This window comes from Apium graveolens, chromosome 9, assembly GCF_009905375.1.
Source record: "Apium graveolens cultivar Ventura chromosome 9, ASM990537v1, whole genome shotgun sequence".
In the NCBI taxonomy this organism is placed as follows: domain Eukaryota; kingdom Viridiplantae; phylum Streptophyta; class Magnoliopsida; order Apiales; family Apiaceae; genus Apium; species Apium graveolens.
In genome coordinates, this window is record NC_133655.1 from 234,457,804 (window position 1) to 234,529,892 (window position 72,089).

General features: G+C 35.2%; 4 protein-coding genes across 5 annotated transcripts; 1 reads left to right on the forward strand and 3 right to left on the reverse strand.

The window, feature by feature from the left end:
• Positions 1-19,979: 19,979 nt before the first annotated feature.
• LOC141684725 (pectinesterase-like) lies at positions 19,980-22,031 on the reverse strand. Its single transcript, XM_074489827.1, has 2 exons — positions 20,921-22,031; positions 19,980-20,834 (listed from the first exon to the last, which is right to left on the reverse strand). Exons 1-2 carry the CDS (start codon positions 21,882-21,884, stop codon positions 20,143-20,145), a joined length of 1,656 nt encoding a protein of 551 aa, XP_074345928.1. The 5' UTR covers positions 21,885-22,031; the 3' UTR covers positions 19,980-20,142.
• Positions 22,032-23,316: 1,285 nt separating this feature from the next.
• On the reverse strand, positions 23,317-25,572 carry LOC141683152 (pectinesterase/pectinesterase inhibitor-like). The gene is made up of 2 exons (XM_074487840.1): positions 24,361-25,572; positions 23,317-24,164 (listed from the first exon to the last, which is right to left on the reverse strand). Exons 1-2 carry the CDS (start codon positions 25,361-25,363, stop codon positions 23,431-23,433), a joined length of 1,737 nt encoding a protein of 578 aa, XP_074343941.1. The 5' UTR covers positions 25,364-25,572; the 3' UTR covers positions 23,317-23,430.
• A 1,863-nt stretch (positions 25,573-27,435) lies between these two features.
• On the reverse strand, positions 27,436-37,982 carry LOC141683274 (sucrose synthase 2-like). Of its 2 annotated transcripts, none has more exons than XM_074487971.1 (17): positions 37,803-37,982; positions 36,358-36,522; positions 34,384-34,481; positions 34,127-34,256; positions 32,569-32,720; positions 32,223-32,415; positions 31,897-32,015; positions 31,545-31,761; positions 30,855-30,950; positions 30,523-30,696; positions 30,310-30,426; positions 30,063-30,229; positions 29,463-29,687; positions 28,618-28,939; positions 28,299-28,543; positions 28,085-28,223; positions 27,436-27,653 (listed from the first exon to the last, which is right to left on the reverse strand). In XM_074487971.1, exons 3-17 carry the CDS (start codon positions 34,479-34,481, stop codon positions 27,618-27,620), a joined length of 2,430 nt encoding a protein of 809 aa, XP_074344072.1. In that variant the 5' UTR covers positions 36,358-36,522; positions 37,803-37,982; the 3' UTR covers positions 27,436-27,617. The 2 variants fall into 2 exon arrangements, with proteins under 2 accessions (XP_074344072.1, XP_074344071.1); XM_074487970.1 differs by having other exon boundaries at positions 34,384-34,983.
• A 7,424-nt stretch (positions 37,983-45,406) lies between these two features.
• Positions 45,407-45,982, forward strand: LOC141686059 (uncharacterized). The gene has a single exon (XM_074491121.1). It carries the CDS (start codon positions 45,407-45,409, stop codon positions 45,980-45,982), a length of 576 nt encoding a protein of 191 aa, XP_074347222.1.
• Positions 45,983-72,089: the final 26,107 nt, after the last annotated feature.

The following is a 72,089-nucleotide window of genomic DNA, read 5'->3' on the forward strand; positions in this document are numbered from 1 at the left end:
ACAGTCACTACACCTTCATAAATTCAGTTTGATGTGGCTCCTATAAATGTGGAGTCACAGCCAAAATCTCTAGTCATAGAAGCACCTCAAACACCAAACTCACCAACAAATTCTCTGGATGTGGATATGAGCATCATCTTTTAGATGATTTGTTGGCTCACTTGCCAATTCTTTCAGGAACTGTTGTATCATCTGTGCCCAAAATATCTTCAATCAGCACAGAGTCAACAATAGTTTCTATTCCCAGTTCATTCATTTCTACTCTCTCGACGGATATTGCTCATCCGTCGAGTAGTGATTGTATCCCGACGGATAAGCTTAACAGCAGTTATCCATCGGATAGCAAAACCACTCACTCGATGGATATCACTCATCCGTCGAGTATCTATACACAGCTCTAAACTTCATTTATTTCAAGTGCAGAAGATTTAGTGGTTGTACAGTCACTATTAGGATTGAGATAGAAGAGTGTTTTGAGTGAGAGTTTGGGTTGCTCCCAGGAAAAAGGAGAGGAAATGAGTGAAACTATGCAATCCATTTCTTCAGTATTGGCAAAAGAGAGTGAGTGGAGTCCCACCTTAGATGGTGAAGGTGAGGGTGTGAGGGTGGGGAGCCAGGGTGAGACCCTGATGTAACAAAAGAGAGAAAATGAGAGAAATGTAGGTACTGGAGCTATAAGGATGGATGTCATTGCTAGTGAGTTAATGAATGTCCAGGATGCAGACAGGGAGGGAATCTCAGCAATCTAAAGCTGTTATAGATTCGACCTCCCTTGATGCTAAGGCATTTACTCACCCTGTTCAAGCTAATCAACTTCTAGCTTAACAGGGCAATGACAATGCAGAAATGATGCTCAATCTGGTGCATACCACTCGGTCTATGCTAAGAGCCAAGGATGCCATCACAGCTTTTCCTTCTACAGCTGATGATGTGGACTATGAGACTGGTGGTTCAGCTGATTTCTTTGGTGATGGGAGTGGGGATATTGAAGATGAGGCAATGGACATAGGGGAGAAGTAGGTTCAAGTTCAAGATCAGGTATGCCATCATGGGCATTTTCAAAGCACTGTGATGAGCACTACTTCAAGACAACCCTGATCCAGCTAATCAATCAGATAAATACTGCCCTTCAAACCACTACTAATGCCAGCACCAAGAAGCTCCTTCAGGCACACCTAGACTCCCTGCAACTTTAACAAATCTGAGGCTTCCAACATGCTAGGGATGTAAACACCATGAAGAGTGATATTGAGGGGATGAAGAAGGCCATTTCAGATAAAATGGATTCTAAACTTCCAGAAGCTACAATGCTTGACATCAAGAGGCAATTAAGGAAAAATTCTGATCTTGCAACCAAGATAGATGCCTTGGACACAAGAATGTCAGCCATGGAAGCATCTTTAACAGGCATTCATCTTCATCAAGCTCAATAGACAGATTTACTTCAAAAATTGGTGGCTGCTCAAACCTCCTCCTCTACTCAACTTGATGATAACAAAAAGGGGGAGAAAGGACCAAGTGAGGGGGAGAGGCTTCAGATTCAAATTAGTAAAGTAATTGTGCCTTCAATTACTATCTCCAAGTGAGGAGAAGTTGAGTTTAGTCAACTGGGAGAAGATTGATGAGTAAATACAAAAGAAGTTTGAACTAGTCAAGGAGCCAGTCAAGTCAGCCATCCATCACTCTCAAGTCAAGCTAGTTAGTGTGAATGAGATGAGCATGAACTATCTGGAAAAGGGACAGTCATCCTGCATCAAATCTCCAAAGGCTGATTTAATTTTGAAACCAAGGGTAAACTACTCAAAATCATCATTGAAGAACCCTTTGGATACTGTGTATGAGACACCTAAGCCTGATGAAAAGAAGCTTCTATCAAGGTCAATTGCTTTCTATAAAGATCCAGCTGATTCAGCTTCTAAAAGGAGAATTGCTAAAATTTTCAGGAATAGGAAAGAAATTTGTGTGGTGGCTGGACATCCTCAATTTACTCAAGCAAAGAGAGAAGAAAAGGCTAGATTGAAGCAGGAAAAGAAGCAAGCTGCTCTGGATGCTAAAAAGTCTAAACAAAAGAAAGAGCAAATTGCTATCTTGGCCAAGCTACATGCTGTAATTCATCACAACAAATTCCTTCTCAGCCATCTGAAATTATTGAATCAAAGAAGCAAGTTGAACAACAGAGGAAATCTCCAAGAACCAAGGAATTGGCTAAAAGAATTAAAAGGAAACTGGACATTGTTGATAAGGAATTGGAGAATCAGTTTCCCAAGGAATCCATTCCAACTACAACTCAAGCATCAAAACCCTCTGTGGTATTTGAAGATATCAAGGTGGTGGATCCTTACAGGAACATCCATGGTGAACCTATTGTGCCTAAGGATGAACCAGTAGAATGGGAGAACATACCAATTCCTGACTTCTATTTGCCAGTCCTTAACAAGCCAAAGAGAACAAAGTCAAGAGCAGTCAAGAAAGTGAAGCTGTCACCTCTCAAATCCAAATCAGTAGTCAAAGCTCAATCTAAAGTCAATAAGGGAGATTACATGTACTTGTGTGACATCAAAGAATTTTCCTGATCTAAACCTCTATCTAGATGAACTAGATGAAGTGAGAGGAATTGATGCATACAGAAACCTACCTGAAAGATTAGTGTTCAAGTACAAAGGAGGAAAGAAGATTCAGTGGCCACTTCACAGGATCCTTCAAGAAAGCCAAGCTGTACTGATTAAAGTTTATTCATCCTTCAAGAAGAACTTTGGGTTCAATATTACTGCAAGAAGATTGGTGCTGAAGAAGATTGAAGAGCTAAGGAGTGTTAGAGCTAAAGATGCACTCCCAAAGTCTTTAATCATACCTTACACAGGGAGAAGAGTGCATCTAAGGCCCTACTGGCTGATGGAGTTCATGGATGACAAAGGAGTGAGAAGATTTTTCAGATTAGAAGACCAATTGAGCATCTCTAGCAATGAGACTCTTTTGGAAATGCAAGGAAAGCTAAATCTTTCAGAATCTGATGAACTGGAATTCCATAGGCAGCTCCAAAATCAGATTGAGGAAAATAATAGAAATCTTGGAAAGAGATCCATACCTTCAAGGAACTAGATAAATCTGCTCAGGCTAGAGGAGCATCTTGAAAATGACTGTGAGCAAAACTTTGTACATTTTGTTAATTGAAGCACTTTTCAGTATTATCTACTGTCTTTTAAAAGTTGTATGTTTAAGGTGTTTTGTTATCATCAAGTGTGTCTTAATTTATGGCTACAATTCCAGTAGACATAAATTGGGGGAGATTGTTGTGTATATGTTGTGTACTTGATGATTTCATGAACAAAACACCTTGGTAGATTTTATTTAGTGAAATAATGTAGCACTCGACAGATAAGGTTTATAGTCCCGACAGATGACTCAATATAGTCCCGACGGATGATGACTTATTATCCATCGAGTGAGTAGCTTATGTAACAATAAGTCTGTAGCACATTTCTGCATACACATTGTTTAGAATCTGTAGTAGTACTTAAGTCATGTTGACTTTAGTTAGATATGCAGAATAGGTTGATTAATTGTACATAGAAGATGTCTTGTAACTCTGCATAAGTGAAATGAAGTCAAGTGCCTGATTGCTACCCGACGGATAAACAACAATGAATTCAAACGATGATCAACAACCCGACGGATGATCAATAACTCGATGGATGATCATGAACCCGACGGATAAAAGAATTCAAATATCTGTTGACAGTGACAACACAGTCACATGCGTCGAGTGGATGCAAATGGAATGTGGTAGCCTATTCAACTGGGTTTTCGAGAACAAAGAAGCATTGCCATTTCCATGCTATTATGAAGATATTCAAAGATGCTGGAATAGAGTAATGAAGTAGCATTGTAATAGACTAGATAGTTTTTGTTTTATTATCCTGTCTCATTACTTTGCGATCTCGGTGATATATAAACCAAGAAGTAGCAACTAAGGAACTATCTGAGACACAAGCAGAGAAACATTTGTAAGCAGAATTCTTAGCATTTCTCTGCATTCTTAGTTGTTCAATATTTGTAAGCAGCTATGTGCATTTTGCACACAGGGTTCTCTCGATATATATTATATATCTCTAGTGGAATCATTCAAATCCACCAGAAAGTTTTTAAAGACTCTTACTTTTAATTACTTGTGTTTTGATTCATTTAAGTAACTATTCCGCATTGTGCTAATCAATTCACACTTATATATATATATATATATTCGAGTTTGAACATTTTTATTTCAAGAAAAAGTTTCAAGAATTCCATTCAACCCCCCTTCTATAATTTTTATCATATTGTTAAGGGACTAACATGTTCCTTGCTTGATTTGCAATCGATTGGTGTATATTAAAGCAACAAAGGAATGGTCAAATCGAAGCTCGTCGGCCCTTCGCCGGTTTTACTTCAATTTTTGACGGAAAGTGAACTGAGATCATTGGTTGTATTGTTTGTGACCTGATTTGTGATCCTGGAGTGACTTAGAATGAAAACTGTGTTTGATTTACATCAAACCTTCCCTTTTAGGTCGAAATCGGGGCTTCACCGGAGGATTTTTCGGTCACCGAAAATTGGGTTCTTCGCGACCCGTTTCTGTTCTTGGTGACCCGGATTCCTGACCCGGTTGTAACTCGGGTTTGATTTACTTTACTTCAAAATTATTTCTGAAATGTTGTTCTTGCAGTTTAGCCCATGAAAGTTTCTAAACATTGTAAATTTCAGATTGTTGTTTCAACAGTTTTCAAAAATTGGATTTTTGTTTATAATTAAATTCAGAAATTGTTTTTAATTTCCAAAAATTTCAAAAATCATTATTTTTAATTCTGAAAATCATTTTTTTAATTTAAAAATAAATCTAAATTATTTATTTAATTAATTTTGGTTGATAATTAATTATTTAGTTAAGCAATTAATTTAAATATTAATTAATTAATTAATTAATTAATTTAATTAGTTCTTAATTAATTTTAATTGATTTAATTATTAGATTTAATTATTTATTTCTGATTTAAATATTCTGAAAAATAGTTTCGAGCTTTAAAATATTATTTAAAATTATTTTCAAGGCTCAGTAATTATTATAAAATTATTTTAAATTCAGATTCGGGTGTTCGAACCCTATTATTTAATTATTAATTGATTCAGAGTCCCGTTTTAATTCTGAAAAATATTCAAAAATTCATAATAAATACATGTAAAATTATTTTGACCCTGAATCTTCTTTGAAAAATTATTTTGATCGAATATCTCGCGTGCTATGTGCTACGTGTTATCTGATTGATGTGTCATATGCCTATGTGGTTATTGTTTGACTATTTTTACTGTAACTTTCAATCAGTAAATCGGATTTGGGTAGAACGAAGGGTAGATAAAAGCTTATGACGTCTATGGGACGATTAGAATGATATGAGATTGAGTATTGATAGATACTTGTGATGCCTAGCAGAGTAAGCGAGGCATAGAAAAAGAAAGTCAGTGATCCGTAAATAGAACTAAAGCGTAGAAAGAGAAGGCAAGTGATTGATGAGTAGAAACAAGGCCTAAAAGGAAAAGGAAAGTGATTGATGAATAAAACTGTTAGATAAGTACAAGTAAAGTTGGAAATTATCTGTGACAAGGCAAGTACTTCTGAATCTTTCTTCAAGATATATTGCAAATATTTTTAAACTTTCTCATAACATGTTGCTATCAATCAAAATAACTCTTATTTTATATTGTGAGCACTTTAAACTGATCGACCATGAACCCTGATTCCTATTGATCTTGAGCCATAAGCCTTATACTTCATAAACCATTGATTGTTGAATTTCTCATATACGAGCCAAACACCTACGATACTACTCCATAAATACATATCTACCACATACTGATTTCTGATACTGAATTGCTTGACATATCAACCCTTATTCCTTGTTTAACAGAAGACCAATCCTTGGAACCCTTGAAACCTTGGTTTTCAAATTTCTAATTCTTTCCTTGATTGAAATCCAGTCTTCTTGAATTCCTTATTATACCTTCATGGTATTGTGAATCACCCTACGCTTCAAGATAAATATTGTTTATGATTCAGCTTATCGAATTACATTGGTTATCATATTGAATTGTTTTAGAATTGGATGGTTTTATAAATGTGGACCAGATTCGTGGTCATAATAGGCCAATGCGTGCCTTGGATCCAGTATATAAAGCAAAGCCGGGAGCCTTGCTCGGGGTTAGTGCGTGACTGATCAGCAGCCTAACCTTGGTTTTTAAAATAAAAAGTGAATATTCAATTCCAAATATTGCTTATTTAGAAACTTGATTCTTCTGAATCATTTCAATTGGTTATTGTTTAACCTCCGTTATTGCTATTATGACTTGCTGAGCTAGTTAGCTCACTCTTGCAAATGTTTTTATGTTTTCAACAGTTGAAAAGAAAATTGTTGGTAATGAGGATTCCCAGTCCAGCGTGCGAGCTAGAATTCCATGCTAAGTTGGATCGAGCTAGCTGGAGCTTTATATTATAGATGAGTTATGCAAGATTGTAAGAACGATATTATTATCAATTGTACGTTGAACTAGTTGGGATTTGGTACGATGTAATAAAAGTTAAGGTAGTGGCTTATTTTCATACTTTAACCTGTTGCGATCCGTGGTTGTGTAAATAATGGGTCAATGCATATAATATTTTATATAAAGGTTTATATATTGTGTTTGTGTGTTGTAAATGCCAAACTTCTGCCCCAGGTTTGGAGGGCATAACAAATATTAGAAGCTTTTAGAACATTGCAGTGTATAATGTTGTACATATGTGTCTTTAACTTATAATATTGTTTGATATTATAATTCAATACAAAATATGATATTGCAGTACAGGGATAATATTGACATGTGTAGTGTAGTTGGTGGTCTAAGATCTAACATACAACTCTTTCATATATATATATAAAGTAAGGTTCTAGGAGACCTTGTAATCAAGAGACCGAAGACACAAAATCTAGACCATTGATTAATTACTTATTAACTAATTAATTAAATATAATTCATAATGGCATATTAGTGAATAGGTTAAAATATGGATGACAATTGATTTGTATACAATATTCATATACATGATGTATTTCGTAATTATGGAAACCGTAATGACCTGAATCAATCTCTAATCAATTAAGATTTTATAATTTGGAAAGAATTGATTGACAACTAATAGGGGTGTATTCGATTGGGATTTTAAAGACTTTTTTTGGATTTTGAAAATCTCAGGGTATTCAATTTGGATTCTAAGAAATCCTTTAAAATCTGATGGTATTCAACAGAGATTGAAAAAAGTCTTTTAAAATCTGGAGATCAAAAATAAGTTTCGGAAATTTGGTTATCAAATGGCCAGGTTTGATATGACCAGTATGGAGCAAAGCATCAAGAATCTCAAACAATCATTCATAGCTCTGCATGAAGTTGTCCAGAATAATATCACAAGTACCAATGACACAAAGCTCAAACTAAATCAACTACATCATGATAGGTATGAACCTTCAGCTCTTTTATTGGAGGGCATCAAGGAATCAGTACAAGCTATATTTGATGCTTCTGTCTCCTCAAGATCCCAACCACAACTGTCAACTTCAACAAACCTGCAAATCCAAGCTCTTCAAACTCAAGTCTCCATTCTATAGTCAACAAATGATGCATTAACATCTCAAGTCTCTCAACTCACAGCTCTGGTACAAAGTCAACAGGCTGATATTAAGACCCTGGTAGAGTCCCAAAAGCATCTTCAAATGCAAGAGAGTATATTTTTTTATAGAACACTCTACTAAATCGAAAAATGTATGCAACACCAAGCCTATCATATGAAATACAAGGGGATCATATCAGACCTTGTGGTTACCATTTTGAAAAAGGGATTTTCTATGGTGTCCCCAAGGGCACACAATAGTCACTAACTCCCATATAATGGGCTCTTCTTATTGGTGGTTGAATAATAAATGTTAATGGCCCCCCTGCATTCACATCAATTTCACCAATAAAAAGAGCCCATTTTTATTGGAGTTAGTGACTAATGTGTGCCCTTGGGCACATATTAGAAAGACCGTACAAAAAAAACATCCACCGTATTGTGTGTATATAATGATTATAAAACAATGTCGAAATCATGTTTTGTAGCTTTTTTTTGCTAAATGTTTTGTAGCATTTTAATCATAGATATGTAGCTTATGTTGGATTCCCCACTGCATTCTTTTAAATAAAAGACATTGTTCTCCTGTTGGGTTCTTTCTATGCAGCCAAAACAGATACAGAGCACTTACTACATGTTGAAGAACGTTATTAGTTATCTCTGACGGTTATTGAGAACGAACTCTAGTCTGTTGTTTATGTTATCATCTCTTTCTAAAGTCTGGCTGAAGTGGGTAATTAATAAAAGTCCTAATCTTTAACATGGAAAGATTTTTGAAATCGTGGTGTTACTTTCCTCTTACAGCAATCACTTACGATCTTATAAGTTTAAGTGTTGATTTTTTTTTGACAAGCCTGCAACCGTGCAGGAAATATTGGATGATAGATCATGGAGAGATAGATAGCTCGCTAAAATATTCGTTTGAAGATATGATCGTTGAAATTTGGTTGGAAAGATAATTACTGGTCAATGTATCACATGGTTTGTTGGTGGCACAATATGTGTTATTTTCTACTGGGGGTTCAAGTTCTTTGTGAAATACACAGCGGTGTTTTATTGTATTGTGGTTTAATTAGTACTGAAGATTCAAGTAGGTTTTCACGATCTAACTAAGTGTTCTACTATTAATAAAGCTTTACGGAGGGAAGTAAAAGAGTGTCCTTATGTTCAATAAGAGGTGTAAACTCTAGATAAATGGGCGTACTGGTACGAGAACAAGTATTGGTATTGGTTGGTCAACATGTATCAATATGTAACTAACTATTTTTTTCCAGAGTAACGGTTAATTTAATGGTAAAAAATAAAAATCTTTCTTTGAACAAAATAGATTCCCTCTAATTAGCATTTTGTTGACGGGGGAATTTGGGAGCAACAAAGTCTGATGTTTGTAGCCGGAAACAAGATCTGTGATGACGGTTCTTCGTCGGAAATGTGAACAGTAATCAGTGGATCCGATGAACAGTATTCATCGGAAAAGATGTACAGTGTTTGGTGGTGGTGATTACTGGTGGCTGAGATTGCTTAGGGTTAGTGGTGGCTCCTTTGCGCTCTCGCTTCTAACCCCTTATAATTTGCCTACGTACCCCTATTTATAGGGGATCAAGCCAACGTAGTTCTTGGGGAACAAGAAACCTAGCGGGCTTAGATTTCTTGTCCCGAGGCCCAGTAGGAAACCCACTGAAAACCGTCTTCTACTAGCTTTAGGATTGTTCGCCGATGAGGCCCAACCACAAAGGCCCAAGGCTCGTCCGCGGCTTTGAGACTTCACGGATAAGGCATCTCTCTGGCCAAGGATAACCCTCCGCTACCAGTTTTTTCTCTAATCTGTGGACACAGGTATAACCATGGTTCACCCCAAATGTTGGACGCATCCTTGTCCCCCGATAAGGAGCCCCTACCAGATTACAGGACAAGTGATCCCAAGCTTTTGGGTGCAAAGTGCAGGATACTCCAAAGTCTCCCAACGAGGACACCCGTTGACTACAGAGACAGAGCTCCCAAAATACACACCAGATTTCACCCCACATCCCCAATGAGGACACCCATTGACTACAGGAGGAGGTCTTCAATCATCAGGCATACCCCTGGAGGTCTCTGACCACGAACACCACCTTTCCTGTAGATATGCTACAGGAAGGAGTTCTTCGATAGAGTACCTGCATCAAATAGGTTAGTCCAATAATCTCCATCTTCCACGAATCTTCCAAAAAACCTGACCAAGTAATCATGTTGAAGTCTCCCCAAAGTTTCCCTACTCATTCAAGGCGCGCCCTAAGGCTCACCATAGGAAAGAATTCAAGGAATTCCTCACCCTTTCTTGAGTAATTGGGCGCGCCTCCTCACTACGTTTGAGGGCGCGCCTCCCATGCATGGACAACTACAACTGTCCATCAACCATTTTCACCATAGGACGCGTCCTGATTACACATAGGGCGCACCCTCTTCCCTTTTTATGGAAAGGTAATCTTATATGTTCCTCAATTTTAGGCGTTTCTTCTTCAATTTTGCCTATTTTATCAATCTTAATCTAAATATTGTTTATACCAATTTTCGGGCATAACACATTTCATGTTCTCTTTCAAATTCTGCAAACTCTAATTTTTCTTTGAGCCAATAGTTCAGATGGTTGAACTTATGAACTGGGACATGGGGTTGGGTCCTCAAACTCCTTAGTTCTTGGAAGCTCCCATGGTGCAAGAAGAGCTGAAGGTTTTTGAAGACATAATCGATGATGGCGCTGGAGTTTTGGCAGATGCTTTTATGCAAAATATTGTGCTTCAGCCTCTTGGTGCTTAGCACGATGCTCCACAAATGCAAGATATGGTGTTTGAACAAGAGATTCTGGTGGATTCAGAGGAAAATGAGGATGATCATTTTCTAGACTTGTCAAGGCATTGTTGTCATGGTTGTAGTGATTGTTTGGTTATAAGTCTGTTATTTTACTCTGGGTGTCAGTTTCTAGTCTAGTCCGTTGTTTAATTTTTTAATGATCTGCTAAGTATCAGTAGTGTTCGTGTAGCAGCTTCCCTGGTGTCAGTTGTTGGTCCTCGAAGAGAACGGGGATACAAATACCTAGTTGGACCTTAATATTTAAATAATTTTATGGTATTATCTATTTGAATATTTGTTCAGAAAAATTAACAACATTAGCAAAATCCAAAAAAAATCTTAAGAAAATCTAGTCTTAAGAAATAAAAAAAAACTATTCAAAAAATTTAATATTATAAAGAAAATTATGTTATAGTATTTGATATTTAAATAATTTATGGTATTTTCTATTTGAATATTAAATAATTTTATGGTATTTGATATTTGAATATTTTTTAAGAAAAATAATTTAAATTTTTGTATTTGATATGTTATGGAATCTATGTATTTCATAAAATTATTGTCAATTAATATTAATACACGCATATATGAAAATATTTCAAACTAATATAAGAAAAGTAACAAAAATCTTTATACACAAATTATGTAAAAAAATATATAAGAGAATCTCGTATTTATTTTAATATAACTTACTTATAAATTAATTGTTCAACTGAGAATTATCATTTCATATTTTAAAATTTGATTAGTATGAGAATTATAATTAAGAAAATAAAACAAAAATAAAATAAACTTGTATTTGAAAAGAAAAAAATAAAATCTTGATTAAAAAGTATGAAACTGAAGGGTTTCGAGCACATAAACGCAACGAAAATAATAATTGAAAACGTGAAAAACCAGAATTTTCGAAACCCACCACAGGATCCGTGCGAAAAATAAATATTTAATTCGTAGATCAGATTATTTACCTTAAGACGCTTTACAAATTGGTTGAATAATGGAGATCCAAAGATTGTTCAATCACCACGCATCCCGCTCTCGCGATCTACGCTCTGTCGGTATCAACTTGAATGCTTGAACCCAAGTATTAGATGTGTACTAACACAAACTCGTTTCTTCTTCCTCTCTCCATCTTCTCTCTTGGTGGCTAGGCTTTTAGTAAAAGTCTTGCACACAAAATCAGCCACACAAGAGATATTATATAGAGAGTAGAAAAAGAATTACAACTCTTAACTAATTAGAAGTTATTATTAATTCAAAAATCATATTTGTATTATAATTAAGTCACACTTAATTATTTAACAACTGAATTTCAAAATTGATATTAGTAAATTCGAATATCATGATTTATCTAATTAATTAAGTCATACTTAGTTAATATTACAAATAATTCGCACTACTTTAATTTAATTTAAATCCATTTTAAATTAAATAATCCTTCAAGCATTCTGTGTGTGTGACCCTATAGGTTATTATTACGTTGGCAGCGAATTTTAAATCTAATTTAAAATCGTAAACAATAAACGGCATCTAGTAATACATCATTGCTACTCAGGTAATAATAATTGAATCGGTGATCGATTAAACCTTTCGTGAATAATGTACAATGTAATATAATTCCTTTAACCAAATATTATAGATTAAACTAGAGGCATGTAATGTGTCATCATCATCATAGTTTAATCCAAGTTTCCTTGAACAATGAGTAGACTATCATATCAAATCAACATTTGAGCGTCACCGCGTATTTTATAGTCTAGCTCACACAAGAGGATAATAATATCACTTCTAAAATAGGAGGGTTAAATCTCATCTAGATCATTCATATTTCTCATACGATTCATAATATACCCAATGTCGATTTTTATCATTACCCGGTCAAGGATAACTTTTAAGGGAATCAATGTATATTAATTCTCGTATAGAAATATAATGACTTGAGATCTAAGGACCATTACATAATTATCACTGTAAAAATTACTTATGATATAACAGACATGTAGAATCTCACATAGGGTATGTCCAGCACCATTTACATTTACATCTACCTCTGTTTTTGACTTTAGTATCTTTTAATGAAAGAACTCCCTTATTCTGGATTTGGATTACTAGAAATTAAATTCACTCCTGACAAAAAAAAAAATCAAATATCTACCACATCGTTGTATTAAATAAATAAACAAATATAAAATTACACTACTAGAAAAATGGCTAAATACGACCAATTCAAATCTGGATGCATTTAGTTAAATTCGACCACTGGCGGTTGTATTTAGCTAAATGTGACTGGTTTTTGCACCGGTAGTACATATGGGAGTGATATTTAGTAGGTCGGTTGAATTTAGTGTAATTTCAACCGGAAGTGGTCGAATTTTGACCGGCTAATTTCTACCGGAAGCAGTCGAATTAAATTTTCACTTGAAATTTGAAAATCCCCCCAAAATTTTGAATTTTTTGAAAAATTTAAAACGCCCGGCTAAAATTTAAATTCAACCATTTATAGTCAAAAATATGATTCTAAATTCAACCGCATTCGGTCGAAATAGCAAACACCAATTTTAAAAAAAAATAATAAAAAACCCTAATATTAATTTTTAATAAAAATCAAAATTAATTTTTTTGGTCCTACGTCTTTACATTCCGGCCAACACCCGGAATTTCTTCACCGCCTACTTCCCGTTCCACCTCTCTCTCTCTCATTATTTTTCTGTCTCATTATTTTCCGCAGCCAGGTGTAACTCATTACACTCCTTTATGCGACTCAGTCATATTTCCTCCGAGTCTCGGCACCTCACAATGATGCAGATCTTCGTAAAATCCCTAACCGACAAGACCATCACTCTGAAGATGGAATCCTCCAACAAAATAAACAATGTCAAATCCAAGATCCAAGATAAGGAAGGCATTCCACCAGTCCAACAACATCTCATCTTTGCCGGAAAGCAGCTGGTAGACGGCAAAACCCAAGCGGACTACAACATCCAGAAGGAGTCCTCTCTTCACCTTGTCCTCCGCTTACGTGGCAGTGGAAAGAAGAGGAAGAAAAATACGTACACTAAGCCTAAGAAGATTAAGCATAATCATAAGCATAAGAAAGTGGAGCTGAGTGTGTTACATTTATTTTGCCCTTGCAGCTACAGACTCGCCAACCCTTGCAACTGCAGAAGAAAACACAAATGGGTCTAGCGCTTACAACTTAAGAAGAGCTCATATGTCATATAAGTTTCAGACAACTAATGCTGCACACTGTTCCCGTAATGGTGGAAACTACTCTGAGTGGTTGGATGACTGGAATGATGAATTTCCAGAAAAATAAAAAGAAACTGAGAAGAAAGCAGGGGAGAGGTTTGTCCTGAAAAGAAGCAGGGGATGAGGTGATTTGTTGGAGATGGGTGGATAAGGGATAAAGGGCAGATGGTGTTTCTGAAAGTAGTAAACTAAAGTGCATGTTAAAATTACACCGTTGGATTATGTTTGTGGGATTAAATGTGGTGCATTAGATATGTTGTGTATATGTTGTGTACTTGATGATTTCATGAACAAAACATTTTGGTAGATTTTACTTAGTGAAATAATGTAGCACTCGACGGATAAGGTTTATAGTCCCGACGGATGACTCAATATAGTCACGACGGATGATGACTTATTATCCATCGAGTGAGTAGCTTATGTAACAATAAGTTTGTAGCACATTTCTGCATACACATTGTTTAGAATATGTAGTAGTACTTAAGTCATAATGACTTTAGTTAGATATGCAGAATAGTTTTATTAATTGTACATAGATGATGTCTTGTAATTTTGCATAAGTGAAATGAAGTCAAGTGCCTAATTGCTACCCGACGGATGAACAAACAATGAGTTCAACGGATGATCAACAACCCGACGGATGATCAATAACTCGACGGATGATCAATAACCCGACGGATAAAGAATTCAAATATCTGTTGACAGTGACAACACAACCACATGAATCGAGTGAATGCAAATGGAATGTGATAGCCTATTCAACTGGGTTTTCGAGAACAAAGAAGCATTGCCATTTCCATGTTATTATGAAGATATTCAAAAATGCTGGAATAGAGTAATGAAGTAGCATTGTAATAGACTAGATAGTTTTGTTTTATTATCCTGTTTCATTACTTTGTAATCTTGGTGATATATAAACCATGAAGTAGCAACTAAGGATCTATCGAATCTGAGAAACAAGCAGAGAAACATTTGTAAGCAGAATCCTTAGAATTTCTCTGTATTCTTAGTTGTTCAATTGTTGTAAGCAGCTGTGAGAATTTTGCACACAGGGTTCTCTTGATATATAATATATATCTTTGGTGGAATCATTCAAATCCACCAGAAAGTTTTTAAAGACTCTTGTTTTTAATTACTTGTGTTTTGATTCATTTAAGTAACTATTCCACATTGTGTTAATCAATTCACACTTATATATATTTGAGTTAGAATATTCTTATTTAAAGAAAAAGTTTCAAGAATTCCATTCAACTCTCCTTCTGTAATTCTTGTCATATTGTCAAGGGACTAACAAGATCTAATTCACGTGGATCGCTGACGCGGGACTAAATTTTACTATCATTGGTCGAACTTAGGAGTGTTAAATTATAAATTCATATTAGACATGCTGAATTTATAGTTTTTACATATTTTTATAATTATTACATAACTTTTCAATTTTTTGGAAAGTAACAAATAAAATTAAATTTATTACACAGTTATTTATAACATTTAATTTTACGCGAAATAAACTACTATCTCCGTCCCCCTTATTTCTTTAAAGTTTTTTCACATACTTGACACGCATTTTAAGACAACTATAAAGTATATTTTCGTAATTTATTTTTAAAATTCAAATTTATAATTTACGTAGAATTGAATCTCATAATCCCATAACCCCGTCCCAAACAGGAATCAAAATTTAAATATTAATATTTTATATTAAATTATTTCTTATAAAAAATGAATTTGATAAAAAATGTGATTTAAATCCCAAGTCCTTATTTTCGTACTTTGATTCTTTAAATACCGAATAAAATATAGTTTCGCTTATTAATAAACAGTAGTATATTATTTAATATTACTTAATATAAGCAAATTTTAATATATAAATAATTTTATTTGGTTTGTCATTTTAACAATCAAGTTTTAGTTTGACTAGTACAGCTAACTAGTGTTTATTCCTGAATTGGTGTTTCAATTTTTTAAAAATATTTTTTCACGATCCAACCATATGGATGTCAGTAGATATATATATTAGTGACATAACCAAAGTTTCATATAAAAATAAATTTATTTGGTATGTCATTTTAACAGTCAAGCTTCAGTTTGACTAGTACAGCTAACTAGTGTTAAATCATGAATTGATGTTTTAATTTTTTTTAAAAATATTTTTCAACGATCCAACCGTATGGATGTCAATATATATATATATATATTAGTGGCATACCCAAAGTTTCATATCAAAATAATTTTATTTGGTTTGCCATTTGAACTGTCAAGCTTCAGTTTGACTAGTAAAGTTAACTAGAGTTTATTCGTGAATTGGTGTTTTTATTTTTTAAAAAATATTTTTCAACGATCCAACCATATGGATGTCAATAGATATATATATTAGTGATATAACCAAAAAATTTATATCAAAATAATTTTATTTGGTTTGCCATTTTAATAGTCAAGCTTCAGTTTGACTAGTACAACTAACTAGAGTTTAATCCTGAATTGGTGTTTCGATTTTTTTTAAAATATTTTTCAACGATCCAACCGTATGAAGGTCAGTAGATATATATATATATATATATATTAGTGACATAACCAAATTTTCGTATAAAAATAATTTTATTTGGTTTGTCATTTTAACAGTCAAGTTTCAGTTTGACTTGTACCAACTAACTAGTGTTAAATCATGAATTGATATTTTAATTTTTTTTAAAATATTTTTCAATGATCCAACCATATGGATGTCAATAGATATATATATTAGTAACATACCCAAAGTTTCATTTTAAAATAATTTTATTTGGTTTGTCATTTGAACTGTCAAGCTTCAGTTTGACTAGTACAGTTAACTAGTGTTTATTCGTGAATTGCTGTTTTTATTTTTTAAAAAATATTTTCAATGATCCAACCGTATGGATGTCAATAGATTTATATATATTATTTATATAACCAAAATTTTATATTAAAATAATTTTATTTGGTTTGTCATTTTAATAGTCAAGCTTCAGTTTGACTAGTACAACTAACTAAAGTTTAATCCTGAATTGGTGTTTCGATTTTTTTAAAAATATTTTTCAATGATCCAACCGTATGGATGTCAGTAGATATATATATATATATATATATATTAGTGACATAACCAAAGTTTCATATAAAAATAATTTTATTTGATTTGTCATTTTAACAGTCAAGTTTTAGTTTGACTAGTACGGCTAACTACTGTTTATTCCTGAATTGGTGTTTCGATTTTTTTAATACCAAATTTCAACGATCCAACCGTATGGATGTCAATAGATTTATATTAGTGATATACCCAAAATTTCATATCAAAATAATTTTATTTGTTTTGCCATTTTAATAGTCAAGCTTCAGTTTGACTAGTACAACTAACTACTGTTTAATCCTGAATTGGTGTTTCGATTTTTTTAAAAAAAAATTCAACGATTCAACCATATGGAAGTCAATAGATATATATATTAGTGATATAACCAAAATTTCATATCAATATAATTTTATTTGTTTTACCATTTTAACAGTCAATTTTCAGTTTGACCAATACAGCTAACTAGTGTTTATTCCTGGATTGTTGTTTCGTTTTTTTTTTTTAAATTATTTTTCAATGATCCAACATATGGATGTCAATAGATATATATTACTGATATAACCAAAATTTCACATCAAAATAATTTCATTTGTTTTGCCATTTTAACAGTCAAGCTTTAGTTTTACTAATACAGCTAACGAGTGTTTATTCCAGAATTGGTGTTCCGATTTTTTTAAAATTATTTTTTGTAATTTTTGAAATATGTTAAACAAATATTTAAATTTTAAAATATTATCAAACACAAAAAAAGCAAAATCATCCCATAATGTATATTTTTTTCGCCATCATAAATATTTGTGCATGTGATGAATGTTATTCTTGTATATAAATATATATATATATTTATAATATATAATATTATTTAAAATTTTAAGTATTTTTTATTTCTTTTCATTTACTAAATACAACCGCTTGCAATCACTTTAATTATTTCAACTGATTTCGATTGAAATCATTTTTGTCATTTCAGTAAATTTAAACAAAAAGAGCGGGAAAAAATCCCGCCATTTGGTAAGGCTAGATTCGACCGCTAGCGGTTGAATTTAGGAGCGCAAAATAATTCAGTTGGCGGGAAAATTCCCTCCATTTTTTGCTGGAGATAAATTCAACCGCACAAAAAATCAGGTCGCATTTATTACTAAATTCGACCGTGGGTGGTTGTATTTAGTCGTGCCCAATAAATCAACCGGAATCGGTCGAATTTAGGCCGGTTGAATTTGTGCAGTTTAATTTAGCCTTATTTTTTTGTAGTGTTAACACATATGCAATAAATGATATTATATGTACTTAAAAGGATTAAATATTCTAAATATATTTCTCAATTTTTTTACCAAAATGAAGTGGTTAACCCATGTCTGATTTTGATTTGTGTGCGCATATAAATGAACGTTGGGTGCATATTATTATTAGAACGGTCTTTCTAATGTGTGCCCCCAAGGGCACACAATAAATACTAACTCCTATGAGTTTGGTGCATTTTGATTGGTGGAGTTGTTGTAAATGTAGGGGGTCCATCAATATTTATGATTAGATGACCAATCAAAATGCCCCAAACTCACGAGAGTTAGTGCTTATTGTGTGCACTTGGACACACATTAGAAAACCCGTTATTAGAAATGTTGTCAACTATTCACGTGACCCATCAAATTTGAGGAAAAATTTAGGTATCTAACATTTTCCAAAAATAAACATTACTTCTTCTGTTTACGTCAAGTTTTGTAGAATAAGCCGCGTACGTTAATGCTTAGACTTGCTTTGAATGAATAATTCCCTTAAACGTCTTATTCAATGTGTCATCACATGTACTACTAAAAATTAAAACATAATTTATGTATTTTTTGGTCTGTAAACATATTTTATGTTTAAGTCCACAAATAATACGAAAGTAGTAATTAATTGACAATATTGAAGATAAATTTGAATAGTTGCCAAGTTATTTGATGTATTGATCTTGATTATCGGATAAAAATGGCTAAATTTGCAATAACGAGCGACTGAGAAAAATAATATCAATAAACAACTGAAAGTGGTGTACATATCTAGTCACGTGTATGAATCTGGATCGTATAGATTGTATATGGCGGGAAATAGGGTTGTCAAAGAGTTTAATCTAGCTACTCGAACTCAACTCGTAAAATGTTTAAATTCGTCACGATAATAATCGAGTTGAGTTCGAACTACTAACAATTGAGCCGAGCTCGAACTACTGGGTCGAGTTCAAATTCGAGCTTTTTGAATTATTTACCGAGGCGATTTCTAGTCTCAAATTACTCGACTCGTAATGTTTGCGAGTCTTATCGAGTCTCTCTTATTTATGTTTTTTACTTTAAATATATAGCAATCAATCAATCAATCGTATCCGGTATCGCCTATGCAGTATCTAATGTCTGGGAAGGAAGGGTATATTGTAGGGAACCTTACCATCATTCCAAAAAATAAAGAGACTGTTTTCTCAAAAATTAGGTGTGTGCACAGATAAGTGTGTTTTAGATATAAAGTGATATACAATGATATATAAAAGTATATAAAATAAGCGGAACAACACATTGGCCCATAATTTTCTTCACATGGGACTTAAATATGCCGAATAAGCATTTTCCTTCTTAATTCTTAATGTAAACTCACACTTGTTGCCATATTCCAGATTTACTGGCAACCTTATCTCTCGATTAATATTAACACTTGTCACATAAATTAAGGATTCGTTTAATCACTTGTGGTATTTGGAATCAAAATCGGAACCGAGCTGGAACTTGAAAGAGGGCAAAAGACCTGACATTTATACAGTGAAATTATAATTATAAATATATTTATATATAAATATTAATTATTTTATTTATTTTTTATATATTTAATCGAATCAAACTCGAGCAGAGCCTATAATATTTCAAGTTTTTGTTAATATTTGGTGAAATCTATTAGAGCGTTCGAGCCGAAGTCGAACCTATCGAACCCTTTACGAACCGAGAGTCGAGTTTGAAATTAAAAGTTTGGTCGAATTCGAGTTCGAGCTCGAACCCGAATTTTTTTAATCGATCTTAAACATCAACTAGGTGACCGACCGCATCCAAACAACTAAAGTAGGTCACTCAGAGCAGTAAACTTGTAGTGAGGAATGCCGGAATGTATCTAATTGCCTAGGTTAAATGGTGTAAAAACGGTTTATATATATAACAAGCAAATTTGAGCTGCACAAAAACATGCAGCAAAAATAACACAATCAGGGAACTTACATACAATGATACAATACATATATACGTAGGAGACTACGGAGAAAAAACGTATGAAAATTTTCAGGATGATCTGTAATTTAGACTTTCATGAGTCCGTTCTCAATGGGGACGTTGGTACCTGGCACCCATTGATCACCTTGGATAAACTTAGCGGCAGTGAACTGCTGAATATCTGCATCATTCATATTCTTCACTATACCTTTCCAATTCACTCTCTTAGAGGTGTCGGATCCGGGACCCCGATTCTGATACTCAGCAAAATAGCAAGTAGCGAGACCAAAGTCACCTTGCCATGGTGCCCATCCTTCAGGATCAATAAGGCTGTCGATTGACGATTGCATGAAGATGGTTCTCGAGAATTCCTTCCACGGACGCCCCAAATACGACTTTGTGGCAGGCGTGAGTCCTGCCTCCCCGGTTATAGTGCAATTCTGAATAACATTTCCACCGGTTGAACGAGCCTCGGCCCTACCTTGTGCTGTCACCATGCACGCTTGGTTAGCCATCGGCTTTCTCACAACCATTTTACAATTCTGGAAAACTGAAGCGGAGTCACCAAATATGAAGTCAATGGTACCAGTGACTGTGCAGTCACGGTAATATTGTCGGTAGTTGTGATTGTAAAGGGTATCTTGATAACCGTCCATTTGGCATTGGAAGAATACGGCCCTGTCACCGGATACTCTAAGTGCCACGGCTTGATGTTTTTCAGCTCCTGCTGAGTTCTCAAACCCAATGTCTTTAGCCATGAACATGTCGCCATCCACACCTGCAGTACCAAAAAAAATGTTACTATTGACAACTTTTGTAAATGTTGCACTTTACAAAATTCTTGCTGAATAATTAACAACGCACTGAATGTTGCAGTTTGAAAGGTCTTGACTCCGTCGATGAAATTCTTGTTCCCTGTGACTTTGGTCTTGGTTGCACCTTCCCCAACCAAGACAACATTGTCTGTTTTCCTTGGAACATTAACAATCTCGTTATAAACACCAGCTTTCACTTGGATAACGAAGGGCTTGGTATTACCGACTGGCACCGTCTTGATGGCCTCCCCTATGGTCTTGAACTGTCCCGACCCGTCTTGAGCAACTACCGCATTTGGTGCACTAGCAGCTTGCAGGAGGTGCCTTTGGTGTGCAGATATCCAGTCAGGAATCTCATTATCTACGCTAGCGAGTCTACGTTGCCCAATAGATTTATACAACGAGTCAAATATTTTTGTGAGCTCGCTAACCATGGCAAGGGCATTGCTCGATAACTCATGAGACGGTCCTAACAAATCCTTCATTTTATCTGCAGCATCACCGGTTGTATTCTGGAAAGCATCAATGCAAGTGACTTGATAGTTCAACGCACCGCTAAGCCATGTCCTGAGATCCGCAACAAACTTTTTCACATTTTCAGCGTTAAGGTTACCAACCTTGTCCATTGATCTCTTAAAATCGTCAATGGAGGTTTCCAACAAATGCTTACAAAGTCCATATGCATCTTTGGTACTCGAGTCCTTGGCGGCATCTTGAAGAGTTTTGGATTTGGAAATGACTTCAGTAATTTCCTTCTCGGACGCCTCAAAGCCGGCCTTAATGAGTACTTTAGGATCCTCTGAGTTAGAAGAGGAAAGACTTTTGACACAGGCATCCTTAAAGTCAGTTGGTTGACATAAGGAATTTATAGCCTTGTTAGAGGTGTGTACCTCTCCGCCAGAACCTTTGTTATCATCGCCATTGTTTTTACTTACGACGACCACAGCGACCACCACTGCAACCAGAACTACGCAACTAAGTCCTATAGCAGTCATCTTATTCACCGTTCCCATGTTTATTTATTCAAAAAAAGAACTACCTAACTAAAGCTTGAAACAAATACTAATTAAGAGCGGCTAATCTAATTTTGTTTTATTTATATCCCGGAGCTAGGGGTATGTCTTTATTGAATGTCTTTAAATACCCCTTCCGTCTCTTGTTCAAAATGGAAGGGAAGCTCATATATATAATGGTAATGGAAGAGATGGAGACGCCAATAAGAGAGACCATTGATTCTGTTGTTAGAGAATGTGAGGTTTAAGCATTTACATGGAAGGTGCGGTTATAAATTTTGAAGGTTACAGTTAGTTTTTCCTATTTTAAGAAAATATCTCTAATTCTAGACCGACAAATACTTTCGTTTCTCCTTAATTTGCTCTGTCATGGCCTATGGGAAAATTAATGTGTTAAATTATCCTCTGTTTCGTTCAGAAGAAAACTAAATCCTATGTTTTCAGGTACCCCGAGTTCTCCCCTGTAAAAAAGGACCTTCATTCATTGTTTCTCTTTTGTTGATGGCATGTTCCGGCTTGTGTTATAATGTAGTATAACAACTTGTTTTAACTAATCGGACAGATGGATTGTTTATCATCATACAAAATTAGTTACTAATCATTCATCTATACATTTCTGAGTTCAACTCTAGTTTAATCTAGTTCAACATTCTAACTAAATGAGTTCAAGGAAGACATGCATATACCCTGTCGAAAGCACTGCTATTATGATTATATATAGATGAAACCTCTAGGTTTTTTTTATCGAAAGCACTGCCGATTCATCCTATAATTTTTAAACTTGAACTGTTAGAAAATTGGACTCAATTTAGAGTTTAAGGATTCTTTTTCAGAAAACAGCCTTGATAGCCAGCTTATATAGCTTAAGTAGCTGGTGCAATTTATGACATTTGGCAGCAAAGAAATTTGAGGAAGCACAATGTTCCTGAAGCAAAAACTGCATCTCAGACTATCCTCTGCTCAGATATAATCTCCGTGAAACGTTGCATATCTAGGTTATTTGAGGAAGACGATTCAAAGGGACCCTTTCATCATCTCAGAACTTTTTAAGTTTTGTTGCATTGTGCAACATGAAGTTACAGTAGATTAGCCTAGTTTAGCTTAGCTTGTTAAGCCCTTGTTTAAAGAATATGGAGCTAGAGCTTGTTCTTCCACTTGATCTCGAATTCTGCTTCTGTTTTGCTTCATAGAGAAACTATTTTGAAAGAAAAATTTGTATATAAATAGATTAGTCATGCACTTGAAAACTGAGGACCAGATGTATATGCAAACTTAAATAAGTCACTGTATTAGTCTTTGTTTTCTCAGTATAGTTTCTGTTTATAAATATCACTGGCTGGCCGAGAGGGAAAATGTAGTAGTGCAAAAAATTTAAACTAAATTTAATGAACTTAAGTGACGCGCATAATTTGCACTATAATGGCCAATCATAGAAAGCATTTCATAATTTTATCATCAATTCAGCATTAAAAAATAATTTCCTACGACATGGCGGCATATCTTCCTATGTACAAAGGATAAAGATACAGCATTCAGACAGTTGTTATCAGCTGCTGGTTGCTGGGGAAGACGCTGGAGCGGTGGTGGTGGTGGTGGAAGGCACGCTATAGGGAATACCGGTAGAAGGAATCCAGTCATCCCCCTTGAGGAAAACTGTTGGACCATAGCTGGTAGCTTCAGCAGGTGTAATTGTCTTAATACTAGGCCATTTCACCCTTTTAGAAACACTTGCACCAGGGCCTTTGTTTCTGTATTCCACAATGTATGCTGTCATATTATTCGGATTTTTCTCTTCCCAAATTTGCCATCCCAATGGATTAATAATAGAATCGATGAAAGAATCCATAATAACCATTTTTGAGAAGGTTTTCCAAGGGCGGCCCAAGAATGTTTGGATCGTAGGATTACCAACTACATCAGCTTCTGCAGTGATAGTACAGTTTTGTATTACAATTGCTGTAATGTCATCAACAAACTCCCGACCTTGGGCTACCATTACATTGTCCTGGCCAAGGGCTGGTTTTCTGGCAATTAACTTGCAATTTTGTAAGACGACGACCGAGTCTCCAAATATGAAATCAATAGTGCCTGTGATGGTGCAGTCACGATAGAATTGGCGGTAATCGTGAGTGTACAGAGTGTCTTGGTTACCATCCATACGGCAGTTGTAGAATATTGATTTATCTGCTGCTACGTGAAGGGCCACTGCTGGACCTTCATCTGCAGCTGCTGTGTTCTCGAATGAAATGCCCTTTGCTATGAAGTTAAATCCACTTATTCCTGTATACATGTAAACACCAAGAGTGAGTTCAGACTTAAATGACGATTCTGGTAATTGAAAAACTACACTCTTACAAGTTGCCTCTCGATGAACAGTGTCAGATCACAGAACAAAAAAGATGGACAATGTGCTTATTTTATTTATTTATCTGGCAACAAATTGCGGTTTTTGATATATAGAGCAATTGTGACTTACCAACAGTTGCAGAATCCAATGTATGAAAACCTTTCTTCTCAGATCTATCACCGGTGATCTTAGTTTTTTTGGGGCCATCACCAACCAACATTACATTAGACATGAACTTTTCAATTCTAACGATCTCTTTATATTCACCAGCCTTAATGTATATGATAAACATGTTCTGATTATCTCTAGGAATCATTTTTATAGCTTCATCAATAGTTTTAACTTTCCCCGAACCATCTTGAGCCACAATCACGTTAGCCATGTGTTTGGCCTTGTCACCTTTAAGGAGTTCTTTGTTGTTACCCTTCACCCAAGCAGGAAATTGGCCAGGCCCCAGGAACTGTAAAAGTTTTCGCGTAGGCTTTGTACCGGTTACCTGAAGATCTGCCAACTCACGTGATAATTGATCAATCATATTGAAACCGTTAATGGTGAGCTCTCGAGATAGCCTCAAAAGTGCCTTCATTTTTTCCCCTGCATCTCCACTTGTTTTCTGGAAAGCATCCAGACAAGTCCCTTGAACTGTACTGGCAGCAGATAACCATACTTTGAGATCAAAAAGATATTCATCCACATTATTTGAATCAATATTGAAATCATCCATTTTACTAAAAGATCTCTTTAAATCATCAATAGCTGACTGGAGAACATTCTGGCACACTTTATAAGCACCAGATGTTTTCGGATCCTTCTCTGCTGCATGTAAAATAACTGATTTGTCGATGGAGTCCCGGAGATGTTGCACTGCATATTCAAACCCGGCCTTAACCAACTCTTTGGGATCCGTGGTATTGTATGCCGCAGGACGCAGAACTTGAACACAAGTGTCCTTGTATTGTGTAGGCGCGCAAACTGATTCTACAGCCTTTTGCGATTCAGCAATTTTGGTTTTTCGAGCCTCTTCTTTATTCTTGTTTGTGTATTGAACAGTTCCCACCACTGCTCCAATAATCAAGCCTACAAGGAGGATTGAGCTGAGAGTAACAACAGCAACTTTTTTGTTGAGAGCCATTGTTCTTCTCACAAATTGAATGGAGAAGAAAATGGCAGAAACAATGTGGAAGAACCCCCCAGGTGAATGCTAATTTAAATTTTATGCCGCCAAGGCCATCTTTCGCCGGATATCAGCGGCGAAAATGATCGAGAAACAATTAACAAAGTTTGCATGATACAGATATATATGAGAAATATGAGGTCAAGGGAGGTTCAGAAATGTTTCTATCTATAGTAATCTATGTAACCAACCCTCCTCTAGACCATGCATACTTGGAAACTCTACTTTTGGTTCCTGGTAGTACAGTTCTGAAAGTTTATTGATGGAGTATTATTTTTGTAGATGAGGCTGAAATATAGCTAACAGTGTCATGCTATTTTTGCATAATTCCACATCCATGCAATGCACGTAAATTTTCATGGCGCGAATTACGTATAGCCTAAATAGCTAAACGAGAGGCTTAATTTCTCCACAATCTGAGCGTAAAGCTACTTTGACAGAAGACAGTTTGCCTGCACCAACTGTAGACCGCGGTTGTAACTTATATAAGTTTGAAGATAAGTTATAACTTCATTTTTTCACTTTGAAGTTATCCAAGCAAGTACCTGGTCATGCCACGGTTCCTGAGAAATTGTACCTTAAGATCAATTATAAAATCTTGTAATAACACCCCCGGACATTTGTAAAGGCACCACCAGGAAGCCTTATTTAAAGGTTGTTTCCAGCACTAAAACATGACATTGATCATTGGTTGGGACATAAAAATTGTTAGGCTATATAAGAAGATGATCAGAAAAGAAGTCACAACTCATTGCCTAAACTAGCTGCACGCAAGCACAGAATCAGTTGAAAAACATAACTGAGTGCACGCACAGACCATCATATCTGGGTTCCATTGTCAATTTTCCTTCTGACACCTATTTGTGATCCATAATGTCTGGCTTCCATTGTCAATTTTTACTCTGTCATGTATTTGTGATCCTAAATATGCGTAGGTGGTCCAAGATGTCCAGTAGGTTGCCAAAAAATTGCGAAAAAATCATCAAACATTTCTAAGCCAACTCTTATCACGACTGGTTTTCATCTTTTGAATAAATCGCACTTGAGGTTTTTGACCCATGCAACTAGTAGGCTTCAATTACGAAATAATCATCAAACATTTATAAGCCAGCTCTTATCACGAGTGCCTTCCATCTTTTGGCTAAACCGCACTTGAGGTTTTGACCCAACCGGTAGGTTTCAATAGAAAACCGTCTTAGCTGCAGATAACTCCAACAGATTAGCTATATGTGATCCTAAACTAAAATTTAAGAAATGTTGCAGAAATTTGAGCTCGCTCTAACAATATGCTAGTTAGTTCTTAAAAATTTAAGTATCCTACTCTCATAACTTATAAATAAGGATTCACTAGTGATTTCTTATCTTATTTTTATTAATAAAAAATTCATTTCTATCTAATTCTCCATTTTAAATGCATAACTAGAGTTTAAATATAATAATAAAATATTAATAGAATACACTTATAAGTAATGTTGTTGGAGTTGAACTATAATAAAATATCCTAAAACAATAGGATCTATTTTAATAATAATATTTTTGAGGGAAATGTTAGAACTCCATTAGAGTTGCTCTGACACCGTCCAAAAGTATGAAATAAGCTAAAGTAAATTTATAGGATTTCGTATATGACGAATGTTGAAATCCGATTTTTGTTGAAACAAATTACATCGGACACGAATTCGGCCCTTAATCAGCCATGCTCTTAAACGTAAGAGACAATCTCTCAGTACAAAGATTACAAAACAATAGGTTATTGACTATCCACATTTTTTTTGCAACCACAAGTGACTCGGTATACATTTCCCAGTCCCAACGTCATTTACAACCATGGGAATGCTCTTACAACCCTATATCAGCTCAAATAAAATCAACCAGACCTTCAATTATCGTTACCTCGGATTAGTTTCAAGTGCTATATTTTACAGGCATAAACTGACCGTATTCACAGTAGGTTATAACACTAAAGAAAATGCATCAGATAAATTGTCCACACTACACAATAAACATCGAATTAGATGTAGCTGTTGACATAAAACTTGAAAAGTTTGACCACTTAATTCATTCATCTCATAGGACGACCGAGACAACTGCATAACAAAGTTCATACACATTTATTGTTGGAAAGTTACGGCAACATTATTCATTCATCCATAGAAAAGCTAAGAGAACTATGATTTGAGACCAAAATGCAGACACATAACAGTTGTAAGCTTTACTCCTCATCCACAGCCAGAGGAATAATCTTCACCTGAAATACCAAGATGTAAAATGAGAAATTATGTGATATTTGTTTACAAGTTACAGCCAGAAAAAACTTGTACTTTCATTCGAGTGCTTCTCAATGCACTGAAGACTTAAACATAAAATATTGTATGTGTAAAGATATTAAAGTAAGCCTTATATGGAATGGAATGACATGTACATTTTCCTTGTTTCATTTGAGTCAATTACTTTAAGTTTGTAATTTAACTACACAACTAATACTGGCATCACCATATATAACTTCATATTCATTTTTTATAACTTCCAAGTTACTGTATATATAACAATTTATATATCCAAATGAAATATAACTTTAAAATTGATATAATTTTTTAAAATAATTCAAACCAGACTTTTAATTTCGAAGATTTGTGACTGCTTAACTAATTAATACTAAGAACGCTTAGGGGTACTAACCTGATCTCGATACTTTGTAAGGTAAAGCATCTCCATATATCGTCGAGTCTGACGCCTGTCAAGCTTTGATACATGTTTCCAGAAGCCATAAACCCCAGCTAAAGACAGAAGCCTCCTTGAGTAAATCTCCCAAGTGTACCTATGCAAATAGTTTAGATAATAGTCAAAATATGTAAACAAATTTGTTTGACCACATTCGTAATAAGCCTCATACTTTTCATGGATGCGGGCAAGTGCTCTGTCAGATATTTGTTTCCAGTAGCTCTGATCACTTTGGGTTCGCTCGAAAAAGTTGGCTAAAATGTCTGTAACCTGCTCAGGGTGATAGGGATCAATGTGGAATCCAGAAATTCCATTCTCAATAATTTCAGCTGGACCGCCATGGCAGGTAGCAAATGTAGGGAGACCGCAAGTCATTGCCTCCACAACTGTGAGCCCAAAAGCTTCATAGAAAGCAGGCTGAAAAGAATGTGTGCGATCAGATAATGAGACCTTTACTATAGAAGGCATGCAAAGTACTAAATGATAATTACCTGAACAAAGACACCTTTTGTATCTGCAATGTAACGGTAAAGTTCACCATTACGAGCACGATTCATCTGTGCAGTTATCCATCGAAAATGTCCATTTAAGTTGTACATGTTCATTAGACTATGCATCTTCTCAATCTCAGCAATTTCTTCTCTATCCTTTGATTGTTTTAAATCAATGTAGCCACCAACTACAACGAGATTTGCAAGATCTCTTAGCCTGGTATCTTTACTATAACACTCAACTAGCCCAGTCAGGTTTTTCACTTTATCAAATCTTGCCATGGAAAATATTATGGGTTTTGATGGATCATTCAGCATACCACTGCATTTAAAATAGACCAAAGGTCAGCCAATTGACCACTGCAACAAGTAACCTTCATAGTTACATTCCTCAAAACCATCCATACTATGGGAATTGGGAAGTTGTAAATGGCAGTATGTTTCAATTATATAAGTATTACTTCTTAGTATAAATTGTATTAAAAATAATTACTCTATTAATAAATCCAAAAAAACTAGCATAAAAGTCACCAACAGAAAAGAATAAAGAGAAATTTTGAAATCATATGTGTAAAGTGTCCGCAAAGCATCGAGCTCAACATAACTTCCATGAAAGCCACAACTTGGGAATACTTCTGGCCCCAGACCCAGAGAACAATGATAAATTTACAATATAGTCTTATACAGGAATCATATTTTGAAAAGTGCACACCCACACCTTGTGTTTTAAAATTAAAATCAGCAATAACCAGGACTAAGTGAATGTTTATAAGATGCAACAATATGGGTGAAAAATTTCAAAGCTACATTTAACATGTAAAAACATACAGAAATGAGAAACTCACATGTGTTCATTGTTCTGCTCTGGATCATATAACAGTTCTTTAATCGCACCATGTAACGCAGTAAGTCTCATCTCCTTTACTGCGTATGAAAAGTAAATGCTCATATCTGCTCCAGGAGAGACAATATTGAACTTGGGATCAAACACATCAATGCCATGAACTACGCGATACAGCCCAGGGAGAGTGAAACCTGTGTGGCTCTCATACTGTCCAACGCTGTTCTTGCTGAAACAACGGAAAAATGTTGACACATGTATCTTCATAGATTCTTCACAACACTATATTTTCATAAGTTAAAAAGGTGAAAATTGAAGAGTTTTAATGATTTTTTTATGAGCTTGTTAACTCAGCTTCAACACACAATGACATGAGTTTATTATGTGGAAGTTCTATGCAATAAACATTAGTAAGAAATACTATTGAAACAGAGTATAAAAACAGGAAAATACGAGAATTACATTCTAGTGAAAGTACTTATGATTGGAAGATTGTACCTGTTATAATGAGGATATTCTATAAGACTATAAGAGAGGAGACGATTATTGTAGTAAGTTATCGAAAGAATTGAAGAAATTCCTTTCCATGAGTTGAGCTGTGTACCTGCCAGCAATCTCCTGGTATGTGCTGGTGATAATGAAATCTGCATAGTTCATAGCAATGATATCAGCGGTAAACTGGCTCGAGAAATGGTACTTGTCTTCATAATTTCTCCAGTACAAGTCAGAATCTGGATATTTTGTTTTTTCCAACGCATGAGCGATGTTGCACTGCACAAGTTGACATTTTGAGCCTTAACTAATACATTAAAGTAAAATGGAGACGACAGAGTTTAAAATCTAACAAAAACCTGAGTGACACCAAGTTTATTAGCTAACAGGGAAGCAACAAGATTCCCATCACTATAGTTGCCAATGATGAGGTCTGGAACACCCTGCAACTCTGCCGCAACTTCATTCGATACATCCTAAGAAAATATAACTCATATTAAATAAATGCTCAAAAGATGTGAAAAAGGTCCTCTGGAAGTAAAAACGAAGAAAATTAAATGGAAAATTTGTACCTCAGCAAAGGTCTCCAAATAAGGCCACACATCAAACCTAGAAATCCACTTTCGAAGAATGCGTTTCTCAGTCCTGAAAGGCACGCGGAGAATTTGTGTGTGCTCTGTTCCGCTGACTCTTTCTAGTCGCTGGTTGCATGTTGTTCCTTTTGCATCAGGTATCAATCGCGTAACCTTACACCGTCCAACCAGAGAACCATTAGAAAAAGAAATTGGTAAGGGAATATCTTTAAAAAAATTACCATGAAAAATACTAAGACGGCTAAAGAACAAGTAGCATTGTTGGCATAAGACAGGCAAGCTGCAAGCATGAACAATAGTAGCATACTTACAACAAGTATTTTGGGTTTAACATTTAGTCCTTGCTCCTTTATTCTAAGCAGCATCTCATTCTCCAAGGCACGCATTTGATCAAGTATGTAGACAACCTTAATCCATAAAGATACAAATTTAATTGGTAGGGAATAGATATTTATACTACACAACTCTACACTAAATTCTTCATTATTAAAAATTTGTACAAAGGCATAAAGTTGTCATTCACACATCTATAACCTCCATTAATAAGCGAAACCCCTTTATAACGGTACTTCAGTACCAAATTTGGTTCCGCCTTTTTTGGTTTCACCCCTACATTCCTATTTCAGGTTCTATTATAATGGCAATTCTTTTATTCCAACCTTTTTAATTTGACCTCTAGATTCCCATTTCACGTACAATTCTATATTACCGTTTAGTGATATAATTAAATTGTTGAAATCCTATTATAATTGCAATTCTTTTGTTATAACCTACCGAGTTGCAAAAATAATATGATTCTATCATTTTATTAGGTATTTATTTGACATTCTTTATTTTGAATTTTTCATTATGTAATAATGATGTCGATGTAATTGTTCATTATTGTAAAAGAAATTATATAATATATATTAATTGAATAATTATCTTTGGAGCTTCGCACGGTTATCATCTGGTATATGTAATTGCAAAATCTAATTAGTAGTTTTACAAGAACACACTACCTGTCCACCAGTGTCAGGCAAACCCAATACATTTGCTTGGCCAAAATATCCATGTGGAGAGAGAATCACAACGTTAAAGACCATAGGAATCATCCCGAGAAATTTCTCCAACGTAGCTGCATCAGGAGCCTGAAGGATGTCCAGAAGTAGATGGATGGATTCAGAAACTCGGCGTGCTGTGTTACCCCAGCCTTTCTCGAAGCCCATGCCTTGGAGTCTTCATTCAAAGTGATCAAAATATAATTACATCAGATGGAGAATATACCATGATGTAAGAATGATTTACAAGCCAAACATATATATTACTTCTTTTTGGAGAGGAACTACTATATAAAGCTTCATGGTCACTTACGCATATTCAAACTCAGAACATGGTGCGTCTGGTTGAAACTTAGAAAGAAATTCCTCTGCCCTAGCCAAAGCTAGTTGAAGTCCAGATATAGATTGTACTCTGTCATTCAGCATCATTACCTAGAAAACATCATATACAATGTGTTAACATTTTCTCTTCAATTTTTTGCAAATATCTAAATGAAATACCTTATTGTTTTAACAGTTACTTTTATTAGGAGGCTTGGATCTATGGATTAGAGAATCTGCGTAATTTCATGATGAAAATTAACCAAGTCATAACAGATAACAAATGACTGTTAAAATCTGCTATTTAAGTTGACATACATGTCCGTCATGTTTGTGTGCACGGAGAAACTCAACTAGAGGTTCCATATTCTCTTTATTGCGGAACATAACAGAAGATAGGTGACGGTTGAGATACTGAACCCCGCTGCCAATAGAAGATGATCGCGATGGTCGAGGAAGTGTTGCATTGAATGGCTCGAAATCAAGCTCAAGCACTAAGTTCTTCTTGTACCTGTGATGAAGCCTTTATTAGCTCAGTTAAGTTACGGCGAGGAAAAACTAGATATTCACTGCAACCTTTATTAACATATCCTTGGTTTCAAATAAGAGCATGTGAGCAAAATTTTAAAAATGATGAAGTATAAGAAAAGGTGAGGTAGCTTACTCCCCGTTGACAAGTTCTTCCTTGAAGCAAAGATATTCGGAAACACTTAGATGCTCAACACTCAGTTCATGCACATTTACGCGAATATATTCCCAAATGCCAGGCCTTGGACGAATTGCAATGGCAACATAAGGAGGTATAACAATAGCTTCCTACAAGACAAAAGCATAATAGTATACTTAAGAACGTAGCAACTTATAGAATGCTTAAGAATGTAGCAAGTTATTGGATAAGTTGACCAGAAATCCGATCAAGACATATAAAAGTAAATACATATATATATATATATTAAGCTTCATCATTATGTAAGATACATATATCGTTCTCATAGCAGTGAAATGCAAAAAAAGGGCAGCATAATAGCTTGAAACTAATAACTTGTATATGTTTGATATATTTATGTCATTTAGTTTTTTATCAGTTTTATAATCCATAGTTTTGTTGGAAACATAAGAGTTTGAACCAAGAACTTTGATAGGTAATTTAAAAAGTTTATACAAAACCGGCCCCTACAAATCTAAATTTATAACGGGGGACCATCAGTTCAGTTCTAATTTAAATTTACCAATACAAAATATGAACTTTTTTAATGTTTTTCTTTGGATGTGTCTACACTATACTAAAATAGGACACTTGTCGTTCTCTCAATTAATTAATCTACATTTAATTTTAATTTAGTTGACATGCTAACATTAATGACACAACATTAATGACACTCTTCTCTCTCATCCCACTAATTTTCTCTTTTCCTTATTTTTCAATTTTGTAACCTTCTTTCAACATTTTTTTGAAAAAAAAATCTATTAAATCTAAATTCTACCTTATATATATTTTATATACCTAATGACCCTCACTACTTAAAATTAAGCAACATACAAACTATCCATGTATCTATTTTGTACAAAATATATATTATACATACCAACTACCAAGTGATAATCCTTACCTAAAATTGAACACATTACAATTATTAATTTATCTATTTTAATACAAAAAATACAAAATATTTAACAATAATTATTTCAATATAACCGGGCAGATGCCCGGGAACTAATCTAGTTGCTTACTAGATCCACCCCTGGTTATAGATTCTAATATATTTCGCTAAAAGTTTAGGAAACAGAGGTGCACTGATATATAATCTAGACTGAATATGGAAATAAGACATATCAAGTCAGTTTGTGATGAAGAGATCATAGATAATTTACTCAAGGTTAAATGAGTTGAAAGAAAATATTAGAGAGTACATTCCAATATCTACTCATTTGTGATCCTAATACAGTGAACTAGTATCAACAAGTGATGTTTGTACTTCAATGTTTATTTTAATTCTGGAAAAGGTTTGTTGCAGATATTTAAATGCTCACACACACATGCCTAAACTAAAATTGATTGTCAAAATTATTTTTACCATGAGGTACAAGCATAAGAATCACTCCAAAATTATTATTTGAGAAATTGAGCTAGCTCCAATATGAGTTGAAGCAAGCTCAAGATGAAATGGTGAATTTCGGAGGGCGGATGTGATTTAATTTCACTCCAGGCAGTTGAGCATTACCTGTGAACATCTTAAAATTTGGATGAAGGGGCCATCTTTGAGCTTATTGACTCCATCTTCACCTATAACACTGTCCAGATCATCTATCAGGTCATGAGATTGTAATATCCCCTTTCCATGAGCTACATATCTTTCACATGGACAAACAAAACAAGATTTTAGATACAAAAATAAAAATTAGCACTCAACAACCAACTGTAAGAAATACATTCCAATTCATTAATAAAGACAAGGAAAAAAAAGCAGAGAGTAGTTACCTGGTGAAGAGATTGACAAGTTCATTCCGGTGAGCAGATAGGGTATGTTCAACCCTGTCACGCATGCTCAGTGGCCCATTAATCAAAGAGTGCGGCATCTTCAAATTTAAATGTATTCAACTTCTATATATTCTAGCGAGGAATTGATTCATAAAATGTAAAGGTGACTGATATATGTGTGTGTGTATGGGGGTATATATATAGGACAAGGTGGTGAAGGAGATAACCATTGGGGGGTGGAGGTTGGTGAAAAAATCCAAAAATTGTTTGAGGTGTCAAGCTGCATGCATGGCACCTTTACAATTCCGTACTCATTTGGGATTGCTACAACTTCATAATTATCACTAGAAACTAGACATTTATAATCATCATGTTTTAACTCATCTTTCACTTTGTCAGCTTCATTCCTACTACTGGTAATAACAATGGTTGGCAGCTTCCAAAAATATTAATATCTGGGCTTCGCATGGCATCTTTTTTATCATGCAAATGCAATGCTTTGCACACCCCCCATTAATCTTTTCTTTCTAAACAACCTTCTTTTGGAAAATTGTGCATGCTGTGCCGTGCCTATACTTCTTTCATAATGATAAGGATGAACTGAAATAGGTGCGAGGACTGAATAAAATTAGAAAAGTGAGAAATTCCAGACAATGTATGAGGTGTTAATCTCCATGCATGGCATCTCTACATTTTTGTAGTCATTCAAGATTAATAATTATAACCAGAAAAGAGATCTATCTATCACATTTTAAGAAAGGTATACAATAGGTCTCAGAGATCTATCTATCACATTTTAAGAAAGGTATACAATAGGTCTCGGGTTCGAGTCTTGGCAAATACAGAAAAAAACATAATATACAAAAATCTAATTTTCAAAAATATACAGATTGCATAATAAATGAGTAATAGAATAATGATAAATATAGTTGATGCACATAGTTTAAGACCTCGGATACCTCTCCTAAGGTTACATTAGTTTTACATATAAAAGTTAAGGCTATATTTGAATTTATAAAATACACATGTGAATTAATATAGGAAGCATATGATCTCAGACGGGATACATGTAAAACTTAAATCATTGCTAGCCCAATTTTTCACGCGCACACAAAACACAAAACAGATGCAGATTGATTTTCATTTTGCCCGTTAAGAGTAGCTCACAAACAACTTAGTTGGCTTCAAATCTTCTCGTGGCCAACTTCCTGAGGTATTCACCAAAGGATTACCTAAACAAAGATTCAGAGAACTCCGAAACAAGTTGAGCATCAACGATGAGATGCTCTACTTGAGGGGGGTATCCACATAACTTTGACAAGTCCTAAATTTTAAGAACATGCATATAGTATTCTCTTTTGGCTAATTTCATCTCTTTCTAGCAAACAAAGGACAGTCATGGAAAATTTTAAACATCACTTGCACCGGATTACTTTTACGGATAATACCTTGTCACTTCCTCGCACAGGACTAGTCAATGTTCTCGAACTGCCCAACCTCAAGTTACTTGTATATTTTTATGAAGCGGCCATACCAACAGCATTTTTTATGCAGTGGTCAGGAAAATGCAAGCACGCAGCTTACCAAGTAAGCTTTAACTCAACAGTTGTTTTTTTTTGTTTTTTAATAACTAATCTTCCAAGACAACGGCAATCCTCATAGTCTACTCAGACTTTCGTTAATAATCGAAACTTAAAAACTCTTACTACTCCACTGTCATCATAATACAATGCTTTACAACTTTAAATTCTTTAAAGGCATATATTCGTTGTGCAACAAAAAATGTCATATATACATAAAATACAAAAATTGTTAAAATACATATTGCCATAATAATTTAATAATACCAGCAATGAAACACGACACAAATAGTAGTAACCTTCTTTGGTCTCTATATAAGTGTAACTTGCTTTATACAATAAAGTTAATACTGAATTAAAGATATAGATAAAGCACCACCGTTTATTCCTTTACCTGAGCAGAAAGACTAGTTCGTTCCTTTACTTCATCAATAAGATGGCAATATTGTAAATCATAAACTATTCAACTGATTATGCTCGACCCTGCAATCATTCCAAAAAAGGTATCTGCCAACTCCCAAGTCCTAAAACTTGTATCGTCCTTTAACCCACTGTCCACCTGCATAAGCATATATGTTATTCTACAGGTTTCTGGTGATGAACCTGTTGGACAACTATCCAAGAACAATGCAGATTATCAGGACAATGTTCATCGAGTTGTTAGGATTAAAATGTAATCGAGTTTGACTGGGTATTCATCTCCTGTCTTTACTCAAACAAACCTTATCATTTCAACTCGTTTGAATCATTTTAACTTATCTAACGAACTGTTTTTAACAAGAATTATCCTTCTGATTTTCAAACAATCTTACTTAACAAATTCTATCTAATTAAGTTTAAAAATCTCAAAGCCGTTAGACTTGTGTGTATAAATACACATCGCGTTTTTCAGATTGAAACTAATGCTCACATAACTTCCTATCTATCTATCTGAAAAGCAGTTTCTTATTCCTTTTATTCTTGAATATCCAGTTGAATAAAAAACATAGATTAAGTTGTAATACACATCATTTCTATTACTCAATTGCCGGGTTGTGGCAAGTAGACTAGAATAGAAATTCTCAAGGCCAAGGTAGTCAGTGGACTAGTGTAGCAGGTTTGCTAGGTGACATTAATGTCAAGGGAAAGGGTTCTTTCAAGTGGCCATCTATTTGTAATCAAGAACGTTTGTAAGTTGTTTATTATTGGATTATAATAGACTCTCTATGCTAGTTGGCATGGGGACTTGGATGTAGGCCATAGATTAAGTTTAGGAGCCGAACCAAGCTAAAATTCTTGGTGTTCTGCATTTGTTTTATTTCTTTATGTTGCCTTAAATTGTTCTAAAATTTATATTCTGCAATATATTGAGATTGTTCCATTTGCATAAGAGTCGGTCTCTTTCGATAATTAAGACAGACTCATTTAATTTGATTACGCATATCGAATTTCATTATACAATAGTATAATCTCATCAATCAACAATTCCAAGCAAAAACAGAAAGTTACAATTATGCTCATCTATCAACCAACCAAATCCTCTTTGTACATAATAGAAATTTGCAGTATACACACATTAATTCATAATATTACCAGATCACAAATATTACAATTAATGATCATTTTGTAATCTAGATCATAACAATCCTATGAAGGTATTATGTATGATGTACATAAAATTACACTATATGATTATATATAATAATCGGAATAAACAACCGAGTATCACTGATAATCCGATATAGAACACTGGTAGTATAAAGTATAAGCAGCTAAAGATGCACAATTAGGGATAAGAAATAAAAAATGATAGAACCCTAGATTATTATTTTTTATTTAAAAATAAAGTTTAGAACAAACCACAACAGTAAGCATTGTATTAGAAGGTTGAAACACATCTCTATCCACCCTCGCAATTTTCCCGCCACAATATACAATATATCGCTCTTCTTTGTTGGTTAAACATACTCCTAACCCCAATGGCCCATTTGAAAACAAACTGGTCATGCAATTGGTAATCGCCCTAGAATCTCCGATCACTTTAGCTAAAATGATTAGCCAAATTATCAGCCAAATTATCATTATCTATAATTTTATTATCTATAATTTTGTTGAACCTGCAAGTACATGTTCTTTAATGGGTATATTCAAAAATATTATTTTTACCTTCAAATACATATTTTGAATGATAAAATAAATTTATTTAATACTTAATCTAATAAAAGTGTAAATAAAATATAAATGTAATGAAAAATGTTGAATATAATTACAATTTAATAAATATTAAAACTCAAAATATATAACACATTTAAATATGAAAAAATAATGAATAAAATCTATTATATATTATAAAATATATAGTTCCATTATATTTTATCATATTGGATTTATTACTATTTTTATAAATATGCAATTGTATGTCAAAATAATTAATAAATTTAGTTAATAAGAAAATAATATTTTTATACTTAATATTATATAAGCTAAAAATATTAAATATAAAATAAGAATTTTTATTTATATATATTAAATGTAATATAAATATAAATATGTATGTATGTATAGTTATATGTTTAAATATGTTAGAAAGGACGAGATGTGATCTGAATATTTTAGCTAATGAATAGAGGATCAACAAATATAGAAGATGTGATAATTATTGCTAGCAGGTCTCATGGTTGCAGTGACATTATTTTTACATAATATGTAAATATGTATATTATGGTGACACTAGACATTTTAGCTAACATGGTTGGGCTTACTCTTATTATCACAATTTGGAAAAAAAAATGCTCAAAATTTTACACGCACTTAAATATAACTTTTTTTATCACTCAAAAATATATTTTTTATATGCGTTTTTAAGAAACACATTATATTTTACGTTTTTATCAATTTTAAAATATTATTTTTCAAAAAAGGAATTTATAAAAAAAATAAATTTTGAAAACACATTTCGATGATGTGTTTACCATATAAACGCATATATATTATTCAACTTTCGACACATGTTTAAATTGCGTTAACAAAAATTTAAAGCCCCGTTCAAAGGCCCAACATGGAAAATAGTTGTTTCTGAAAAATAAGATAAACGCATTATTTATGAGTCCCTATATTTTCTATTTTTGTATGTTTTAACTTTAAATAGAATATAACAGTTAAGTGCTACAATAGGTTTGGGTCTCGCACTGGTTGCGAGTTATTTATGTCTTATCCGTGTTACAAGTTTATTCATCTAGTTTCTCATTTGTAGTTGAAATTAATAATCAATGACAACAAAATCAGACGATTTAAAAGAACTCTATGCGAGGTTATCACTGGAGGAAGAGGATGATGGATGAGTTATAGTCGGAAAAGAGGACGTGAGTATAACAAAAAAGTATGTATTGATATGAAGGTTTCTTACGGAGAAGAACATTAATTTTAATGTGATGTAAAATGTGATTGCTTCACTAATGGCGTCTGAAGGAAGGAATGGTGATTCATGATATAGGAGGGCAAAGGAATGGTGATTCATGATATAGGAGGGCAAAGATATTTGTTCGTGTTTTACCATCCATTGGATATGCAGAAAGTTACGGAGGAGACTCGTGGACGTTCGAACAAAGACTATTGATTACTCTTCAGTTTACAGGAGGGGGAAGATTCGCATACAGTTTGTTGAATTATATGGATATCTGGGTTCAACTGTACGATATTCCAAATGGTTGTTTCTCGGAGAAGATAATACAAGGTACTAGTAATTAGGGGTGTACAGACGAACCGCTCAGCCGCATCCAACCGCTCAACCGCTCGCAACCGAAACGCATTTTGCGGATATTCGCGAAAAGCGGGTTGGTTGTGGATTTAAATTTTAAAAACCGCTAATTCACGGTTTGGATGCGATTTTAAATTCTTGAAAATTGCAAAATCGCAACTGCAACCACAACTCGCAACATATATTTATAATAAAATATATTTCCAAAAAAGTAGTAAATTTCATATAAATTAATAAGTATACACATTTATTAACTAATCTTAGGTTAATGTTAAGACTTCGTTCATACGATTCACAATCATTATAAGATATATAACCAAACAAATGTAAAATATAATCAACATGTAATTTTTTTTATCCTTTTCTTTTTTCTTTTCTCTCGCCTCCATATTTTTTTATATTTTTAATATCCTTGCTCCACACGGAGCATTAGTTTGTATTTAATTTTTGAATGTAAATTTATCACGTAACTTAAACTTGAATTTATTAATATTCCGAATTTATTTTTTTGTAAATTATTAATTATTTTAAAATAAGTGGTTGAATCGCAAACCGATCCGTAATAACCGCAAATTCGCAAGCGCAATTGACGTGGTTAAACGCAACCGCAAATGCGGTTGCGGATGACAATTTGCGGTTGCGGATGACAATTTTCTAAAACCGCTCTTCGCGGTTTGGTTCGACTTTTACTCCAAACCGCAATTGATGTTGGTAAGGTAATTAAGACAAATACTGTAAATCTCAATGGGATGTGGAAGGCGTATGCACGGGTAGAGATGCACAAAAGGCCCACCGGGCCGGGTTTTGACCGAGCCTTAAAAAGCCCAGGCTTTGACCGGGTCGGGCTTTTCGGGCTTTGACTTTGACCGGGCCGGGCTTTCCGAAAATGTCAGAGCCCGTTTGGGCCCTCGACGTGGGCCTAACCAGGATTTTTTCGGGCCGGATCGGATCGAGCCGGGCTTTTTCTAATTTAAATCGGATCGAGTTTTATTAGAGATTCCAAAAATTACATATGTTAGCAACTAGATCATCGTAACAATGTATTAGTTTACATGGAATATTTTATGAAAACATTACTCCTCCATCCCTCCCAATTGTTATCGTTTCTGGGAGAGTGCCCGACACGCATTTTAAGATGAAGAGAAAGTATAGTTCTTTAACTTTTTTAAAAAAAAAATATTTTTCTGAATAAAAGTTTAAACAATCTATTTTTATTCAGAAAAAGAAAATTTATAAAAAAAGTTAAGAACTATACTTTCTATTCATCTTAAAATGCGTGTCGGACACTCTCCTAAAAACGATAACAATTAGAAGGGACTGAGGGAGTACTTCGGTGAAAACATTTATGTTCGGTAAAAAATAAATATGTTTATAGAATAATATGTTTTATCATTATTATCCACATATATATAGTGTACTTACTATACCTTCTTTCATTATTTATGCAATGAAGTATATAATTAATATTATTAATCACAAATATATAAATACATCTGTGTTTAAAGTATTATTTATATTTATAGCAAAAGTGAATTCATAAATATGTAAGAAAATATATTAGAATAACCAGATTTTAACCGGGTTTTTCGGACTTTTAATCGGGTCGGGCCTGACCGAAACCTGGCCTTTTAACCAGGCCGGGCCGGGCTTTGCCTAAAAATATAGGGCACGTCGAGGCCCTAAGCCTGGGCCGGGACCGGGCCGGGCTTTGACCGGGCCGGGCTTGACCGGGCTTTCACCGGATCGGGCCGGGCCAGATTTTTCGGGCCCAGGCTTTTTATGCATCTCTATGCACGGGTCAAGTTACGATGGATGTTATGAAACCTCTTAAAAGAAAGATGAAACTGAAGCGGGAAAGCGGAGATTGGAATTGGGTCAATTTTAAGTATGAGAGACTTAGCACTTTCTGTTTCGTCTGCGGTATTATGGGGCACTCAGAACGGGATTGTGGGATAGTATATGCACACCCTGATAAGGAAATCGGTAGAGCATATGGTTCATGGTTGAGAGCATCAGCAAGAGGTGGGAAAAATCCGAATATATGGTCAAAATGGCTGAGAAAAGGGATGGACGGAAATGCAACACGGAAGGTACCGGAGATGAGTTCTCAGACAGCAATAATATGAGAGATATTCATGGAGATTGATGGCATAATTCGTAATGTTTCAGGAGAACATGGGGAATTAGTTTTGTTCAGCGAGATAAGGGGAATAAATTAGTAAAGTATGATATTTTAAATCAGTCGGAGGATAACGAGGGAGAAAATACTGGAACAAAAGATATGATTGTTGTTGATTCAAAACGTAAACGTATAGAAAGGGAGGGAATAACAGAGGAAATTCAAAATAAAAATACACATGGGCTTAACTTAATTGGTGGGCTAAAAAACGGATTGGAGGCGGATCCTGTGGTGCAGGCCCGCCTAGGAAAATGAGTCTGTTAGCTTGGAATTATCGTGGGCTGGGCAACTCATGTACAATTCGTTTCCTTAAAGATATTGTCCATCGTATGAAACCTAGCTTTATTTTTTTTCAAAAAATTTTAGTAATGAAAAGACGGTTGAAGATATCTGTAGGCAGTTGAGTTATACGGGATGTTGGGTTGTTGAGTCTCAAAGGCATAGGGGAGAACTGGCGTTAATTTGGAAGAATGAAGGGAGCTGTTTGATTCAAGATGGGGGTAGCCACTTTATAGACTTTGAGGTAGAGAATGAGCATGTGGGTAGGTGGTGATATACGGGATTTTATGGGTGTCTGGAGCGTGATAGGCGTAGGGAGTAATGGGAACTTAAGTGTAACTTGGCAACACGCTCAGTTCTTGCATGGTGCATGATGGGGGATTTTAACGATTTAATGTCTGAGGACAAAAATGAGGAGGACAATTGCAACCACATAATATATTAACGGGTTTCACATATACGGTTAATGAGTGTAATCTGGTAGACTTGGGGTTTGAAGGTGAGAAGTATACATGGGAAAAATCAAGAGGAAAGCATAATTGGTTCCAAGAGCGGCTAGACAGAGGCTTGGTGAACCAAGATTGGAAGGATATGTTTCCAACTGCTGTAGTACAAGTGATCAAAGTGTTAGTGTTTGCGCCCTAGAGACAACACTATTATGTTTATATTATAAAACATTTGGATTATTAATTATGATTCTATGGATTATTCTTTAGTAATTAATTATATCTTTATTTTCTGCGATAAAATGTTAGATTAATAAATATCCTTGAAATATGATATGTAAATCTATATCTCCAATTACGTGACTTATAAATGAGATTATGAGAATAGTATTGATATTCCTAAAGGTCCCTAGTCAAGTATTATTGTTAAGGGATGATAATAAATACGTTGAGACTAGTGTGTTTATTGACTGATGATCACATCTCATTGATCATAGGTATGGTGATATTAAAAGTCAAAACACAGGCACATGTATTAAATACAGGTGTTGATATTAAAAGTTAATCTCACAGTGATAATGATGTATTGGTCCTTAGACCTGAAGTCATTATATTTCTATATGAGAATTTATATACTTTGATACTATTGAAAGTTATCCTTGACCGGGTAATAATAAAAGTAGACATTGGGTATATTATGAATCGTATGAGAAATATGAATGATCTATATGGGATTTAGCCCTCATATATTAAAGGAATGATATTATTGGCCTCTTGATTGAGTAAGACTGTAAAATGCTTGGTCGTGCTCAAATACTGATTTGTTTAATAGTTTACTCATTGATCAAGGAATGAAATGATTAATTGTTAACAGAGGATGACACAATGCATTCCTCGAGTTTGATCTATAATATAAGGCTAAAAGGATTATATTACATTGTACATTATTCACGAAAGTTTTAATTGAATCACCAATTATTATTATTACTTGGGGAGCAATGATGTATTACCAGATGCCTCTCATTATTTAAAAAAAATTATTATTAGAAAATAAAATTATTGCCAACGTAATAATAACCTAAAGGGTCACACACAAAGAACGTTTAAAACGTAGTGTTATTTAAATTATGAATTTAAATATTTTATTGTTGTTAATTCGAATTTAATTATTAAATTAATTAAGTGAGACTTGATTAATTGTATATATATTAGAATTCGAATTTAATAATAATATAAACCCAAAATCAGAATGAGTCCTTTTAGAAGCCCGTTATGATTAGGGTTAGGCCCGAATCTCCTCTCTCCCTATATATACATTAAGATGTATATTTTTAGGGTTAAGAAGTTAATCACATTTTTGAGAAAAAACCCTAGCAGCTCTACATCTTAGAGAGGCTAGAGAGAGAGAGAGAGGAGGCAACCAAATCGGCTAGTACCGGCTCCGGTGATCGTTGGACGATCGGACGTTCGTGTGGATACCTTTGGAGAGAAGATCTTCGAAATGAGGGCTGCTATGTTGGTTCATCAAGATCTGAATGCCCATTACAGTTAGAAGGCAAGCTTTATTAAGGTAAACATCTATTCTCCATAATTATCCGTTCATTATACATAGATCCTGCGGTAGGGATTCGAAATTTTTGTTTTTTCTGTTGTATTTTATTGCTCGATATCTAACACAAAGTTGCGCCATCAGACCATCTTCCTCTTTATTTGATGTTAAACAGGAAAGTGTATGTGTCAGAAATACAGTGTTTTCGCTTCAAGAATGTATGGATTAAATAAAGTGAGTGCAAAACATTTGGTTCAGCAAAGCTGGGGGAGTGTAGAAGAGGAGGAGTTAATGACTAAAATTGAGTTTTGTCGTATGAAACTAGAGGAATGGGGATGAGAAGCAACTAAGAAGTTTAAGCAAAAAATTAATCATTGTTGTGCCAGGCTTCGTAAATTCAGATCACGGAGGGATGTTCATGGTATTCAGTCTTATAATGAGATGTGTTGGGAGTACTTAAACTTGTTGGAGAAGCAAGAGATATACTGGAAACAACGAGCCAAATAATTTTGGTTGCGTGAAGGTGATAAAAATACAAAAAAAAAAATTACAATTACGCATTAAAAAGGAAGAGAAAAAATGTTTTACAGCATATAAAGGGAGGAAGATGGTGAGTGGAGAGAAAAAATAGTGGAGGTATAAGGTGTGATTGAGCGGTATTTTACAATGTTGTTTCAAAATTTAACCGAAAAGGGGGGCCTGACACCTAACGAAGTAGTGTAGCAAGTCACAGATGATGAGAACGAGTATTTAATCTCAGATATCACCCCTGAGGAAGTAAAATCAGCAGTATTTTTGATGCACCCGGATAAATCTCCTGGGATTGATGGCTAAATCCAGAATTTTTGTCCAACATTTTGGAGTATTGTGGGAAATGTTGTATTTAAATTATGTCAGGAGTTTATGCGAATAGAAGGTATTCCAGGAGCTATAAATCGTACTGTTGTTTGATTAATTCTGAAGATAAAACCGCCACAAATAATGATGGATCTACGTCATATTTCTTTGTGTAATGTAGTAGTTCGGGTCTTATCTAAAGTGCTATCGAATCGGCTTAAAACTTGTCTGGGCCATATTATTTCCGATTGGCAAAGTACATTCGTAGATGGGAGACTGCTAACAGATAATGTTATGATAGCATTTGAAGTTAATCATTATATGAAGAGACAGACACAAGGAAAAAATGGGATTACAGGCTTGAAGATTGATATCTCAAAGGCTTATGACCGTTTAGAGTGAAGTTTTTCATAAAGTATGATGAAAAAGTTCGGATTTACAGGGATTTGGATTGATAGGGTGATGGAGTTAGTTAAATTTGTCACCTACAGTTTCTTGCATAATGGGGTAGAATTCGGGAATGTGGTTCCAGCTCAGGGTTTGCGACAAGATGATCCGATTTCACCTTACTTATATATTACGTGTGCAGAGGGCTTAAGTGTAATTATTCGGTATAATAAAACTGCAGGTCTTATCCATGGTTGTACTATAGCACGGGGAGCTCCTAGTACAATATCGCATCTGCTCTTCGCATACGATTGCTATTTTTTCTTTAAGGCTATTGTAGGCGAAGCTAGTGTTATGAGGAGTAATTTGGATCATTACGAGAAGGAGTCGGGTCAAATGATAAACTATGACAAGTTTACAGTGATATTTTCGCCCAATACTACGGAGGAGAATAAGCAGATTGTGTGTTCTCGATTGGGTGTAAGGGAGTTGCAGGAGCCTGGGAACTATTTGGAAATGCCCATGAGCATAGGTCGTAGAAAGATTGCAAGTTTTTTTTTCTGGTGGATAGAGTCGAGAAAAAGCTTGAAGGATTTCGAAAGATAACTTTATCAAAATCAGAGAAAGTAACTCTTCTTAAAACTACACCCCAAGTAATTCCAAATTTTTGGATGAGCCTATTCTTAATTCCTAGGGATATTTGTGATACAATAGAGAAAAGAATGAATAGGTTTGGTGGACAAAAAATGACACGGGGAGGGGAATTAGATGGTTTTCATGGGATAGGCTGTGTGAGTGTAAGGGGGGAGGGGGTCTATGATTTAAAAATCCTAAGGATTTTTAATATATATCAATATTGGCAAACTAAGGATAGCGGCTCATAAATAATTCCAACCCTCTGATTACCAGTTTGATGAGAATAAGGTATTTTCCTGGAAATATTTTTAAGCAGATGAAAATATTCATCAAGGGAGTAGACAAAGTATTGGCAATGGGAGAAATACGAGTATTTGGAATAATTCCTGATTATCGTGCTCAGAGAATGGATATGTTACGACACATATGCCAGAAGAGTTGGAGGAGTTACAAGTGCATGATTTACTTATGATTGATATGAGGGAATGAGATATGGGTCTGATTTGGAGTATATGTAATGAAAGAGATGTGAATCTTATTAGTCAAATTCACATTCTTCTACAAGAGAAGGAGGATAGGTGAATATGGTTATTAGATAGCAAAGCTGAGTTCTCTGTTAAACATTGCTATCGTAGGATTCAAGAAAAAAAATGCATGAGAATGGCCAGTTCCGTAAAAAATTATGGGGTTTGCAGCTCCCTGGAAAGGTTCTAAAATTTTTCTAGAGAGTGTGTCGAGGGGTTCTCTCCACTATAGATGTTTTAGTAAGGAAGAATGTTAATATGGGTAAGTTTTGTAGCTGGTGTCGAACAGAGGCGGAGGACGCAAAACACATGTTATTTACTTGATGTTTTTCTAAGGAGGTCTGGTACGAGTTGGGGAGAAATCAGCTAGTCACAGTATTGCAGGATGATACGATCATGACCCTCTTTAAACGGGTGTTTAGAACGGGAACACGGGAATAATGTGTCATGTTGGGGTTATTTAGCTGGAGTATGTGGTTCAGACGTAACAAGTAAGTGTAGGATAAGGCTACAATGTCTGTTTTTGGGGTCAAAGCAATGGCGTCAAACATGTTAAATGATTGGAGAAAAGCCATGGAGAAAAATCAGAACCAGGAACCTCAGATGCAGCAGGTGGCTCGTAACTGACAGAAACCACCTCCGGGATGGATAAAGATAATTGTGGATGCTGCTTGTAAGCAGGGAGAAGATTTTGTGAAGTTGTGATGTAATATCCGGGATATATCGTGTAATTATTTTTGCTATTATATAATTATTATGTGTGTTCAGTATCTATTCTGTAAGCTAATTGTTAAGTGTTATCTGTACTTGAATATTCAAAAATAATATTAATTGAGTATTTTAATTTTTATATGTCCAAAATAAAATATAGATAATTGTCATATCTTCCTAATTATTTTTATGTTGGTTTATGGATTTATAAGAATCATATGAAATTTCTAAAATCTTTTTCCGGGTAATTAAAATCTATTTTATAAAAACGGGAACCGACCGACGTCAACCGTTGTTATGTTTTTGGAACCCGAAACTCTTTCGAGAACTCCTTCCTAACCTGATTGTAATATTCCGAGCATTTTCCATGTTTCGACTTTTTCGATCCGGCGTACGGTTTGTCCTGCGCGGGTCCCGACGCAATATTTTCGATACAATATTCGTTTCGGTAAAACAATAAAACCCGTATTTTCGATAAACGGGAGCTTTTTATTAAACTATCCCAATTATCACTTCGTAATACGTGTAACCAGGCGCTGAGACCAAGACCGCAGTATAAACTGTACTGATTTGGATAATTATCCCGAAAACCGATACCGTTTGGATCAGTTTTTACAAATAAACGTACCGTTTTATATCCGGAATGATCCAACGGGATACAAATTTTCCGTAATTATAAATAGCCCTTTACCGTATTTTATTTCGTATCAAAATCATTTGCAGATAGTTAATTATATAATTTTCAGAGAAAAGCCCTAATTTCCTAAAACTGTTCTAAGAATCAAACAACAAAACGAAGGCGTTACCGATCTCTGTTTTCAAAGCTTGAGTAACCAAAACGAAGGATTTGAAGTGTTCTATCAGATTCTGAGCTTTATTTCACTGCAGAAATCAAGGTTATTTTTCTAAAAATTTATTTATTTTCGTATTTATTTTATTAAAAATATGAATTTTTGTTCGGATGATTGTTTGTATGATTTGATGATTGCATGTTGTAGAGCTTGTTTTCCTGATGATTTTCATATGTCATACGTCTGATTTGGAGTTCAATAACATGTTCAAATTTGAGTTTGATTTTCGAATTTTAAAATTAGGGTTTATAACCCGTATGAATGTTCTTAATTGAAATTTGGTGGTTTCTTATTCTATGATAGATTGATGTTGTGTTATAGTGGGTGGTATTCTCTGTGAAATTTGCAATCTAGTCGTATAAGTTTCATGAACCAACGAGGTCTGTAGAGAAGGGAGTTGTGTTTTGAAGTTTTCCGATGTTCGCCGGAAACTGGAAAACTTCACGGCCAAATTCCGGCCAACTCAGGGATTATTAGGATGAATTGATTGCATGGTTGTGTTCCTGATGTTGTGTAGATGTGATCTGGAGGTGTTGGTGGGGTGAGAACGCCGGGAACGTGTTCTCCGGCGAACCCGACTGTTTTCCGGCGAAGGGCTGGAAAATTACAGTTTAGTACCCCAACTTTTGAAAACGATGCAGTTAGGTCCCTGAAGTTTCCAGACTTTGCAAATTTAGGATTCCTGTTTATAAAATGTTTAAAAATCATATTTCCTATTTATTTTTATTTTAAAAATTATTTTTTAATTTCTGAAAATTCTAAAAATTATTATTTTAATTCTGAAAATTATTTTTAATTCATAAATAAATCTAAATTAATTAGTTAATTAATTTCAGTTAATTTATAATTGATTAGTTGGTCAATTAATTCAAAAATTAATTGATTAATTGATTTAATTAATTATTAATTGATTTTAATTAATTATTTAATTAGATTTAATTATTTAAAAATGATTTAAAAATTCTGAAAAATAGTTTCGAGCTTTACAATATTATTCTAAATTATTTCCAAGGCTCGATAATTATTCTAAAATTATTTCGGAGCTAGAATGGGCCAACCGAACCCTGTTTATTAACCCGAAATTGATCCAACGACCCGTTTTAATTCCGAAAAATATTTTAAAAATCATTTTAAATACCAGAAAGCCTATTTATGACCCGAGACTTCTTTATAAATAATATATCATTGATTATGTGATGTATTATTTGCTATATGTGACTTGTTAATTGACTATCGGTCTATATATTCGGTGTTTACTTGATTATTGCATAACTTTCAATCCGTTAATCGGATTTGGATAAAACGAAGGGTAGATAGAAGTATGTGTTGAATAGAATTCCATGAGTAAATTATTGATAGATGCTTATAATATGTGAGCAGAAGAGGCAAGGCGCAGGAAAGGGAAACAGGTAGTTGAGGAGTAAAATGGTTGTGATTGGAAGCGAGTGCAGTGTAGTAAGCTAATACCAGGCAAGTGTTCTGAACTTTCTCGAGATATTGTAGTATTTGATAGTCAGATTGATATTGCAAGTGCTTTGAAGTACTGAAACCTAAACTCTAATTCCAGTTATTGTTCTTGAGCCATAAACCTTATTCTTTCTAGACCATTGATTGTTGTATACCTAAACACAAATCTCAAGTATACGATATTACTCCACAAATACATGTAAACAAAATCCCAAACACTGAACTGAATTACTTATACATTCAATCATTGTATCCTATGCTTTGAAAGCCCAAATCTTTGAAACCCTGAAATATTGATTCCTTTGTTATCCAATTCTTTCATTACCCAGCATCCAAGCTTTTAAATTGCCTTATTGATCCTTACAAGGATTGAAACCCTTTCATTGTTAAACATTCATTATTGTTAATGATTTCGATTATTGTTTATTATTGCATATTCTGTTATTATGTTAGAATTGGATTGTTTTTATAAAATTGTGGACCAGATTCGTGGTCAGACCATATAATGGTCAAGTTAAGCCAATGTGTGCCTTGGATCCAGTAGTTAGAGCAATGCTGTGTGCCTTGCTCGGGGTTAGTGCGTGACTGATCAGCAGCCTAACCTTGGTTTTTAAATTAAAAGTATAATATCCAATTCTAAATCATAATCCATTGTTCACTTGATATCATAACCATATTCACCTGATGATCATTATTCTCAGTTTTGTCATTGTGACTTGCTGAGCTAGTTAGCTCATTTATGCGATGTTGTTTATATTCTTTCCAGTTAAAAAGGAACCAGTTGGTAAAGAAGATCCCCAGTCCAGTGCGAGAGCTAGGGGTTCAGGTTGAAAAAGCTGAGCTAGTAGGCTTCTTTTGGAATAATTTAAGTTTGTAAAAGTTTGTAATAATGTTTAATACTCAGTTTGAATTTGAAATAGTTGGGATTTTAACGGTTTGTAATATATTAGTGGGTTTGGCTTGTGTGCATACTTTAACCTGTTACGGTCCGTGGTGGTTGGTAAGTAGGGTCATTGCATATATTATTATTATCTTTATTATTGTTATAAGCAGGTTATAATTAAGGTGTGTGTGTGTGGACCCCAAACTTCTGACCCGGGTTTGGAGGGCGCCACAGGTTTGGTATCAGAGCTACAGGTTATAAGTCACTGACACAAGCCTAGGTTGACGGGAATGGGTAGAGGGATATGATTAGAAGTAAGGTATAGGATGATAGAACGTCGAGAGGTTGAGTGTTATGGTATAACCGGTATTAGTATAGTTTGCGTCGTGGTACGAGATTCTTATATTACGATATGATTTCAGATAGCAGAGATGGCCGACTCTTTTATTCCCGTATCAGCTGATCACTCAGAGCCTTCAGTTGGAGCACCAGCATCGGATCCACGTCCTGTTATTCCACCAGCATTGGTTATTCTACCTCCACCGGTGTTGCAGCCCGTACCATTGCAGGCTATTCCACCTCCAGGCATGAGGCCACCTGTCAGAGGACCTCCACCAGCTGATTCAGATTCCACTGGGCATTCAGTAGCGAGTGCCCCATTCCAGTCTACATTGCCCCCAGTTCCTTATTACCGGTATGAGGCTCTTCTATTGGAGCGTGATTCCTTGTTGGCTCAGATTAGAGAGTTACAACATATCATTAGGACTACAGATGTTGATCATGGTGTGAGGGAACTTCGAGAGGAGATTCATGTGCCACGGAGGGTTCTTGAGGCTAGGCTACATGGAGCTACACTACCTGACAGAGGCCCTGATGCACTGCTGGGCTGGGCTACTGAGGTGATGGAGAACTTTGAGAGGCTGGCAGGACCAGAGTTTCCTTGGAGTTGAGTTAGAGATTTTGAGATGGGAATGCTGAGCAGTGTTGTTATGGTTATGTAGTATGGACAGTAGTGTGTAGTGTGTATCAGTAGACTTTTGAGTTGTATTTATAGACTAGCGATGCTGACTAGTGAGTAGGTTTTTGTACCCTTTTTGCTTTTACTTTCGAAGCGTCTTTACGCTTGTACTACCTAAAACTTTTGATCTATATATCAGTACCTTTTCCTTTCCAACATTGTCATTTACTTTATTGCACATGTTTTACTTTACCTTATTTATTGCACCAGTATATCCTGTGATACCATGTACCCTGTTTTCCATAACTGTTTATATTCTGTAAAGAAGCATGCAATTTACTTAGTTACAACTGTTTTCAAAAAGAGATATTTCTATTTCACCAAAACTTTTCTTTTATACAAAGATTTGATTCAAAAGCTAAATAAATTGATTGATTCTTTACAGAAAATGCCTCCCAGAAGAAATACCCGCACCAACACCCAAAATGAAGAAACCAACAACAACAATAACAACCAAAATGATACAAACCAGAATGTGAACCCAGGACCCATGGACCCAACAATAGCACAGATTCTTCAAATCTTGGCCCAACAAACAGTTCACCTGGCACAACAACAGCAGAGACAGACTAATCCCCAGGTAACTTTCAAAACTTTTCAGGCAGTAAACCCACCAGAATTCAAGGGTTCCTTAGAACCAATTGAAGCAAATGTGAGGTTAAAAGAAATAGATAAGGCATTTGCCTTAGTGAAAGTAAAGGAAGAACAGAAGGTTGAGTTTGCAAGTTACTATCTGAAGAATGAGGCCACCTATTGGTGGGAGATGGTGAAGACATTGGAAGGTACATATATTATTACTTGGGAAAGGTTTAAGGAATTGTTTTTAGAAAAGTATTTTTCTCAGTTTGTTCAGGATCAAATGAATCTGAAGTTTTTAGAATTAAAGCAAGGGAACATGTCGGTAACAGATTATGAGGGGAAGTTTGAGGAATTGTCAAGGTATGTGCCGTCGTATGTTGATACTGATAGAAAGAAAGCTAAGAAATTCCAGCAAGGCTTGAAGCCATGGATCAGAGGGAAGGTAGCTATTTTTGAATTGGATACCTATGTCGGGGTTGTACAGAAAGCTATGATCGCAGAGACAGAGAGTGAGATGTTCCAGAAAGAAAAGGAAAACAAGAAAAGGAAAGTTGAGGGAAGTGAGGGTCAGTCACAAACAGGGAAGTTTCCAAATTTTAAGAAGGGCAAGTTTCAGCCAGGGAGAAATTTTAATTTCAGGAGACAAAATGCAGGAGACGGAGGCCAGGGCAATCGTCCAATTAATGTGAATCAGCCGAATCAGTTAAGATTAACTTTTCCAGATTGTCAAGTATGTGGAAAGAAGCATGGAGGAGTTTGTAACAAGTTGAATATGGTATGTTTTAAATGCAACCAGAAAGGGCACTACTCGAGGGAGTGCCGAAATCAGCCAGCAAGAGAGCCAGCAAATAAGGATCAGCCTATCCGGAATCCAGCAGTGAAGGTTCCAGCCATTGGATTTACATGCTTTAAATGTGGGAAGCCAGGACATATGGCCAGGGATTGCAAGACACTAGCCCCAGTCAGTAATGCATTAAGGATTATGGGATCTACCCCAACAGTGAATGAGATACCGAGGGCTAGAATTTTTGACATGTCGGTGAAGGATGCGATCCAGGATGCGGATGTCGTGGCAGGTACGCTTAATGTGAATTCTTTATGTGCCAAAGTGTTAATAGATTCGGGAGCAACTCGATCGTTTGTTTCACAAGATCTTGTTAGTAAGTTAAATTGTCCAGTTGGGTATTTAAATGAAATAATGACTGTGGAATTAGCAAATCAAGAACGTGTAACTGTTAACCAAGTTTGTGGGAATTGTGAGATTGAGATTTCTGGTAGTAAGTTTTGTGTAGATTTGATACCGTTTAAGTTAGGAGAATTTGACGTTATATTAGGAATGGATTGGTTATCTAAGCATGATGCTCAGATAGATTGTCGAAATAAGAAAGTAATGGTGAAAACGCCAGACGAAAGAATAGTAACGTTCAAGGGACAGAAGCAGGTAAAAAAGTTTTTAACGATGATTCAAGCCAAGAAGTTACTACGACAAGGATGTGAGCATTTCGTAGCATATGTGATCGACAGAAGTCAGGAGCCAGCAAAACTTGAAGATATTCCAGTTGTAAATGAATTTCCAGACGTATTTCCCGACGAGTTACCAGGACTTCCTCCAGATAGAGAAATTGAATTTGCAATCGACTTAGCATCTGGAACCGAACCAGTATCCAAGGCCCCGTATAGAATGGCGCCCGTTGAGATGAAAGAATTAGCAAAGCAATTGCAAGAGCTGTTAGAGAAAGGAGTAATTAGACCCAGCGTATCCCCATGGGGTGCACCGGTATTATTTGTCAAGAAGAAGGATGGAAGCATGAGACTGTGCATCGACTATAGGGAGCTCAACAAGTTGACGATCAAGAATAAGTATCCGTTACCCAGAATTGATGATTTGTTTGACCAATTGAAGGGAGCCAAGTATTTCTCCAAAATTGATTTAAAATCGGGATATCATCAACTGAAGATCAAGCCAGAAGATATACCAAAGACAGCTTTTAGAACAAGGTATGTGCATTACGAGTTTTCAGTGATGTCTTTTGGATTGACCAACGCCCCAGCAGCGTTTATGGACCTAATGAACAGAATTTTCAAGGAATATTTGGACAAGTTCGTTATAGTATTTATAGAGGATATTTTGATCTACTCAAAGACGGAGGAGGATCATACGAAACATTTAAGGATAGCTTTGGAGATTTTAAGGAAAAAGAAGTTATATGCTAAATTGTCGAAGTGTGAGTTTTGGCTACAGGAAGTTCAGTTCTTAGGACATATAGTCAGTAACGAAGGGATCAAAGTGGACCCGGCAAAGATCGAGGCAATTACGAACTGCGAAAGACCAAGAACACCCACTGAGGTATGAAGTTTCTTGGGATTGGCAGGATATTATCGACGATTCGTTCAGAATTTCTCAAGAATTGCAACACCATTGACAAAGCTTACACGAAAGAATGAGAAGTTTATATAGAATGACAAGTGTGAAGAAAGTTTTCAGGAATTGAAGCGGAGATTAATCACGGCACCTGTTTTATCACTTCCAGATGATCAAGGGAATTTCGTAATTTATAGCGATGCTTCCTACAAAGGATTAGGATGTGTTCTTATGCAGCACGACAAGGTGATTGCGTATGCGTCAAGGCAATTGAAACCACACGAACAAAAGTACCCTACTCATGATTTGGAGTTAGCAGCTATAGTTTTTGCTTTGAAGATTTGGAGACATTATTTGTATGGAGAAAAGTGTGAGATTTTCACGGATCACAAAAGTTTGAAATATATATTTACCCAGAAGGAACTTAATATGAGACAAAGGAGATGGTTAGAATTGATCAAGGATTATGATTGCTCGATTAATTATCATCCAGGTAAGGCGAACGTTGTAGCAGATGCGTTAAGTCGGAAGGAAAGGTTAAATGTGTTATCCGTACCTGAAAAAATATATAAAGAATTTCAAAAATTGGAATTAGAGATTAGAAGTTGCAAGTCTGAGGAAGCAAAAGTGTACGGTAATATTTTCCAACCGGAATTATTGGAGAAAATAAAGAAATGCCAGAAAGAGATAATGGATCAAGATATAAATAGTTTGGTAGGTGAGGAATTATGCACGCAACAAGATGATCAAGGTATTCTTAGGTTTTCTTTAAGAATTTGGATTCCACCAGTGACGGAGCTGAAAAATGAAATTTTACAAGAGGCACATAGTTCAAGATATTCCATCAATCCAGGGAGTACCAAAATGTACAGAGATTTAAAGAAGAATTATTGGTGACCAGATATGAAGTGGGAAATTGCGGAATGGGTTAGTAAATGCTATACCTGTCAGAGAGTTAAAGCAGAGCATCAGAGACCAAGCGGATTGCTACAGCCATTGGAGATTCCAGAGTGGAAGTGGGAACATATTACCATGGATTTCATAGTTGGATTACCAAGGACAAGAGCTAATCATGATGCCATTTGGGTTATAGTAGATAGACTTACCAAGTCAGCTCATTTTCTGCCTATAAATGAACGATTTTCGCTCGACAAGTTAGTTCATATGTAGTTGAAAGAGATCGTAGTTCGTCATGGAGTTCCAGTGTCTATTGTATCTGATCGAGATCCAAGATTTAATTCAAGATTCTGAAAGAGTTTTCAAGAATGTTTGGGAACAAGATTGAATATGAGTACGGCCTATCACCCCCAAACGGATGGCCAAAGTGAAAGAACGATCCAGACAATCGAGGATATGCTACGTGTTTGTGTTATTGATTTCAAAGGAAGTTGGGACGAACATTTACCCCTAGTAGAGTTTGCTTATAACAACAGTTATCACGCCAGTATTGGGATGCCACCTTATGAAGCCCTTTATGGACGCAAATGTAGATCTCCAGTATATTGGGACGAAGTAGGAGAACGCAAAATACTCGGACCCGAATTGGTGCAGCAGACAAAGGAAGTTGTTGAAATTATCCAGAAAAGATTAATAGCCGCACAAGATCATCAAAGGAAATATGCAGACCAGTCAAGAAAAGATATGGAATTTGAAGAAGGAAGCTTGGTATTATTGAAAGTATCACCGTGGAAAGGACTAACGAGGTTTGGGAAGAAAGGGAAGCTAAACCCAAGATATGTCGGACCTTTTGAAATCCTAATGCGTATTGGCAAAGTAGCTTACGAGTTGGCGTTACCTCCGCACATGGAGCACATTCACAATGTTTTTCACATATCAATGCTTAAGAAATATAATCCAGACTCCAGGCATGTAATAGAATATAAGCCAATAGAACTTCAAGCAGATTTATCATATGTAGAGAGTCCGATAGAGATTCTAGAGGAAAGAGAGAAAGTATTGAGAAATAAAGTGGTAAAGTTAGTAAGAGTATTGTGGAGAAACCCAAAGGTTGAAGAGTCAACCTGGGAGTTAGAAAGTGATATGAGAGAAAAGTACCCTCATTTGTTTTCTTAGAGATTCTGAGGACAGAATCCTTTTAAGGGGGGAAGGATGTAATATCCGGGATATATCGTGTAATTATTTTTGCTATTATATAATTATTATGTGTGTTCAGTATCTATTCTGTAAGCTAATTGTTAAGTGTTATCTGTACTTGAATATTCAAAAATAATATTAATTGAGTATTTTAATTTTTATATGTCCAAAATAAAATATAGATAATTGTCATATCTTCCTAATTATTTTTATGTTGGTTTATGGATTTATAAGAATCATATGAAATTTCTAAAATCTTTTTCCGGGTAACTAAAATCTATTTTATAAAAACGGGAACCAACCGACGTCAACCGTTGTTACGTTTTTGGAACCTGAAACTCTTTCGAGAACTCCTTCCTAACCTAATTGTAATATTCCGAGCATTTTCCATATTTCGACTTTTTCGATCCGGCGTACGGTTTGTCCTGCGCGGGTCCCGGCGTAACATTTTCGATACAATATTCATTTCGGTAAATCAATAAAACCCGTATTTTCGATAAACGGGAGCTTTTTATTAAACTATCCCAATTATCACTTCGTAATACGTGTAACCAGGCGTTGAGACCAAGACCGCAGTACAAATTGTACTGATTTGGATAATTATCCCGAAAACCGATACCGTTTGGATCAGTTTTTACAAATAAACGTACCATTTTATATCCGGAATGATCCAACGGGATACAAATTTTCCGTAATTATAAATAGCCTTTTACCGTATTTTATTTCGTATCAAAATCATTTGCAGATAGTTAATTATATAATTTTCAGAGAAAAACCCTAATTTCCTAAAACTGTTCTAAGAATCAAACAGCAAAACGAAGGCGTTACCAATCTCTGTTTTCAAAGCTTGAGTAACCAAAACGAAGGATTTGAAGTGTTCTATCAGATTCTGAGCTTTATTTCACTGCAGAAATCAAGGTTATTTTTCTAAAAATTTATTTATTTTCGAATTTATTTTATTAAAAATATGAATTTTTGTTCGGATGATTGTTTGTATGATTTGATGATTGCATGTTGTAGAGCTTGTTTTCCTGATGATTTGCATATGTCATACGTCTGATTTGGAGTTCAATAACATGTTCAAATTTGAGTTTTATTTTCGAATTTTAAAATTAGGGTTTATAACCCGTATGAATGTTCTTAATTGAAATTTGGGGGTTTCTTATTCTGTGATAGATTGATGTTGTGTTATAGTGGGTTGTATTCTCTGTGAAATTTGCAATCTAGTCGTATAAGTTTCATGAACCAACGAGGTCTGTAGAGAAGGGAGTTGTGTTTTGAAGTTTTCCGATGTTCGCCGGAAACTGGAAAACTTCACGGCCAAATTCCGGCCAACTCAGGGATTGTTAGGATGAATTGATTGCATGGTTGTGTTCCTGATGTTGTGTAGATGTGATCTGGAGGTGTTGGTGGGGTGAGGACGCCGGGAACGTGTTCTCCGGCGAACCCGACTGTTTTCCGGCGAAGGGCTGGAAAATTACAGTTTAGTACCCCAACTTTTGAAAACGATGCAGTTAGGTCCCTGAAGTTTCCAGACTTTGCAAATTTAGGATTCCTGTTTATAAAATATTTAAAAAACATATTTCCTATTTATTTTTATTATAAAAATTCGTTTTTAATTTCTGAAAATTCTAAAAATTATTATTTTAATTCTGAAAATTATATTTAATTCACAAATAAATCGAAATTAATTAGTTAATTAATTTCAGTTAATTTATAATTGATTAGTTGGTCAATTAATTTGAAAATTAATTGATTAATTGATTTAATTAATTATTAATTAATTATTAATTAATTATTTAATTAGATTTAATTATTTAAAAATGATTTAAAAATTCTGAAAAATAGTTTCGAGCTTTACAATATTATTCTAAATTATTTCCAAGGCTCGATAATTATTCTAAAATTATTTCGGAGCCAGAATGGGCCAACCGAACCCTGTTTATTAACCCGAAATTCATCCAACGACCCGTTTTAATTCTGAAAAATATTTCATTGATTACGTGATGTATTATGTGCTATATGTGACTTGCTAATTGACTATCGGTCTATATATTCGGTGTTTACTTGATTATTGCATAACTTTCAATCCGTTAATCGGATTTGGGTAAAACGAAGGGTAGATAGAAGTATGTGTTGAATAGAATTCCATGAGTAAATTATTGATAGATGCTTATAATATGTGAGCAGAAGAGGCAAGGCGTAGGAAAGGGAAACAGGTAGTTGAGGAGTAAAACGGTTGTGATTGGAAGCGAGTGCAGTGTAGTAAGCTAATACCAGGCAAGTGTTCTGAACTTTCTCGAGATATTGTAGTATTTGATAGTCAGATTTATATTTTAAGTGCTTTGAAGTACTGAAACCTAAACTCTGATTCCAGTTATTGTTCTTGAGCCATAAACCTTATTCTTTCTAGACCATTGATTGTTGTATACCTAAACACAAATCTCAAGTATATGATATTACTCCACAAATACATGTAAACAAAATCCCAAACACTGAACTGAATTACTTGTACATTCAATCATTGTATCCTATGCTTTGAAAGCCCAAATCTTTGAAACCTTGAAATATTGATTCCTTTGTTATCCAATTCTTTCATTACCCAGCATCCAAGCTTTTAAATTGCCTTATTGATCCTTACAAGGATTGAAACCCTTTCATTGTTAAACATTCATTGTTGTTAATGATTTCGATTATTGTTTATTATTGCATATTCTGTTATTATGTTAGAATTGGATTGTTTTAATAAAATTGTGGACCATATTCGTGGTCAGACCATATAATGGTCAAGTTAGGCCAATGTGTGCCTTGGATCCAGTAGTTAGAGCAATGCTGTGTGCCTTGCTCGGGGTTAGTGCATGACTGATCAGCAGCCTAACCTTGGTTTTTAAATTAAAAGTATAATATCCAATTCTAAATCATAATCCATTGTTCACTTGATATCATAACCATATTCACATGATGATCATTATTCTCAGTTTTGTCATTGTGACTTGCTGAGCTAGTTAGCTCATTTGTGCGATGTTGTTTATATTCTTTCCAATTAAAAAGAACCAGTTGGTAAAGAAGATCCCCAGTCCAGCGCGAGAGCTAGGGGTTCAGGTTGAGAAAGCTGAGCTAGTAGGCTTCTTTTAAGTTTGTAAAAGTTTGTAATAATGTTTAATACTCAGTTTGGATTTGAAATAGTTGGGATTTGAATGGTTTGTAATATATTAGTGGGTTTGGCTTGTGTGCATACTTTAACCTGTTACGGTCCGTGGTGGTTGGTAAGTAGGGTCATTGCATATATTATTATTATCTTTATTATTGTTATAAGCAGGTTATAATTAAGGTGTGTGTGTGGACCCCAAACTTCTGACCCGGGTTTGGGGGGCGCCACATGTGATGTGTGGCTCATGATGAATACGGGAGATTTCTATGTTCAAGAAGTAACGTATTGCAGAGGATAACACAACCAAGAGAAGCAGTGAGTATAAGCTTAAAGGAAGCCATCAGTTGGAAGAGTCAGGGAGAAACGGAAAATGTATTTTTGAGATGGATTCTAAATTGTTAGTAGATGAAGTGAAAGGAGCAAGGGGATGATCAAATTTTGATTTCTTTGTAGAGGACTACCATGAATTAAAGAAACACTTTGATGAAGTGCTATTAGTGTTTGTGTCTAGGTCAGTACACCGTGTTGCCCACTTGTAAGCAAAGGTAGCAGTTTATTTGACAGGTCTTCATGAGTGGTACTCTACTACTCCGGACTTTATTCACTGTAATCTTGCTCTTGAAGAGCTTTAATTTTAATGCAAGTGCTGTTAGGAATATGTTGTGAACTTGATGATAAGTTAAATAAAACACCTTAGTAGATTTAACTTAGTATTTTTGTAGCTCTCGACAGATGTTTTATTATAGTCCCGACGGGTGATCTTTTTAGTCTCGACGGATGACAACTGAACATCCATCGAGAGTGTAGCTTATGTAACAATAAGTATTGCAACACATTTCTGTAAACAACAATGTGTTAGTCTAGTAAATTTTGTAGGATTCTCCAAGTCATGTTGACTACTAGATTGATATACAGAATAGGTTGGCTAATTATAAATATAAGATGTCTTGAAATTCTGTATAAGTGAAATGGAGTCAAGAGACAGAAAGACTCCCGATGGATGATCTACAAAGGCTCCCGACGGGTAATCAACAAAGCTCCCAACGGATGACCAACACAGTCCCGACGGATGATTATATTCAGAATAGCAGTTGACAGTGACAACACAGTCACATGCGTCGGGTGTTTGCAAATGGAATGTGGCAGCCTAATTACAGGTTTTAGAGAACAAAGAAGCATTACCATTTCCATGCAAATATGAAGATATTCAAAGATGCTGGAATAGAGTAGTGAAATAGCATGGAGTCAGACTAGATATAGTTTGTCTAATTATCTTGTCTTACTGTCATGTAACTTGCTAATATATAAACCAAGTGTAGCAAGTAGAACTAACTAACTGAGTGAGCATTATTTTTCAGCGAGATAGAAAAAGCTGTATCTGTCAAGAATTTCTCTGTAAGTTTGTAAGTTCACTTGTAAGCAGCTGTATGCTATTCAAGCATCACAGAGTTCTCATACTAATATATATCTCTGGTGGATAAGTTCAAATCCACCAGAAAGTTTTAAAGCTTTATGTTTTTTTGCTTTGTGTTTTGATTTCAATTCAAGTTACATTCCGCACTTCTTGCAAAATCAAACACTGTCATATATACTTAGTAAGAACTGTCTTAAAATTTAAAAAGGAGCCAGAATTACATTCAACCCCCCTTCTGTAATTCTTGTTGCATTGTTTGAGAATAACAATTGGTATCAGAGCAAGCTCTTGAAGTACAAAGAATGTAAAGATCACAACAATCAACAAGATGAACAAGAAAGATGTTGGAGTGAAAATTCCATTTCTGGACAAAGACAACTATCACCACTGGAAGGTGAAGATGCACCTACATCTTCTCTCTCAAGATGAAGCTTATGTGGACTGCATTGAAAGAGGTCCTCATGTCCCTATGAGAGCTGCTACAGGGAATGAACCATAAGTTCCAAAGCCTAGACATGAATGGTCTAATCCAGACATTGAGCAAGTCAGGAAAGATAAAAAGGCCATGAATATACTATTTAATGGTGTTGATGGTGATATGTTTGACAATATCATAAACTGTAAAACAGCTAAAGAGGTTTGGGACACAATTCAAATTATATGTGATGGTACTGAGCAAGTCAGGGAGAACAAGATGCAACTCTTGATTCAGCAATATGAGCATTTTCACTGTAAAGAGAGTGAATCACTCACTGACATTTTTAGTAGATTTCAAAAATTACTGAATGCTCTCAAGTTGCATGGAAGGGTCTACCAAACCAAAGACCCAAACTTCAAGTTTCTTAGATCTCTGCCCAAGGAATGGAAGCCAATGACAGTCTCATTAAGAAATTCTCAAGATTACAAGGAGTTCACTCTGGAGAGACTGTATGGTATCCTGAAAACCTATGAGCTTGAAATAGAGCAAGATGAAAGGATGGAGAAAGGAAGGAAGGAAGGAAGGAGGATCCATTGCACTAATTGCTGAGCAAGAGAAGGAAAAGGAGATGAAGGTTGAAGCTGTGGAATCTGCATTAAATTCAAGGGTTTGTGAGAGCAAGGGTAAATGGATGGTAGATGAAAATGAAGAACAGATGAGCCAAGATGACATTGATGATATAGATGAGCATCTAGCATTCTTATCCAGGAGATTTTCCAACCTCAAATTCAAGAAGAATTTTGGAGTAGCTAAGCCCAATAGAAACATGGTTGATAATTCTAAATTCAAGTGTTTCAAATGTGGCTTAGCAGGTCATTTTGCTCGTGAGTATAGAAAGTCTGATTCCAGCAAGAAGAAGTTTGAGCCTGTTAATTATAAGCAAAAATACTTTAAGTTGCTCAAGCAAAAGGAAAGGGCTTTCATTACACAAGACAATGACTGGGCTGCAGATGGATTGGATGAAGATAAAGAAACAAACTATGTCAACCTTGCACTAATGGCCAAATCAGATGAAACAGAAACCAGCTCATCAAGTAATCAGGTAATCATAACAAACCTAACACATTTATCTAAAGTTGAGTGTAATGATGCCATAAATGACATGTCTACTGAATTATATCACCTGCGTGTTACTCTTAAGTCTCTCACCAAAGAAAAAAGTAAAATTAAGGAGAACAATATGTTTTTAAGTGAGAGGAATAATGTGCTAGAGACTCAATTCATTGAGTTTGAAAAATTGAAATTAGAATGCAAGGTTGCTAAGGATGAACTAACAGAATCCTTAAAGAAAGAAGAGATTTTAAGAAAGCAACTTGAAGAGAACAGGAAGTGATTAAGGCATGGAAATCATCTAGAGATGTCCATGCTTAAATCACTAAAGTTTAAGGTATAGAGTCTTTTTATGATGCAGTCTGGAAAAATAATAAAGAGAAGCTTGATTCCAACTTGGTTGAAGGACTCTCAATAGATGTGGACTCTACGGATGATGAAAATTATCCATCGAATAATCAAAAGGATTATCCGTCGAAAGACAATGAGCCACATCCATCGAATGTCAGTAAGCCAATTAACAAAGCTAAGCTAGCTAAGTTGAATGATAAATATGGATCAGTCTCTAAAAAAATTATTCCAGGAGAATCAAGTCAAGTGAGAAAAGAAAAAAGAGTTAATATTGGGCATCTGTCTATCAAGCAATTGAATGACAGATTAGAAAAGATTGAGGTTAAAACAGAATCAAAAAGGAAAAACAATAGAAATGAGAAAGTAGGGATTAACAAACATAACAACTACACACCTGATAAATATGAACCAAGAAAAATTTGTGTTAAGTATGGTAGTGTTAATCATTTGTTTGTAATTGCAAACTTGTTATGCCTACTCCTATATTTGTACCACCTTCATTTCCAAGCATGCCTACAATACATGTCAATGTTATGTCTGCACACAATTTAAATGCACAGTATGTTAACATGCCATTTGCATAAAATCCATATTATGCTGCATTTAGTATGTCACAAATGCCATTTAGCATGCCTTACTGGAATAACATGTTTGCACAAAGTATGCCCTTTCATGTTAATCAACTTGTGCATGATAATTCTGTAATGATGAATGGTTTCAAAGGTCCAACTCAAATGACAAAGGATGAATCTGAAATACCAAAGTCAAATGAGGTCAAATCTAAGAAACCAAAGAAAAGGCTAACAAGGCAGGACCCAAGGAAACTTGGGTACCAAAATCAACTTGATTTGATTTTGATGTGTGCAGGGAAATAGAAAGAATCTTTGGTATCTGGATAGTGGTTGCTCAAGGCACATGACTGGAGATTCTATCCTGCTTACTGGTTTTAGAGAAAGAGCTGGCCCAAGTATCACTTTTGGAGATGACAACAAGGGTTATACTGTGGGATATGGCTTGATTTCAAAGGAAAATGTCATCATTGAAGAGGTTGCCCTGGTGGATGGACTCAAGCATAATTTGTTGAGTATCAGGCAGCTTTGTGATAAGGGAAACTCAGTCACTTTCAATTCTGAAGCCTGTGTTGTGACCAACAAGATAAGCAACAAAGTGGTTCTCACTGGAGTGAGAAAAGGAAATGTATACCTAGCTGACTTCAACTCAACAAATGCAGAATCAGTAACTTGTCTTCTTAGTAAAGCAAGTCAAGATGAAAGTTGGCTATGGCACAAGAAGCTATCTCATCTAAACTTCAAGACCATGAATGAGTTAGTCAAGAAAGATTTGGTTAGAGGAATTCCTCAAATGGAGTTTTCAAAGGATGGATTGTGTGATGCCTGCCAGAAAGGAAAGCAGATTAAAGCATCATTCAGAAAGAAGCTTGATTCTACAATTGAAGAACCTTTGCAACTGTTACACACTGATTTGTTTGGACCAGTCAATGTGTTATCTATCTCTAGGAAAAGATATTTCCTAGTAATTGTAGATGATTTCTTAGAGTTCTCTTGGACATATTTTCTAAAATCCAAAGATGAAGCTAGTGAAATCATCATCAATCACATAAGGCAAGTCAACAATCATCCTGACCTCAAAGTAAGAAGAATCTGGAGTGACAATGGAACTGAGTTCAAGAATTCTGTGATGAGACTATTTTGTGAAGAGAATGGGATCATGCATGAGTTTTCTGCAGCTAGAACTCCATAACAGAATGAAGTGGTGGAAAGGAAAAACAAATCTTTTATTGAAGCTGCAAGAATAATGCTAGAAGAATCAAAGTTACCAACATATTTCTAGGTTGAAGCTGTGAATACTGCATGCTACACTCCGAATATTTCTTTGGTTAATCAAGCAAAATGTATGACACCCTACCAATTGTTCAATAATAGGAAGCCAACTCTAAATTTCTTACATGTCTTTGGTTGTAAATGCTATATCTTAAGGAATTAAACTGATCAACATGGAAAGTTTGATGCCAAAGCAGATGAAGGAATTTTTGTTGGATATGATGTTGGAAAAGCATATAGAGTCTACAATCTAAGAACCAACATTGTTATGGAATCTGTACATGTTGTGTTTGATGATAAAAAGATTGAAGGACTACAAGATGGAGATTTCCATGAGAGCCTCAAATTTGACAATATGGAGATGATTTGTGAGGACAGTGATGAGGGTAGTGATCAAGAAATAGTAGCTAAGGATAATGCAGAAAAGACTATCTCCAATGATGCACAAAATTCAGCATCAGTCGAGTTGCATAATGCATCATCCATCGGTAGACAATCAACTTTATCCGTAGAGATACAAAGTGCATCATCCGTTGGAACAATGAGAGAAGCTGAGAGTCAAAACAGATCACTTACAGAAAGAATTCCTTCAAATCAAAGATTCATAAACTCAGGGGGAGTTTCTTCTAATCAAAACTCAGTCACACATCAAGACAATGATGAGGCCTCTTCATCTAGAGCTAATCTACCTCAACAGAGAAAATGGACTAGAGATCACCCTTTTGAGCTCATTATTGGTGATGCATCTTCCAGAGTTCAAACAAGGAAAACAACTCAAGAAAAATGTCTATATAGCAGCTTTCTCTCAAAGAAAGAACCAAAGAAGGTAGAAGAAGCTCTGTTGGATCCTGATTGGGTTCTAGCTATGCAAGAAGAGCTAAACCAATTTGAAAGGAACAAGGTAGGGAAGCTGGTACCCAAGCCTAAAGGAAAGAATCCAATTGACACCAAGTGGGTATTGAGAAACAAGATCGATGAAAATGGCATAGTTGTCAGAAACAAAGCTAGATTGGTTGCTAAGGGCTACTGTCAACAAGAAGGCATAGATTTTGATGAAACTTTTGCTCTTGTTGCAAGACTTGAAGCCATCAGAATTTTTTTAGCCTATGCATGTTATTCCCTAACAATACAACAAGAATTACAGAAGGGGGGGTTGAATGTAATTCTGGCTTCTTTTTATGATTTATGAAAATTGGTTCTAACTCAATAATATATATGTGTATGATTTTCAAAGTGCGGAATGAACGAATTATATAAATCAAGACACAAGTAATAAAAACACAAGTCTTTAAAACTTTCTGGTGGATTTGAATGTATCCACCAGATATATATATATATATACATATCGAGAGAACTTTGTGTAGCTCAAATAAGCTCACAGCTGCTTACAAGTATGAACAACTAAAACTTGCAGAGAAATGCTAAAGGATACAGCTTACAAATGTTTCTCTGAGAATGTATTTTCTTAGTCTAGTTAGTTGTTGTTCTACTTGCTTCACTTGGTTTATATATCACCAAGTTTACATAGCAAAAGGACAAGATAATAAAACAAAACTATCAAGTCTAACTCTATGCTACTTCATTACTCTATTCCAGCATCTTTGAAAACCTTCATAGATTACATGAAAATGGTAATGCTTCTTTGTTCTCATTTTCCTGTTAAACAGGATGCCACATTCCTTTTGCAAATAATCGATGCATGTGACTGTGTTGTCACTGTCAACAGATGTTTGAATTGATCATTCGTAGAGTTCATGCTTGTTATCCGTCGGGTTGCCTTGTTGATCATCCGTCGGGTAGCTTTGTTAATCATCCATCGGGTTGCCTTGTTGATCATCCGTCGGGTAGCTTTGTTAATCATCCGTCGGGTAGCCATTTATCACTTGACTCCATTTCAATTGTGCAGAATTACAAGACATCTTATATTTATATTTAATCAACCTATTCTGCACATCTACTAGTAGTCTCCATGACTCATAAGCTACTACAGAAACTATACAAAGTTGTTTGCAGAAATATGCTACTTGACTTATTGTTACATAAGTTACTCACCAGATGGATATCAATTAGTCACCCGTCGGGACTATATTGAATCATCCGTCGGGACTATAATTAATCATCCGTCGGGTGCTACAAAATTCACTAAGTTAAAATCTACTAAGGTGTTTTGTTTTAGCTTATCATCAAGTACACAACATATTCCTAACAATGCAGCCCATGCTAATTTCAAAGTCTATCAAATGGATGTCAAAAGTGCCTTTCTGAATGGAGATATAGAGGAGGAAGTCTATGTCAGTCAGCCTCCTGGTTTCGAAGATCCAAATTTTCCAGAATATGTCTACTATCTTTTGAAAGTACTTTATGGATTCAAGCAAGAACCTAGAGCCTGGTATGATACTTTGTCAAAGTTTCTCTTAGAAAATCACTTCACAAGAGGTACTGTTGACAAAACTTTATTCTTTAGGAATGTTAATGGTTCTAGTATACTTGTTCAAATTTATGTAGATGATATTATATTTGGCTCTACAGATGAAAAACTTTGCAAAAATTTTGCCAAATTGATGCAAAGTAAGTATGAAATGGGCATGATGGGAGAACTAACTTACTTTCTTGGTTTACAAGTTAAGCAAGTTAGTGATGGAATATTCATTAGTCAAACCAAATATATGTATGATCTTTTGAAGAAGTTTGATCTAATGGATTGCACATCTACAAAAACTCCCATGGCCACTGCAACCAAACTTGAATTAAACACTACTGAAAAGTCTATGGATATTTCAAGCTATAGAGGCATGGTTGGCTCAATTCTGTACTTAACAGCTAGTAGGCCAAATATAATATTTGCTACTTGTCTTTGTACTAGATTTCAGGCTGATCCTAGAGAATCTCACTTAATAGCTATTAAGAAATTTTCAGATATCTCAAAGGCACACCAAAACTTGGCATTTGGTACCCTAGAGATTTTGGTTTTGATCTAATTGGTTATTCAGATGTAGATTATGCAGGTTGTAGAATTGATAGAAAAAGTACAACAGGAACCTGTCAATTTCTAGGAAACAAGCTAGTATCCTGGTTCAGTAAAAAGCAAAATTCAATTTCTATTTCTACAGCTGAAGCTGAATATATTGTTGCTGGCAGTTGCTGTGCACAGATTCTATGGATGAAAAACCAAGTGTTGGACTATAGTATGCAAGTGGACAAAATTCCTATTTTATGTGATAACACAAGTGCAATTGCCATCACTGAAAATCCAGTGCAGCATTCAAGAACAAAGCACATAGACATCAAGTATCACTTCATTAGGGAACATGTGATGAATGGTACTGTGAAACTTCATTTTGTTCCAAGTGAGAAGCAGCTGGCAGATATTTTTACCAAGCCACTTGATGAATCCACCTTTACTAGGTTGGTAAGTGAGTTAGGTATGCTTAATTATTCTTAAATCATTTTTGATAATTTTGCAAGTTGAAATGCAGCCAGAAACTTAATTGATTTTTCTGTTTTAGATGAAATTTTGGCTACGTCAAAATTTACATCTCGACGGATGTTCATTATCCATCGAGTATGATCATCCGTCGAAATATAATAGCTTAGTAAAAATCAATTACTTTTTTGGATTATTTTAAACCTGACGGATAATTGCTTTATTCTCATCCATCAAGTTGTCTACTTCTTAGCCGTTAAAAATACTGAACATTATCCATCGGATATACTTACAGTCTGTAAGTATATCACGACAGATAATTGACAGAATTTTGACAGTTTGTTTTATTTTTAAATGGCTATTTTGAGCAATTCTCATTAGGTCTTTAATTTTTATCCCATTTTATTTGAGAGAACATAAAAGCCTAACTTCGGTTTATTTTTGCTTTTATCTCTCTCTATTGCAATTAACCGTTCTCTTCTCTCTCAAAGCAAAACCCCTTTCTCTCTGCAATTTTCCTTACTTTAATAATGGCACCAGTAGTAAAATTCATGTCTCAATCTGGATTCATATATGAGAAGAACAACTTTGTGGCACTAGTGAACAAAGAGATTCCAGCATATGAGGATTATCAAAAAATGATGGATTTTGTGAAGGGTTAACTATGCCATGCTGGAATCACCCACAATCTACTGTGAAGTTATGGAAGAGATGTGGACTACTGCTGTGTACCAAGCAACTGACAAAACCATCAGTCTCTCCATTAAATGTAAAGAACATTGCATTAACAGTGATATTATCAAAGCATGCTTTAAAATTCCTGATAACACTACTACTAAGCCACACACAAATGCTGATATAGTTAATTTGCTTAATTATATGGGCTATGCACTTCATACCACTAAGTTAAGTGAAATTAGGAGGCTAGGTCTTAGGAAAGAGTGGAGTTATTTGTGTGATGTAGTTACCAAGGTGTTTTCTGGTAAAGTAAGTAACTTTGATTCTGTAAACACTACAATGCTTAACATGCTTTACATGCTTCTTACTGATAAGTACTACAATTTTAGTGATGTCATTATGTTTGAGTTAGGATACAAGTTAGGGGAGATTAAAAAGAGATCTAGGAGTGTCTATTATGCTAGATTCTTTATGATTATTGCTAATCATCTTTGTGATAATCTTGAGATTGTGAACCCAACTAACAAACTGGATTGTTGGGTTCAAGAAAGGAGAATTATTGCAGATTTAAACAGAGCTAATCACCACAAGGATGTGCCTCTTGTTTACATGCCTGTCATGGAGGGTCCACAGGTAAGTGAGGTAAATACTGCTATCTCTACTATCTCTACCTCTCAAATTTCTTTGCCATTGATTGTGGCTATGACATCTGTGTCATTGACCCAACAGATGCCTACCCAAGCCACAAAACCTAAGTCTTCTAAATCCAAGTCAAAAAAACCACACTCTGGTGTCTCTCAAAAGATGCCAGTTTTAAAATCCACCAAAACCAAAGAGGGGAGTGTGAAGGGTGGTAAAATAGGTGAGGGACAGGGTGAAAATAAAAGAAATCCTAAGGATAAGGATGGAGAGATGAGTGTACCCAAACCAATTCACACCACAGTTTCCCAACAAACTGTGGTGATTAATAAGGAAATTAACACATCTCTAGTTTTATCCTCTCAAAAGGATGTCACTATTGAAACAAGCTCCCAACCAGGAGCACAGATCAAAAGGGCCAGGGACACTGATTCACCTCAAACTTATACCAGAAAGAAGAAAGCCAGAAAACTTGGGGATGCACAGGGATCACATACAGTGCAAACTGCAGCTAAAGACTCAGTCACTGCACCATCTCAAATTCAGTTTGATGTGGCTACAATAAATATGGAGTCACAGCCAAAATCTTTAATAATAGAAGCACCACATACACTAAACTCTCCCACCAACTCTCTAGATATGGATATGATCAACACATCAATTCCTGATTCTCCTTCTTTAACTCTGTTGGAGAAGCCAAAATTCAATGCAAGTGAGCATAATCTTTTAGATGATTTGTTGGCTCACTTGCCAATTCTTTCAGGAACTGTTGAGACTTCTGTGCCAAAATTTTCATCAATCTGCACAGAGTCCACAATAGTTTCTACTCCAAACTCTATCATTATTTTCTATACCGGTGGATATTGTTCATCCGTCGGTTAGTGATTGTATCCCGACGGATATGCCTAACAGGAGTCATCCGTCGGCTATTCTAACTCTTACCCCGATGAATGTTCCTCATCCATTGGTACTCACTACACAAGCTGAATTTTCTAAAGTTATTTTAGGTGTAGATGAATTAGTGGTTGTGTAATCACTCCTAGGTTTGAGGGAAGGGAGTGAACAGAGTGAGAGGTTGAGTTGCTCTCAGGAAAAAGGAGAGGAAATGAGAGAAACAATGCAGACTATTTCTTCCAGTCTGGCAAAAGTGAGTGAGGGGAGTTCCACCTTAGTAGGTGAAGGTGAGGGTGTGAGGGTGGTGAGCCAAGGGAAGCCCTTGATGCAAGAACATAAAGAAATTGAGAGAAAAGCAGGTACAACTGAATGGGAAGATCCCATTATAAGTGATTTAATGAATGTCAATGAGGCTGAAAAGAAACAACTAATTCAGCAAGAATATCAAGCTGTCTTAGATTCTGTTTCTTATGAAGCTGAGGCATTTACTCACCCTGTCTCAACTAATCAAAAATCTAGCTGAGCAGGACAATGTGGCTGCAGAAAGAATGCTAAATCTGGTGCATACAATAGCCTCCATGTAAAGAGCCAAAGATGTCATCTCAGCCATGCCTCCCACAACTAGTGATGATGTTGATTATGGAACTGGTGGTTCTGAAGAATTCTTTGGAGATGAAGATGGTAATGAAAAAGAGTCAATGAGCACCATTTCAAAATAACTATATTCCACATCTAGCATGCCATCTTGGGCATTTTCCAAAGAGTGTGATGAGCACCATTTCAAGATAACTCTCTTCCATATCATTCAACAAATACAGACAACTCTTCAAGCAACCACCAATGCTAACACCAAGAAGCTTCTTCAAGCACATCTCAATTCTCTCCAACTACACCAAATTCAATCTCTTCAAAACAATCTAGATGTCACTTCAATAAAAATAGAGATTGATCAAGTCAAGAAGGATGTCTCTGAGAGATTGGATGCTAAATTTCCCAACATAACCATGCTTCACATTAACAGACAATTGAGGAAGAACTCTAATCTTGCAACCAAAGTGGATTCCTTGGATACAAGACTCAAGAATTTAGAAGCCTCCATCACTGCAATTCATTTACATCAAGCTCAACAAACCCAGTTGCTTTAAAAGCTGGTGGCTGCACAAACTTCAACCTCCACTCAACTTGATGTTAACAAAAAGGGGGAGATAGATCCAATAGTCCCAGTTAGTCAAGGAGAGCCAACAAGTGAGGGGGAGAGTGTGCTCAATATAAAAGTCAGTCAAGTAATTGTTCCAGAAATTACATATCCTAAGCCACCAGTCTTGGACAACATTGATATGATCCAGATAGCAGTTGCTAAGTTGGATTCAAAGTCAGACTTCAAAAAGCTTGATGTTACAGCAGCTGAAAAGGAATTAGATGATAAGTGGAAGAAGATTGATGAAGAAATTCATAAGAAATTTGGTCAGATAAATAAACTAGACAAGATCTTTCATCACTACTCTCAAGTCAAGCAAATTTATGTGAATGAAATGAGTCTGAGTTATTTGGAAAATGGCCAAATTTCATGCATTAAGTCTCCAACAGCCAACCTGGTTTTGAAGCCTAAAAGGAATTATCCAAAGTCATTAGACAAGAATCCCTTAGATCTCATTTTTGAGACTCCAA

Bases quoted from the DNA above. Each gene is read 5' to 3' on its own strand.
- LOC141684725 (XM_074489827.1), bottom strand. From the start codon at position 21,884: ATGGGAACGGTGAATAAGATGACTGCTATAGGACTTAGTTGCGTAGTT. The intron at 20,835-20,920 runs GTGCGTTGTTAA...TTGGTACTGCAG, and splicing joins CTTTCAAACTGCAACATTCA to GTGTGGATGGCGACATGTTC.
- LOC141683152 (XM_074487840.1), bottom strand. From the start codon at position 25,363: ATGGCTCTCAACAAAAAAGTTGCTGTTGTTACTCTCAGCTCAATCCTC. The intron at 24,165-24,360 runs GTAAGTCACAAT...ACATGTATACAG, and splicing joins ATTGGATTCTGCAACTGTTG to GAATAAGTGGATTTAACTTC.
- LOC141683274 (XM_074487971.1), bottom strand. From the start codon at position 34,481: ATGCCGCACTCTTTGATTAATGGGCCACTGAGCATGCGTGACAGGGTT. The intron at 30,427-30,522 runs GTACAAATTTTC...ATATTTTCTTAG, and splicing joins ATTTGGAGACCTTTGCTGAG to GATGTATCGAATGAAGTTGC. The intron at 28,544-28,617 runs GTAATTATCATT...CATTCTTTTCAG, and splicing joins CAAAAGGTGTCTTTGTTCAG to CCTGCTTTCTATGAAGCTTT.
- LOC141686059 (XM_074491121.1), top strand. From the start codon at position 45,407: ATGATGAAAAAGTTCGGATTTACAGGGATTTGGATTGATAGGGTGATG.